This window comes from Peromyscus leucopus, chromosome 1 (assembly GCF_004664715.2).
Source record: "Peromyscus leucopus breed LL Stock chromosome 1, UCI_PerLeu_2.1, whole genome shotgun sequence".
Taxonomy (NCBI): Eukaryota; Metazoa; Chordata; class Mammalia; order Rodentia; family Cricetidae; genus Peromyscus; species Peromyscus leucopus.
The window spans coordinates 7,427,465-7,499,553 of record NC_051063.1 but is presented as its reverse complement, the minus strand read 5'-3'; the positions used below and the strand labels follow the sequence as shown (position 1 = coordinate 7,499,553).

Below are 72,089 nucleotides of genomic sequence, written 5' to 3'. Positions count from 1 at the left end.
CCTTCAATTTCTGTTTTGGGGATGAATTTGAGAACAATTGACATTAATTCTCTCTTAAAGCTCTGGTAGAATTCTTTGCTGAATCTGTTTGAGCTCAGGCTTTGGAGGGAAGGAGGTTGGGAGATTTTAAATTACAGTTTCTATTTCACTAGGTGTTATACAACTGTTTAAAATTCTTATTTGGTCTTTCAGGTTTTCCTACTTGGTGGAGACCAGGTTTTTAAAGTATGTCCTTATGATCCTCTGATTTCTTCAGTGTCTATTGTAGTGTCCCTTTGTCTATCTAAATTTCAATCTTCTTTCTCTGTCTTTTGCTTAATTTCACTATGAGTTTGTCAAAATTATTTTCTCAAAGAACTAATTCTTCATTCCATTGATTCTTTAGATTGTTTTTTAAATTTTTTTTATTTTACAATATAACTTAGTTCTACATATCAGCCAGCGATTCCCTTGTTCTCCTCACTCCTCCCACCCTCCGCTTCCCTCCAGCCCATCCCCTATTCCCATCACCTCCAGGGCAAAGCCTCCCAGAGGATTGAGATCAACCTGGTAGATTCAGTCCAGTTAGGTCCAGTCCCCTCCTCCCACGCTGAGCCAAGCGTTCCTGCATAAGCCCAGGTTTCAAACTGCCAACTCATGCACTGAGCACAGGACCCAGTCCCACTGCCTGGAGGCCTCCCAAACAGATCAACTGTCTCACCTATTCAGAGGGCCTGATCCAGTTGGGGGCTCCTCAGCTATTGGTTCATAGTTCATGTGTTTCCATTAGTTTGGCTATTTGTCCCTGTGTTTTATCCACCTTGGTCTCAACAATTCTCGCTCATACAAACCCTCCTCTTTCTCGCTAATTGGACTCCCGGAGCTCCACCTGGGGCCTAGCCGTGGATCTCTGCATCTAGTTCCCTCAGTCAATGGATGGGGTTTCTAGGACGACAATTAGGGTGTTTGGCCATCCTATCATCAGAGTAGGTCATTTCGGGCTGTCTCTTGACCATTGCCAGCAGTCTTTTGGGGGGTTATCTTTATGGATTTCTGTGGGTCTCTCTAGCACTTTGCTTCTTCCTATTCTCATGTGGTCTTCATTTACCATGGTCTCCTTTCTAGTTCATTGATTTCAGCCACAGGTTTGATTATTTCTTGTCACCTATTCTTTTTGCTTTTTGTTATAGATCTTCCCGGTGTGTTGCTAAATTACTAACATGAGATCTCTCCATTTTTTTTTTTTGATGTTTTATGAGCTTGCCTCTTAGAACTGCCTTCACTAGGTCCCATTGGTTTTGGTATGTCATGTGTTCATTTTCATTCAGTTCCAGTATGGTTTTAATTTCTTTCTTTATTTCTGTTTTGACTCGTTTTTCATTCAGTAGAGAGTTGTTCATTTTCCATGAGTTTCTGTACTTTCTGTTGTTGCTGCTACTATCCAGCTTGATTTTCTCTTCTATCTATTGTATTATGTTGGTGGAACTTGGCCCTATAATAGTTTTTCAAATTCCTAACCTTTTTATTTCTATAATTTCCTCACTTATACTTGGCTTTCTTTCTTTCTTTTGTTTTCTATTTTCAGGTCTTAAACAGTTTTTTTTAAACTATTTTTTCTTGTTTTTTTAAAGGGATTTATTTATTTTCTTCTGTTTGCTTGTACTTTCCTGGATTTTTTAAAAGTGATTTATTCATTTCCTCTTTAAGTACCTCTATGATCTTCATATAGTTGATTTAATTTTTATTTTGTTTGCTTTTTTTTCTTGTGCTTCAGCTTTATTAGAATATTCAGTACCTGCTATGGTAGGATAGCTGGGCTCTATTGGACCCATATTGCCCTGATTGTCCTTCATTGTAGTCTTATAATTGCATCCAGTCATCTGGATTTGGGAGGATTATTGGTGTAGTTGCTGATTCTGGGTTTGTCTTTGTTGAGTGGGTGATTTTCCCCTTGATTTCTGTTTCCTTTCTGGATTTTTTTTTTTAGTGTGATGGCTATGGGTTGCCTGTTTTACTTGGCTGCTTAGCTTGTGTGTTCATAGGGAATGTCTGCTGGTGTTGGAGGCTGGGATGTAGTGACAAATGGGGAGGCCATAAGGGGGAGTGGAGTTAGGAGGGGATGATGGTCTGTGAGATCCAAAGGTGATGTGGCCAGGGGGGGGAGGAAGGCTGTAGCTGGTCTCACTAGGGAGCAGAATGATGGATTGCTTTTGGGAGAGCAGGGAGAGAGAAGAAGGGGCAGCCTACCTGTTTTCTTTTCTTTTTTTCCTTTTGCGTACATGGCCTTTGGTTAAGCAGGAGGTGCCTGTTTGAGTTGCGGGGCTGGGATACAGCAAAGAGTTAAAGGAGGGAGGTTAGGAGCAGATAGTCTGGGGGATCTACGGAAGATGTGGGCAGGGGGAAAGGAAGCTGCATCTGGTGTTCTGTTGCAATACTTGGGATTAGACTGAGACATTGAGTCTGGAAAATTTGAGGTCTGCAGACAGCCTATCTCCAGCAGTATTTATTGGTTCCTGTTATTTTGTAGTTATAATGTTATGTGGTTTTTGTTGTTGTTATTTTGTTTTGCTTTTTTGCTGTTGCTGTTTTGTTTTATATTTCTTTTCCTCCTTTGATTTACTGTTTTGAGGTTATATATTTCTTATGTTATCTTGGGTGTAGTTAACTCCTTCAAACTGAAGTTTTTCTTCTAATGCCTTCAGTAGAGTTGTGTTGGTAGTTAGTAATTGTTTAAAATTAGTTTTATCATGAAATTTCTATTCTTTTTCTGTTGAATATGGTTAGTAGTTTTGCTGGATCTAATAGTCTGGGCTGGCTTGTCTGGTCTCTCAGACCATCTATCCAGGCTCTCTGTATGTCAAAATCTCCATTGGGAACTCAAGAATCATTCTAAAGGGAATGATTTTATACATTTCTTGGTCTTTTCCCTGTGAAGCTTTTAATATACTTTCTTCATTCTGTACATTTAATGTTTTTATTATTATGTGTCATAGGATTTCATTTCTTTTCCTTTCTATTTGATGTTCTACATGATTCTTGTACCTTGACAAGCACCTCCTTCTTTAGGTTGGGAAAATTTTCTTTTATGATTTTTTTAAAAATATTTTTTTTGTGCTTTTGACCAGGGTTTCTTCTGTTTCTAATGCTATTATTCATAGATTTGGCCTTTTCATAGTGTCTCAAATTTTCTGTACATTTGGGCCCACTTTTTTTTTTAGATTTAATAGTTTCTCTGAATGAGGTAACCATTTCTTTTATCTTGTCTTCAATTCCAGAAATCCTCTATTTTCTATCTTGTAATCTATTGGTGAGGCCTAGCTCTGAGGACTTTGTTTTACTCCTAAAATTTTAATTTTCAGTTTTATTAATGTTTGGATTTTCTTCAGTTATTCTATTTCTTCTTTAATATCACAAACAGTTTTTTATTATTTCATTCAACCCCTACTCTGTATTTTCATGGTCTTCATTAAGGTACTTATTCATATCATATTTAAGGTCTTTGAACTTTTCAATGATTGCTATTTTGAGGTCCTTGTCTTGTGCTTCTGCTAGATTGCATTTCTCAGGACCTACTATATTAAGATTATTGCATTCTGGTTGAGACATTGTTTTAGCTGTTCATGTTTGTGATTTTGTGTGAGTTCTAAGCATCTAGAACTCTTACGTTGAGGTGTTTCTTGATGGTAACCTTTAGTATTTGTTTGTTTGTTTGTTGGATATTTTGTTCTTTGATTGCTATTGCTGTCTGTGGATCCCAGGCAATCACAGTGGCTATGAGTTCCCCAGTAGAGAATGCTTCTGCCATCTGGTAGGCAGCAGAAAAGAATTGTGAAGTTCTAGGAGGAAAGCTCAGAAAGGCGGTGGAAAAGAGATAGGGGCATCTATTCTGCACCAAGATATTGAGTCCCTGGGGGTCGAGGTATGATTGGGGAACGGTTTCCTTCAAGCAGGCTGCAGTAGCAAAAAATGTCAGTCTAGAGATACAAGGATTAAAGGTCTCGAGCTACCATAAATTTGCACTAAGCAGTGGATTTTCAAGTGAGTGGAGGTGGAGTGGAATGAGAGACTCCTATGAGAATGCTGATATAGTACTAAGAGTCTGAACAGAGTGTAATGGAGAACTGGAAATTTAATGAGAGTTTTCTATTGGAGGCTTAGCCCAGTGTACCACTGGGGTCCCTGGTAGAAACGTATGTCTGGGGATCATCAAATGACACAAAGTTATGGAATCCCTGGGGGCTGAGGTATGACTGGGGAAGGGGTTCCTTCAAGCATCATCCCTAACATGAAAAAAAGCATACAGGTGTCATTAGATTATTTAGAATATTAAGTAGTTTTCTCCATATAAATAGAGAAGAGCAGTTCCCAGCATGTAGAAAGAGCAACATAATGTAGGCCTTTTGTCAGTATCATCGTCAACTTTAGCTAGTATATTGCACACTCTTTATTTATATATTTGTTTTTCTGTGTGTATACACACATATATCTTTATTTCAATAATTGACAAATTTGAGCTTTTACTAAATATGATAAGGAAATTCTTCCCACTTCTCATATGCACTATTACAAATCTTCATTATTTTACCCCATTTATGTAGCAGTACAGACTAGTTTAGGTAAATCTTTTATACTTTGACTACGGGCTTGGTTTTGAATATTGTAAGTGGTGTTTCTGTCATATGATTGCATACATGCCTTATGCCAAAGACAAAATTGTATAATTGGAGGTATAGAGGAGGATTTGTCACTAAACTTCTGTTGCTTCCAGAAGAAGCTTTCAAACATCAAGTAAAATGTAATGTTCTTTTCTTGTTCTGTACTGATTGCTTAAAGAGATTACATTTCATTTTCTATATGTTGAGTCATGGCAATTTTGCATTCCTAAATTTCCTTCTTGCCATATGGCCTAGATCTGACTTGCAATATCACACCATCTGCTCTTTGTTGACCATTTTTCTACTTTACCCAGGATTGTCTTGAAAGTACCTCATATTAAATTGGCCACTGGGAGCTTTTTAAAGAAAACCAAAACACTTATATTTTATTTCTTGAAAATCATTGCTATCAATCACCTTCTACTTGTAATATTTTATATATTCTTGACAATAATTTTACTGTATAGATGTACCATCTTAGATTCAGATGAGAAAATAAAACCAGATGTGTTAAACTATCTTTTGCCCTTACTCATGAAGGAGCTGCAATTTCCAGCCAAATCTCTGCTTCTTCTACCCTTTACTGCACCTTTTGGACAATTTGATCAGCATCCTCATTTCACACCAACTACTTCAGGTTGGAAATTCCTAACTTAGAGTTCCTGAATGTACAACAAAATCTATAATTATCCAAATTAGATTATGAAGAAATTCCTTTCCATCAGCATAACCAGGAATTTTATTTCTGTGACATGAGACTACCACTGTGAAAATATAACCCACACAATTAAAACCTGATAGTTCAGCATAATACCTTTATTTTCATACATTTTAATAACTGTGAATGTCTGTGCTTGCTTCCATGCCTTGTGGCATGATTTAAGATTGTTATTATTTTGCTGATGAGAAAAATGATACCCAGATAACTTAATGGCTGTTCAAAAGTCAAAGAAATAGTAGTCTGTCGATCTGAGACTAGCAGTAGGTCCTGAGGCTTTGAGAGGGTCCCCATTTATTTCTCTGTTCTACCATCAGAATGATTTCCAATAGGATCTGAACTTGAAATGAGGCCCCACAAAGTCTGTACATCTGTAAGATCTTGATAATCTTATTAATTTTAACAAATTAATTTAATAAATTAATAAATTTAATAAATTTGTAACAACAAATGGTGCAGACTTTAAATGAAGGCTTGGTGGAAGCTGTTCTTGAGTCCAGAGCCCCTTTGAGCTCCAACCAGCAGTTTCTATAGGGAAGGCAACCCTGCCATACAACATATTATATGGCTTTCCAGGTTAGTCCCACCACCTCTCTCTCTTGCAGCAGGGGCCAGGATGAGCCAGTTTTTTTGTAAAACCCTCCTGGTATTGCTTAGGTATCAACTCACTGTGAAAAACCCTAGAAGTCTACTTTCCTTTATTGCATTTCACTTTCCATTTCTTCATCTTGAAAAGCAGTAGACATAGATTTTCCTATCATTAAAGGGATTTTGTTTCTCACAAGCCATTATTTCTATGGTGAGGAATTCTGGCTGAGGCTCTTGAAATCATTTTCTCAATATTTACACTATTCAAACATGCACACTTGTCAGCTAATAATTACTGAATTTAGAAAGCACACAGGCATTGTCTACAATGATTTATAGCTATTTAAACATGATATTGTTGGACCTTGCATTCAAATTTAAATGCCTGTCTCCTTCATAATAACAGTCATGCTTGATCAAGGCAAGGCTTGACTTTATATTACTGAATATTTTCTCTCCTTTGCTCCATAGCCTGACTTCTGCCCTTATCCTGATGGATATCCACTCTACTTTATTCAAGAGATATAGCCCTCCATGAATATTTCTTTTGTATTTTCTTAGAAACACATACTTTTAAAATGTTAGTTTTGTCCTCAAAGCTATATATCCAACTTTATGATGTAATTCCCCTTCATTTAATTTTCTGTGTTATTATATTTTGTGAATTATATGTGCAGTGCATAAAAACCTGATTAGTTACTAGTGATTTTATTATTGTCTTCCTTACTACTCTTATGAAATATTTGACTTATCCATATTGCGAAAGATGTTTTCTTTGCGTGTTATTGTTTAAAGCAGTTATCTATTTTCACTAAGAGGAAGCTAAACCTCTTAGATTAGCCAGCATAGGTCCAAGTGTGTTGATGTAAATTCTATCTCCTTGTTATGAATTTGTTTCATTCTGTATATATACCTATAGCATCTTTATTATTTAAATAAATAAATTTCCCTGCAATTAATTAGATGTTTTTCACTTTCAGAACAGACAAAAGGCAAGTTTCAACATCTTTCTCAATATCTATTATGAAATTGTCAGAGTCCACAACTGTCTTGTGTCCTTGTGATAGATAGACAGGCACTCAAAGTTCCTGAATAGAGACTTGGTGACAGCAGATTAGGTATCAATGCAGCCACACCTGGGTCTTTCCCCCTCCTCACACCAGGTCTACCTTTAGTCTTTCCCTCACCCTTTCATGCTGAAATTAGATATGACTATTCTATGGATAAATCCTAGAGATGTTCAAGAACTTGCGTATTGTGCTGCATTTGAACCCAGAACTTACTAACTCCAAATCCTCCAAAACCATCTTGCCATTTTAGGAGAATAGAATTTAACTTCCTCCAGATTAAAGCCTGAATCTTTAAATATTAAAATCTTTCTCTAAGATCATTAAGCAAATAACTTCTGTGGCAGAAAATTATCAAAGTTGATTTTTAGACTTTTTTTGGGGGGTGTTTTGAGACAGGGTTTCTCTGTGTAGCTTTGTACCTTTCCTGGAACTCACTTGGTAGCCCAAGCTGGCCTCGAACTCACAGAGATCTGCCTGGCTCTGCCTTCTGAGTGCTGGGATTAAAGGCGTGTGCCACCACCACCCGGCTGATTTTTAGACTTTTTGGTAGTACATGTTATCTTTTTATTAAAGTTGCTTAGCTAATAAGAACCTCAATTTTTTGAAAAAATCAAATGAGAACACAGTTATAATAAAAAAACAGAATTTTTACATAACATAGTAAAGCTTGCTTATTTCATAACACAATTCCTGAGGTATTTTACAGGAGGAAAGCATTTCAGACCAGACTGATGAAAGTTAGTTTCATACAATGTTATACTGGAAGAGTTGTTATATGCTACCACCCCAGAATGAGCCCAGAAAAGGGGAGACAACGTATTTCTAAATTTAGGACAGCTATAAAGGAGAAAAAAGTTTTATGGCACCACAGAAAACTATGCTATGTCTGGGGAGATAGGGAAAGATTCTTATCCTATCCAAAGCTCTTTTCCAAGAACTCAATAGGGAATGAGTGACTCCCATTTCTTGTACTTATTTTGACTTACAATGCTCTCTCAATTTCTCTCTTTTTATTCTGAAGGTTGAGTTTCTTTGGGGATGATGAAAGAGTTCAACAATGTTAATGTTCTTCTCCTTACTGGAATTGATGTCTCAATATGTAATTAAGTATGTACTTAGAGCTTGCTTTGTAGCAAGAAGATTCTAAACACTGCAAAATTAGTGTTTCAATTTTACAACAAAATTAAGCTTGTAATATTTTTTCTTATTTTAAAGAAGTCAAGCCTTAGATTTCACAGATATAAAGAAAAGGTATTTAGTGTCTTCCTGGTCCCCTGAGTGGAGCTGAACTAGTAGACCACGTTGTGTTCTCAGAGTGGTTAGGTGTTCATTGATCACCTGCTTTCATGATGTGACGCATTCTGTACACATTGTCTTATATAATCCATATGATTCTACTGAAGAGTTGTTATTATGATATGGAGGAGACTAGGACTCTGACTAGTTAAGTAACATGTCCAAGGTCATATTATCAGTCACTAAAATATCTGGAGTTTCAGCCAGGTCAATTTATTACAAAGAACTATATTGTATATGGGTAGTTTCCATTCCAGTATAAATATAGTTAGTATTGTAATTTACAGGGGAATCATGTAAGCTCTATAGTCTAGTATAAGTTTTCATTCCCATGGAAGAATATTTCCTAAAGTTTACCTGGGGAAAAATAAGCACCCCACCCAAAATAAAACAAAGCTGAATGTTTCAACAAAAGTGAAATAGTCTTACCCATGTATCCCAAATAAGACTTTCTGGATAGACATGGCATTATGTGGTGACATAGTCCAATGGCAAAGGCCAGATTTTCTGTACAGTTACCTTAGCTAATTTGTGTAGACCTTACTTTGGAGCCAGTATCTTCATAGGATTTCCAGACGTGAGGTAATTATGTCATAAGTGACTGGTGGCATAATTCAGCTGAATTCATTGAATTTGCATTTAAACTAACAAATTTTGGTTTAAGCATTTCATAGAAATCAGCTATGTTGTACAGATGTCCAATGTAACTCATGTATTCTTTTCTTACATTACAATGTAGCTGGTATATAAAGTGCATTGGGAGATGGTTCTGTGGGAGTATTGCAGTGGAAAAGATTTCCCTGGATCATGATTCCACTCCAGGGACAGCCTCAGACTCCTGGGAAAAGCCAGCCCTGAAGAGAGAACACATTTCAGAAGAGGCAAGATTCATTATCTCATCTGCTCTATGCATCATAAGGGATGAAAGAAAACATTTTGGGATTGCATGGCTACTCCTAAGCTGTTCACTCTCTGAATTCAATGCAGCTCCTACATGGAGTGAACTTGTTTTGGTCACTGGCCATCATAGTCTATCTGAAGTTACTTATAGAACTGTAACTCTGATCTGGGGACTTTTGGAGAATTTTTTTTACTACTATAGCCTCCCTTAGTCCTGATGTGAGTTTTAGACCATGAAACTCATTTTCATTGTCTTCTCAGAATTCCACAATGAATTGTGGTTATTGACCCTGTAAGCATAAGTCTGGGATGTGGTCTGAACACACTTCATTTATGTCTGCACCTAGTCAATTATTAGCTCATGTTTCTTTAAGACCATTTTCAGGGTTTCTATGCTAATATTACTCTATTGAAGTTCTCATCTCATTTTCATCTCAGAAACTTATAACATCTTTGTTAGAACATTAAAATTGGAGTTTCTGGGTTTCTTTGTGAAGTGGATAGTGATTGTCAAATGCAGACACTCATGTCTGGTGAAAATGAGGAGAAGAAATGTCAGTGAAGTGTTCAGTCACAAATGGAACATTATATCACACCTTTCCCCAAAGTTTAGGGTCTACTGTGTAAAAAGGAACATGTAGATTATAATAAGCAAAGGTTATGGAGGAATGTATTAAAATAGAGATTTCCGGGTATGACAGGGCCACTGCACTCATGAACTCTTGGTAGCTATATTTGCCCGAATAATTCCTGGACAAGATTAAGCCAGTCAACAGTGCAGTATGAAGTGGAAAGGAGTACAGGAGCCCTGTCTTAGTTACTTATCCATTGCTGTGGAGAGATACTATGACTAAGGTAACTTATAAAACAGATTATTTAATTGGGGCTTGTTTACAGTTTCCAATAGTGAGTCCAAGAGTATCATGGCAGAGAACATGGTGACTGATCAGCAGGCTTGACTCTAGAGCAGTAGTTAAGAACTTATAGCTAGCTGATCCACAATCAGAAGACTGACAAGAGAGAAGCTGGGCCTGGCATGGGAGTTTGAAACCTCAAAGCCTGCTCCTAGTAAAATACCTCCTTAACAAGGTCATATCTCATAATTTTTCTTAAGCAGTCCATCAAATGGGAACCAAATATTTAAATATATGAATGTATAGGGGCCATTCTCATTCAAATAACCAAAAGCTCCACCCCTATCTGTGGAATTCTGAGTCACCCCTATCTGTGGAAGGAGAGTCAATTTTCTTATTCAATAGATTATTAAATTAATAAAAAGCACAAACCCATATTCAACAAAGACAAACTCAGAAACCTGAACTTAGATCTATAAACCCCAAATCCAGATGCCTAGATGGCAGTGTAAGAATACAACCACCACAGCCCACATAGGAGCTTATACCTGTGGAAGAAGTATGGTATAGTAAGATGGGAAAGAAGTGCTTTACCAAAGTCTGCCTTTTACAGAGAGATTGAGACATAGGACCCCTCAGGGGTTTAAATGTCTGAAAAGACCATAAGAAACCATACTATTAATTATATACTAAAATACCTTAATATATGTAATTCTGTATATAAGTATACATACTTAGTTTAAATGAGCTTTTCCCATCTCTATGACATTGCTCCCTGCAAGAGCAAAATACTCCCTAAAAATATAGCCTATTATTTTTGTCCTTGGTTGACCCACAGAGGTGTAGGTTAGTCTTTATTGCTGAAGACATTATGTACCTCAGACACAGGGCTCAGAGATACATGAGCTGGAATCAACATAAATGTCTCTGCCAAGGGGTCTAGCTACATGGTACTAGAAAATACCATGCAAGATTCCAAAGGAAGGACATCCTTAAGTCATACCAAGCTATAACACTTATGAAACACAGTGATATCCAGCATGACACAATAACCCTAAGAGTATGCTTGTGACTTGATGTTAACTAACAGCTTTCTAATTGGACTTAAGATCTGATAAACAAATGGAAACCATTCCTCATGATGGAAACGTTAGCCAACTACTCAGTGCTATCGAAGCCATGCATCTTGGAAGAAAACCTATAACCACCAATTTACTACCAGCATAATCCCTAACAAAGACTTAACTATTTAACTAATACCAATAAAAATGGAGAATTGTGCAGCCCAGTCCCAATGAATACTTCTACCAAATACCCCTGCACCTAAGGCCCAGGAACTACTTTGGAAGAGGGGACAGAAACGTCATGAGAGCTTTAAGACCAAAGAGTTTGCTGTGAGATTATGCCTACTAGTGAAGTCAGATGCTATATCCATAAAGTCTTTCCATCATGACTTCTTAAATGTGAACTGAGCAAGGATGAAACCAGCAGACATGCCAAGGTGGGTGGAGAAAAGTCTTTGAAGCCTTAACACCGTATAACAAAGTATGACAGGTAACTGAGGAATGGTGAGAGCATGGAGAAATGTTCTTCTCCAGAGAAGATCACACCAACTGGGTATTCAATAATAGATGGTTAGCCACAAAAACATACATAAACATGATACTATAAAGATTGAGCAGGTTATATTTTGAAATATATATATATATATATATATATATATATATATATAATTAATAAAATGAGAAGCTGTGAATTTGAAAGGAAACAAAAATAGGTATATGGGAGGATTTTGAAGGAAGAAGAGGAGGAGAGAAATTGTGTAATTTTATTACAACCTCAAAAATATAACAAAAAATAAAAGCCCCACACATGAATAATAAAGAAATGAATGAATTAATAAATAAATAAATCTTTTCCTCGCCAAGTTGGTTTTGGTCATGGTGTTTCACCACACAGCAATAAAAACCCAAATTTAGACAATTATCATTCATATCCTATCTTGTTTTGAAAGATTAGGTAATCAACAACACTTGGAATGGTACATAGTCATTATTTGTCTTGTTATAATGTATTAGTTTTAGGTAAGAGTTCCATCTTAAATTAAGTTCTTTTAAAAATCAACTTGGACAGGGCTTGGGGGCCATTGTCTCAATGAGGGAATCTTCATGAAAAAATATGCAAAGGAGAAAATGGGGCAGGAAACAGCTAAGCAAGGTGTCTTTCATCTGGAGTCATTGTTGTAGAAAAGATAGGTCACACTTCTACAGAAGCTGTTGGATTTCCTCTGAGACAATGGATTATAAAATCAGGTCTTCTGAGGTGTTAAAAATGGAACAGACCCTTAGAAGTCATTGCTGGGAAGTAGACCTGTAGGAAGCCATCCTAAAGGAAGAGGAGGTTTTTCTTTAGGGAGGTTTGTATCATTGGTGGTAGGTGTTAGATGTGTCAAAACAGGAGATGGGGAGATAAATTTGGGGGAATATAAATGTTCTTTATCCCTTATAAGAATGAGAAATAAATCTCTATTAATGAATATGTAAGTTACTTATATTACAGCTCATGATCTGTTATGATTTTATATGTGTATGTGCACACATACACACAACACACACATACATACACACACACACACACACACACACACACACACACACACACATATCCCTGGGATTTCTCAGGGGACTGAGTCTAGATCCTACTCTACATATGTTTAAGTTAGATTTGTAGGATATACCCTAAACCTAACCCTTCATATATACAGGTCCATATTCATAGATTTAACAAACTTGGGACAGAAAGTGATTGAGAAGAGCTACATTTTTTACAGAATAAGTACAGTACAGTTCTGAGTGTTCTGTAAGTATCATCATTTTTTAACATTTATACTCACCCTACAGGTGTTATGGGGATCTTATCTATGCTGTGGCCCAAAGGCCAATTAGATTCAGGCTTTATTTCAAGGGGCAGGATTTACATGCAGCTGGTTGAGATGGATCATAGAGTTTCCCCAGACTTGAGAAAGAGTGGCCCTTGGAGAAGGGGAGGCAGGGCTGGAAGGTTACAAAGGCCCTTTTTGGAGCCCAGAGGTGAGTGGTGGGAGGTGTGACGTGGCTGTGGTGATTGTCTTAGGTTCTTATCTTGTATTTGTCCCCGAGTTTTATTTTATAATAAACAATAGAAGAAATTGCTATTGAGAAATGATAAACTCATTTAAATTCACAGTGTAGAGGGAGGATTTCAACCCATGGAATCTACTGTCAAAGTTAATGAGCTGGAAGAAGTCTATTTTTTGCTTTCTTCCCTTTGACTGTTGACAATGTTTTTTAGAATGGAGTTATTATTGTGATTTAACTTTTTTTCCTTCATATTTTGAACATCACTGACATTTCCCATATTAAATAAATTTCACTCATTTGAACCAAGTAATATAAGGCAGTGTATAGCATATAGCATAGTGGTTACAGGCATTGAAAGTCAAGTCCCATGGTTCCAATCTCAGTTATTCTTTTTTGAAAAAGAGTTCTTCCATGAGTATGAGTGAGTTGCCTGCATGTATGTATGTAGACCATGTGTGTGCAGTACCGTTGGAGGCTGGAAGAGGGCATCAAATCTCCTGGAACAATGTGAGTATTGAGTCTTCTGGAAGAACAGCTAGTGTTCTAAAAGGCTGTGCAACTATTGACCCTTCCAGTTCTTCTTTTTACTATGAGTGAGTGTTTCATCACTCTACCTTTCTCATTATTTATTTGTAGAACATGATAGTGGTAGCTGCCTTATGGAATTTTTGTCAGAACTTGCTGGTTCAAGTATAAATTAAATTAATATGGTATGTCAATACTATATATATATATATATATATATATATATATATACATCCAATTAAAAAATTAGTTGAATAAATGAGTCAGCTAGGATTTTACATAGACAAGTTATTTCATTTGTATTTCATAAATGAGATTGGTCAAGGTGAGTCATTTTAGATTGCTGACAAGTTCTCAGAAAGCAGAACACAGAAGAATCTCTCTCTTCTCCCAAATGAGACTGAATCATGGTGGGGCTTGTGGATAGGATAAAGGTTGGGTGGAGAAGTATTAAGAATGATAACGTAGGGGACATTTTCTGAAGGTGTCTTTCCTCTGAGATTTGAGAGAATCCTAATTAGAAGCTTAGGGCCTGATTAGAAACTCCATTCAAAGGTAATCCCTTAGCCTCAAGTCTTCTAATTGCCTTACTAGAATGAAGGATCCAGGCCAGGTCAGGGCAGAGGTCCCACACCTATTAGCAGGCATTTCTGTTATGCTGGGGCTGCAGATGCCAGAGATGCCTATTTTTCCATCCCCTCAAAGTTCCAGTTAGATACCACATTCTTCCCACATTCCTATAGCCTTCTGAATTTGGGAGGGACCTTTGGTCTTGCTGAAGGTGAGTGTCACTGTATCTGTTTAGAGAGAGTGAATGGTAGTCAAGATTTCAAATGTACTAGACAACCCAAGTCTTGTTTTCCTTTAATCTAAAACAGGTCTTTCTTTTTGTTTCTTTGCAAAGTAATGTCAAAACTAAGCATAATCTTCTTGTGCCTTGCACACTTAGCATCTTTGACTCTCAACTATAGCTGGTAAGTGATTTTATATATGCCTTTGGTTATTGTTTGTAGTGTCAGAAGACATGAGATCAAATGGTGAAATTACACAGAAAAGTGGGGAGGCTGTTCAGGAGTTATTGTTGATTATCTGAGGAACCTACACTGTTAAAGAGTATTTGGAACAATTCAGTGTGATGGCCTCCTCATTAAAAAGAAAAGTGGTTACTCTACAGAACCTGTAAAATATATGAAAACCTTTCTTTGAAGACTAATTTTTTCTCTCTCTGGAGTTGTTGGGGTATCATAACTGTTCCTATCAGAGTGGGTTGGTGTCAGTTTAGAAATAGTGATGCTGGTGATACTAGATAGGGTTTGAAGTCTGGGTGGCAGGCAACTTTTAGATCATTACAGTTCATGAAACTTTCCTCTGTGTTTGCCTGGGTCACCAAGGTGTAGATAACTGAGATCTGTCCTCTAGAAACTGGTCAGGTGGGTGCTGACTTTGACATAATATCTGAGGCTGTTAAAGAGTGCAAGTGCTCAAGGCAGAACCAAAGAGGTCTGATGCCTATTTCATGTTGTTTGGATTGTCCTATGTAGGAACTAACACCATCACTGTACCTTATTTTCCTAATACCCCTTGAAAGAATTTGTTGTCTGCTCTGATCATTTTAGCATTGTGCTAAGACACAGCCCAAGCACAGCCCAAGTAGTGGAAAGAATGTCTAGGGCTTCAGGAGACCTGGAGTATGGTTATGCCAACCACTACCCTTGACTGACTGTATTTAAGGAAGACCTTCCTCATTGCAAGACCTTTATTTCATCATCTCCAGGAGAGGTGGTAATGCACCTCATCTATTGGAAGGCAGGGAGGTGGAACAATGACCTTCTGAAGTTCCTTTGTGTTTCAAGATACTAATGTACATTCAATGTGAATAGTAGATGGGACAGCATAAAGAGGATATGGGTAAGGAAAAGAGAGAGATTTTGAGCTTAGCATCTATTCAGATATTATACTCTACTACCCCAGAGGTTGTTATATGGTTGGAAAATGAGGAAGAACCACAGGATCTCAAAATTTCACATTTCCCTGCCACCTCTGGTAGGACAGGCATATCTCTGTGGCATTTGGTGAATAGTCTCTGAGGTCTGGTGCATTTATAGCTGTTTTTCTTCCTAGCTCTCATAACTCATTTGCATATCAGCTGGCATCTTTGTATTTTACTTTCTTCCTGCTAAAATGGACTGTATGAGAATCAGGTGAGGTAACAAGTGTACAGTGTTCTAAAATAAGGGGTTCTGCATAATTTGTAGTATGGGGAAGGGAGAGCTCCCCTATGTGTACCAAGCACAGAAGTTTGATTGAACATAAGATATATTTTTCTCATTTCATTCTCACAAAATCCCCATGGGTTGGATAGTATTAGGACTGTATTATAGATCACAAAGCTCTTATTCAGGGAATTGAAGAAACTGGCTGGTATTTGAGCAAGGGTAGTAGACCTTCAAATAATTCTGGTTCCCTGACACCACGCTCTTCTTACTTCTGTTGTTTCCTGTGAAAACCTGCATCTAGAAATCTTTTTCATGTTTTTTTTATTCAACTAGAAACGATCATTTTTTTCTAACCAAATTTCTTAGGGATTCAATTAGCTCTGTAAGTGTGATGTATGTGTACAAATGTTTGTGTGTGTGTGTGTGTGTGTGTGTGTGTGTGTGTGTGTGTGTTTGTCCATGTGTTCAGGCATGTCCATGCATGTGTAGGTGGGGACCAGACTGGTGTAGGGTGTCTACCTTAATCAATTTCTACCTTAATAGTTTTAGATAAAGTCTTTCCTTGAAACTAGAGCTCATCAGGCTAGACTGGCTGGTCAGCAAAACCCAGTTTTCTTCTCCTTCTACTCTCAGGCCTATGATTCCAGGCATATGAAGTTGCACTTGACTTTTTATGTGACTCTTGGAGATTTACACTCAAGTCTTCATGATTGTGAGGCAAGCACTTTACCTAACATTGCAGCATCTCCTCATACCTGCATCTCTTGAATGGAGACTGTTTTTATCCCTAGCTTAATCCATTTCAGGATGGTGTAGAGTTGTCCTATTTTTCACCATTTAAAGACCCGAGGACCTACATATTCAGCAACACACCAAGAGGAAGCCAGAACAACTGCCGCATACTCTGTTATCCTTTTTCACTTTTAGTTCAGCCCAGGCAGATAATGCCAATTTGGTTATAGGAAAAGGGGGAGAATGACAGTCATCTGTATCCCTTTGATTTTTTTATTTGCCAGCATTCCCAGTATGCTGTCTGCTATAGAGTAAATAGACAAAATCTTTACACATTTCATTGCATAATTCCAGCTGACAGCACTGGCTATGTTACTTCAGACACATCACACAATCTTTACATCTTACCATTTAAAAATAACTTTAAATGTGTCGTGGAGGATCTAAGTGGGCTATATAAATATCCTTCAGATCCATGGCATATCCCATCGTAAGTGCTAGCCTGAAGCTGAGGACACACAGATAAGCTCTTGCAAGTGCAAACTTTTACATTTTATTTTAGAATTATCTTTCTTGGCATATTCTTATTCGTTTCACAGCAGCACCCTGGTTCTAAATCCACATCTAAAACTCAGCTCTAAGGTCACAAAGCCTGTTAAAGTTGAGTGGACTTTCTCACTTCTGAAATACCTGCTAGTTTCTGGAGGGCTAGCCAAGGGTTAGAAGAAAGCATTGACAATCTCAGAGAGCAAACAATCTTGAGCTCCTTCTGTACTAACTTTGGAACAAGTGGAATCATATATTATAGGTGTGTGTACCTTTGGATGATAAAATAGAAACTGTGAGGCAAGGTGAGGAGGCTTATTGGATAAAGCACCTGTTGCACAAATACGAAGACTGGCGTATAAGGTGGATAGTCATAGTGGCCAGTGGCAATCCCAGAACTTTTAGGTAGAGGTAGGATTCTGAGGGCAAGTAACTACTTGGAATAGCTGGATTTGTTGATTTCTGAGTTCAGTGAAAGATCCTACCTCAATACGGAAGGTGGAGAGTGACTGTAGAACACATTGAAGAAGAATTTCTGCCTTCCACATGGACCTACACATGTGTACCTGCACCTCCACATGCATGCCCACCTACTTGCATGTATGTAAGCACAAGACATATACATGCTAAACATGAGGCTGTGAGCCTTGGCAAAGCATGATTAATGTTCCTAGAATAAGAATAACCCAATTTCAGTGATCTCCTGAGGGAAGAAGTGAAGTATTTCTTCACTTGGTGAACAGTTAAGTAACAGAAGGCTGTGAATGAAAAGTATGTGACCTTGCTTTGTGTGGTGGAGGGTGGTGGGCTCAACTGTCACTAAACATCACTTTCTTCTGTTTCTTCTGTTGCCTCCTTCTAACTGGCAATTCCATGTATGGGCTTTAAAAATGGGACACTGATATCCCAGTCCTCTGTTTCTTCACTCTCATCAGACAAGTTCATCTAAAGTTCCAGGACAGTTTTCCTCTGCAATCCCACACAGCCATGGTTCTTCTTCCTGGAGAGTTTGTGGACTGTTTATTTTCCCCAGCCTTAGCTATTAGGAAGTTAATTGTTTCTGTCTAGAAATACAAATGATTCTGGATCAATTTAAGAACTGAGACAGTGCATTTCATGTCAGGGTTGTGGCATGTACAACATTTGGCAGCTTTTTCAATGTTCAAGATGCACTGAGAACTATTCAATTTTTCAAACCTTCTTTAGCCCATTCCAAAATGGATACGATGATGAACATACTCAGACCATAGTCAGACGTGCATGAATTAGGAGCCCTTCTCCTCAGTATTCATTTAAACACTTATTTTACTTTTAAGTGTGTGTGTGTGTGTGTGTGTGTGTGTGTGTGTCTACATGTGAGTGCAGTGTCAACTGAGGACAGAAAAGAGACTCATCTTATGGAGCTGGAGTTAACAGGAATTTGTGAGCTGCCTGATGTGGGTACCAAGAACAGAACTCAGGTCCTCTGCAAGAGCAGTGTGTATTTTAATCACTGAGCCCACTCTGCTCTTCCTCATAGTGTATCCTGATATCCCCTCTCTCTAAGAGAAAGGTGGTGTAATTGCAATTTTGATTTTTATTATACTTTAGTTATTTGTGTATTTGGGAGGAAAGGGCTCATGTATCACTGCATATGTGTGGAGGTCAGAGGACAACTTGTAGGACTTGGTTCTCTCCTTTCACTGTGTGGATCCTGGGGATCGAACTCTAGTCAGAAGTCTTGGTAGCAAGCATCTTTAACTGTTAAGGCATTTTGCTGGTTCTTGATTTAAATTTTCAGAAGTTGGTTGTGGTAGCAAGACCTAAATATCTCCCAAGCTTTTTCACTTTCTCTCTTGAATACTTGCATTTTCCCATCAGATTTGTTTGAATCACTCTTTATGAGTTATCTTTACAGAATTCTTTGGGCAAATCATCTGGAAATACTCTTACTGGCCTGATACTGATAGAGCTAATTGTTTTTTATTTATTAATTCATCAATACATTTTTCCCAAAATATTTAAGTAGCCTTATAAAAATGCACAACATACAGCAAGACAAAATAAATTTAAAAAAGAGGAGCTGGTTGTTGGCAAAGAGAGAGCATCGGTAGGTAGATAGTAAGGACATGAATGTTCACATGACTTTTGTCTTGTAGTTGTCCTGGAACAGGTGGTTTCAGGTGGGTAAAGATTATGCACTAAGTGTTTACTCTGAGGGTATCCCTAGACTTCTCTTTGAAGACAGAAATGCAGAGAAAGGTGATGTTACAGGAGGGCAAACATATGCAGTGTTTTCAGCTCAGAATTAGAGACATCTGCCAGAATTTTAGAGTTTAATTAACACTACTTCCATCCTTACTTAAGAGGTTAATGTATGCACAGTCACTAGAAGAATACTGTCCATAAAAAGTGCTTACTGCACAGTAACACTCAGTATTACCAGTCTTGTGAACAATAGAACAGTGGATGGAAGTGTTATCCTGGAGGCTGATGGGGTGTTACTCAAATCCTGCTTAGTGGTTGGCTTAAATCAAGTTATTTCATCACTACAGATCCCTGTTTGTCTGTCTGTAAATTGTCTATAAAGTTTACTGTGCAGGAATATTATAAGAAGTAAATGAGGCAGAGTCCTGTAGTGGAGGCCAGTTCGTTCACACTTGTGAAAGCTTCCACACCTCAGTCTCTGATTGACTCTCAACTCTTAGGGAGTGGAAGCTGCCTCCCCTCTCTTGTAGCTTGGTGGTCTGCGGTCTTCACTTGAACACTAACCCTCACCTCCTGGCTGAGGGCTCAGGCTGTCTGTCTATCTGTCTGTCTGTAGGCAATAATAAGCACTTAATGTACTGTGGGAAAAAAAGAAGTAAATGAGGCAGATTATATACAATATTTGGGACAGTATTTATTACAGTAAGTAAAACATTAATGTAAGCCATTATTATTGTCAATGGATGAAATGATAGTGAATTTGAAGATAGACATGGCTTTTATTTGGGATTTTAGGATTTGAAGGTACCTCTTTCTATTTAATGTACTCAACATTAGAGATGGTTTTATAGATAGAATTATGATGAACATACACATGGCATCCCATCATTGGGAAAAAAGACAGGAGAATCAGAAATTCAAGGTCAGCTTGGTTACATAGTAAGTTTGAGAACAGCCTGGGCTATGTAGCAAGACACTTTCTCCCTCTAAATGAGGAATGTAAATACAATAAAATTAGACTGGTTATTTCAAAGTTATCTTTTTTCTAAAGCAAATGAGGCTTCCTTTACACATTAAGCCATCACCCAGCCCCCTTTAAATGATATTTAAACAATTCTTCTTCACTTTTATTCTTAATTACCCACACATTGCAGCTCCCCTACTGAACAGCAACTATGTTCTTTTGTTAAGGTAAATATATATTTATTATCTTTGTAAAATATGCAATGTGTAAGTGTGATTTGGTTAGAATGAGAGCTCCATGAATACATGGATCTTGTCTGTCTTGTTCCAAGCTTCTAGAAGAAGACTGATGCATGATGAGTTCTCAGTAAATTTTCACTTAATTAATGCATGAATACAACTTATTTTTCCCCTCATTTAGGATGATTGACACAGACTGTCTTTTAAATATAATTAAAAATGATGTATCTGTGTTTGGATATGTGCACAATTGTGTGCCTGTCCTCTAAGGGTATAAGAAGTTGTCAGAACTCTTGAAGGTAGAGTTTCATGTATCTTTGAGCTGCTTAACAAGTGTGCTGGGCCCTGAACTCGGGTTTTCTGAACAAATAGTACATGCTTGCAACTGCAGAGGCTTCTTTCTGGCTCCTTCACAAACTCCCTAGAACAGAGCAAACCACTGTTTTAGGAGGAGAAAAAAAATAAGTTTTTTTTCCTTAAGAATCCAAAAGACAAACAAAACATTTACATTATAAAGAATCCCAGATGTGGGGGCAATCCACTAGACACTGACCTTTATTCCACCATTAAGTCAGGTTTTGTCAAATATCAATCAGAGTTTTACTTCATTATTTATCTAAATCCATGTGAGATCTTTTATAAATTCAGATTTCATTTCACCTATACAAAGAGGACAAGTAGAATGATGTTCGAAGTCCTCATTATAGCATTTCAGTGCCACAAATGATGACTATAGAAAGGCAGAGCCAGGGATGTCCTGATGCCTGGCAAGAACCCCATTTGTACCATAATTCTAATCTCAAGGAGCCAGCTTTGTCTCTTAATGAGCTTTGCAGTTCTGGAATGCCTTGATTCATGCATCTCCCTAATTGATAATGATCTGGCATTAAGGATTGATAATGATATGGCATTAAAAAGATGAGGCAAGTCATTGGGAATTAGAGAACTTGAAAACATGTGATGATGTTTGGCAGGACAGAGGGGCAGGATCAGCCAAGCAAAGTACTCTAAAGGTTCTATGAGTGTTTGCTCCTTTTGGCTGTCTGTATAGCATCTAAGTCCCTTATTCTCATAAACACATCAAAACCAAACCTCAAAACTCGGTGTTGTACACAGTTGTAATCCCAGGACTCAAGGAGGTGAGTTAGGATGGTAGGAAGTTCAAATCTAAATAGAGTTATGTGTCTATTTCTGTTCTTTAAAAATAATAGGACCCAGAAATAAAGGGATCCACCTATAGCCACCTGATCTTGACATTTTAAAATTAAAAATAGATTTTTCCCATACAATATATTTTATTGCATCTTGAAAGTCTAGCTCCCACAGCTGCTCCAGGGTTGCAAATAGAATGTCCTCAGAGTAGTGGGACTAGGAATACTTCTTATTAATCTGAGGGAATAAAAGCTCAAAAATGTAGTGATGGTCACGCTGTTTATTTTTCTCAAGTTCTCTTCTTCTACCTCTTCTCTTTTTCTGCCTCCCTTTATATATTACCTGAATGAAAAGCAATAAAAAGCTACATTTGAGGGCCATAGTACATTTCCTGAGCAAATGGTAAGGAGCAGAGCCACTTACCATGGCAACCCATAGGCAGGGACATGGTGTTTGACACTTTCCCGGTCCGTGACATTGAAAGCACCCCAAACCCAAAAATAATTTTTTTTATCCTATTTGCAACTCCAGATCACAAAGAATGGTACTTGGAACTCCTTCCTCTGTAGCTCTGGCTCATTGTGAAACTTTCCTCATGGATAGCTGGACATAAAACTATTTTTCTCTGGACTTGGTTAATTGATTAATTTTTATTGGGGACCCAAACAATAAACAGTTAGTTAGCTGACCCTTGAAACTTATATTAAAAATCTGAAATTAGAAGTTTGTGAAGAGAGTTAATTGCCTGAAAAAATTGTGCAGGGAATAGGTGATTGGTTTGTGTTATCAGCCAGACTTTTAGCAAGTGGGGAAACTGGCATCAAAGTTGCTTCATGCTTGACCTTGTTTCTACAATAAGACACCTAGGGATTTGTCTTTGTATATTTTCTGTGGAGGTTTATCTTATGAATTCATATATAGGGGCATTTAGTCTGTTTTGAAATTGTTCTGAGGTTATAAATCAGCTAATTGCATAAAGACTATCTTTGTAGCTAAGAATACTGTAATTTTCCCATGTCATACTAAGCTATTGATATAAAACAGGGCCTAAATGTCTTACAGTTCTTATGGGATAATGGTTCTAGTGATGAAGCATATCTTAGTATATTTTCTATTTATCAAAATTATACAGCTTAATGAGGGGTCGTCTTCAGATAGTCCACAGATATAAGTGCCCAAAAGATTGAGATGTAATCATGAGGTTGCATGTACACATTACATGAAAATTCACAGTAATGGGGAGAGTCCATGACTGCTTTTGCAGATGTGAATTTGCAGACAGAAGCAGCCAGTTTCCAGAGTCTGTGGTCCCATAAGCTTTGTTTGAACAGGATTCCTCCATCAGAGAATTATTCATCTGGTGATTTAACACTTGAATATCAATTGCCATCTGTTGTATATGCATCATGGCCTGTTGCTGGAGGGCTTCTCTCCAGGTTCCCCAGCCCCGCAGTCCCACAATCCACATATAAAATAATCACTCAGATGCTTATATCACTTATAAACTGTATGGCCGTGGCAGGCTTCTTGCTAACTATTTATCTTAAATTAACCCATTTCTATAAATCTATACCTTGACACGTGACTGGTGGCTTACCAGAGTCTTTACATGCTGCTTGTCCTGGCGTGGCTGCAGTGTCTCCCTCCTCAGCCTTCTGCTTCCCAGAATTCTCCTCTCTCCTTGTCCCACCTACTTCCTGCCTGGTCACTGGCCATCAGTGTTTTATTTATATAGAGCTATATCCACAGCAATGGCCTGTAATAGTTCATGACAATGTTTTGATTACATTTTCCTCTCCCCCAACTACTCCCATATCCTCCCACCCACCCCCACACAACCAAATCCATTCCTTTTTCTTCCTGACTTGTTCATTAGAAAACAAACAAGCATCTAAAATAGAAATAAAATAAGATAAAATAAAATCAAACAAACCAGAATAGGGTAAAACAGAAGAAAAAGAGCCCACAAAGTACAAGAAATATTTACAGACTCAGATACTCACACATTAACATACACAGAAACCCAATAGAAACACAAAATCAGAAACCATAATGTATAAGCAAAAGACTTGTAAGATAAAATGCCAGGTAAAGCATTATAGAAAAAAAAATCTCCAAAACTCCCTTTGAATTAATTTTGTTCTAGCCACCTACTACTTACTGGACATGGGACCTGCCTTTAGGAGTGTTTTGTATGCCCAGTGAGAAACTTTTAGAGAAAACTAATTTTCTTTTTTGATATCTCATCAATTAAAGGGACAACTTCTAGGTTAGGAATAGGAACTTGGGACTATTTCTTCTCTCAATGTGGGGACCCATGTGGCTTAGTCTTGTGCAGGCCCTGTGAGTGTTGCCATCATCTGAGTTCATATATGTGTCCTATTGTGTCTAGAAGTCCTTGTTTCCTGGTTGTCTTCCAGTCTCATTCGCTCATACAATCCTTTTGCTTACTCTTCTACAGAGTTCCCTGATCTCTGAAGGGAGGAATTTGATGGAAACATCTCACTTAGGACTGAATGTTATGAGATATCTCACTCTCTGAACACTGTCCAGTTGTGATTCTCTATGTTTGTTTCCATCTACTGAAGGAGGAAGTTTCTCTGATGATGGCTGAGTAAGACACTGATCTATGAGTAGAGAAAAATGTTGTCAGGGGTTATTTTATTTTTATGTTCCTTTAGCACAACAGCAGTATTTGGTTTTCCTCTAGATCCATACCCTGTCTGATCTTAGATTCTCGACCAATTTCAGGTTTGGGTTTATTTCATGGAGTAGGTCTTAAATCCAATAAGTCAAAGGTTGGTTAGTCCTACAATTTTTGTGTCTCTATTGTACCAATATATATTATAGTTAAGTCACCATTGCGGGTCAAAGGGTTTGTAGCTGGCTTGGTGTTGACCTTCTTCTATGGTAGGATGCAGAGTACCTTCTGGTACCCTGAATACTTGTTAGTAGGCTCTAGGTAGGCACCAGCTAGACTTCTCTATGTTCAATGTGTTATGTTCGTGTTATCTTTAGCAATAAGACCTTACTATCAATTTATGGAGAACAACCAATTGCCTTAGCAAAAACCTGGGTTGTTTGGGGGTTTCCATGGTGCCCCTTTTGTCCAACAACTCAAGGTGTAACCCAATACTGGCCCTGGAGATTTCATTCTATTATGAGAGATATATAAGTTGGGCCCCCATATTATTTCTTAATTCAATTTAGACTTTTTTCACGTATGTGTATATTTTAGGAAGCTTCTACTACAGTAAGTTTCTGTATGATTCCTCAGTGGTTCTTAGTTTTAGCTGTCCCATCCCATATTATGTCTCTTACCCTTTTTTTTCTCCCCCTCTCCATTTAATCTTCCTGTTCAAGTCCCTGACCCCTTTCATCCATAACTACAGCAAAGAAAAAAAAGAGACATCCCATAGAACAGGATGCTAACTATAAACATCATAAGGGATTCATACTAGAGTTTATAAAGATCCCCAAATATTAAACACTCAAAACTAAGTCATCTGTCTCACTTAGTGAAACAGTTGATTAGCTTGAACAGTTTGGGAGGCATCCAGGCAGTGGTACCGGGTCCTGTCCTCAGTGCATGTGCTGGCTGTTTGGAACCTGGGGCTTATATAGGGACACTTGGCTCAGCCTGGGAGGAGGGGACTGGACCTGCCTGGACTGAATCTACCAAGTTGAACTCAATCCTCAGGGGAGTCTTTGCCATGGAGGAGATGGGATGGGGGGGTGGACTGGGGAGAAGTCGGGGGCGGGGGAGAACAAGGGAATCTGTGGCTGATATGTGAAATTAAATTATAAAATAAATTTTTTTAAAAAACTAAGTCATCCATCAACAAAATAGTAATAAAAGAACAGGCAATTATCAAAAGAAGAAATACAAAGAGCCAATAAATATATGAAAAAAAGTCCAACATTCTTAGCCAACACAGAAATACAAATTAAAACAAAATTCAGAGTTCATCTTGCATGAATAAGAATGACTGTCATTTGGAAAATAAATGACAGCGAGGCTTGGTAGCATCAGTCTACATTCTCAATAGTCTGGAGAGTGAGGCAAGAGGATCATAATTCAAGGTCTTCTTTACTTATAAAGTGAGCTCAAGGTCAGCCTGGGAATTTAATGAGACTATTTCAAAATTAAAAAGAAGTGGCATTATGGGTTAGGGTATAGTTCAGTGGAAGAAAACTTGCTTAGCATGCATGAGGTAGAGTTCTCATTAAAAACAACAACAACAACAAAAAACACTAAAAACATTGCTGGTGAGAATCTGAGGAAAGAGGAACTCTTACTCTGTTGTTTGAAATGTAAACTGGCTCAGTCACTATGGAAACCATCATAACAGCTCATCAAACCACTAACACTAGAACAGTCTGACCAAACTATACTGAGTGTGTATCCAGAGATTCATGAAAGCATACCACAGAGACACACACCCATGTTTAATGCTGTCATAATCACAATAGCCAAAACATGGAACCAGCCATGTTCATCAACAGATAAATAAATATGGAAAACATGGTTGATATACACAATGATGTTTTATTCAGCTATAAAGAAAAAAGTTATGCCATTTGCAGGAGTAGTATTCGAAGTTCATGTTTAGAAAGACTAATTAATTTGTTCAAAGTCTGAAGGGATTTTAAACCTACATTGCTTCTGGGAATCCTTTTTCTGGCTGAACATGAGGTCAATATGAACTGCAGAGGTTTGGAAGTCCCTGAAAACAGAGCAATAAGCCTGATTTGCCTGTTTCCTAATTAAGAAACTTTGTGGGATGGCCAAGTCACTTTACCTCTTTGGCATGCTTCTGTCAAAAGTGGGATTAACACAACATTATGTACTTCACAGGATTCGTAGACAAAGTGTAACCAAGCTTGTGAAAATAGTGATGTGTTTGCAAATAAGGCTTATTATGGATAGCCAAGCAGGTTGTAGTCACCCTAATTAATTTTCAGTGGTATCTTATTATTAACTGTTATTTTGTTTTCCCAGGTGACATTTGCTTTATGGCAGACAATGGCACCAGGGTAACAGAATTTATTCTGATGGGGTTCCAGCTTCAGACAGAGCTGCAGCTAGGTCTCTTCTTCACATTTCTGGCTTTTTATCTCATCACCATGGGAGGAAACTTGGGCATGATCATGCTAATTCAGAGTGATTCTCGGCTCCACACACCCATGTACTTCTTCCTCAGCCACCTGTCCTTCCTGGATATTTGCTACTCATCTGTTATTGTGCCTCAGCTGCTGGAGACCTTGGGGACTCATAAGATGGTCATCACCTATGAACGCTGTGCTACCCAGTTCTTCTTTTTTACATTGTATGCTAGTACTGAGTGCTTCCTTTTGGCTGTCATGGCCTATGACCGCTATGTGGCTGTGTGTTGTCCCCTCCTCTATGCCATGGTCATGACACCACAGACTCGCATCAGCCTGGTTGCCGCAGCATACTCTGGTGCAATGGTAAATACTGTGGTCCGGACTGGGTGTACTTTTCCATTTCCTTTTGTAAATCTAACCAGGTTGACTTCTTCTTTTGTGACCTCCCACCCCTGCTGAAACTTGCCTGTAGTGAGACCAAGTCACGAGAGCAGGTGATCTTCCTTTTGGCTTTCTTGGTCATCACAACTAGTGTTTCAGTGATTCTTGTATCCTACCTATTCATTATTTGGGCTATTCTGAAGATTCGAACAGCAGGGGCCAAAGCCAAGACCTTCTCCACTTGTGCATCTCACATGATTGCAGTGGCTCTATTTTTTGGAACACTGATATTTATGTACTTGAAAGGCAACATGGGCAAATCACTCTGGGAAGACAAGATTGTGTCTGTATTCTATACTGTGGTGATCCCTATGCTGAACCCTATGATCTATAGCCTGAGGAACAAGGAAGTAAAGGAGGCTCTGAAGAAAGCTTTCAAAAGAATGAAGGTTTCCAAGGAGAGTAAGACTTAATCTCCATGAGTCCAGAAATTCCTAACAGTCATTTGGTCCTTTGTTTTGTCTTCTTGGTATATGACTCTGCTCTCATAGCTGCACTGATATATTGAAACAGCAAATGGAGGTTTAGCTTCCAGAACTTTATTAGCTCTATGATTTTGAGCAAGAAATTCTTTTTATCATTTTATCACACATAAATTTTATTGGGGCTGTAGGGGTGGCTCAGTAGTTGCTAGTGGATCTTGTTCATGAAGAGGCCTCAAATTCAGTCCCAAGCACCAACTGTTACCTATAGCTACAGATCCACAGAATCTTCTGGCCTCTCTCTCTCTCTCTCTCTCTCTCTCTCTCTCTCTCTCTCTCTCTCTCTCTCTCTCTCTCTTCCCCTTTCTCTCTCATTCACATACACATGATCTTTAGCCCAGTTCAAGAGAGATGGATTCAACATAAAGGACCTTTACAAATGGAAACATGTTATAAAATGTAAGATTTAATTTTCATATCTGTTCTGGATATTGTTGAGAGTTTTAGTCAACTGTTCACTGTTTCACATAAAACTCATTTTTCTTTAACTTATGATGATTACAAACAACTGTACATTTCTTATGTGATTAAGATAAACTCTTCAGTTATGGATGGTTAAGCAGATATCAACACTGGACAAAGAAATTGAACATTCACTCATAAACAATTTAAGTGTTTGCTATTGAGGAATAGAAGTGGCAAACAAAAGAAGGAAGACTGGATGGAAAGGAGTTATGATTTAGGAATGATAAACTAGAGTATGCTTGCTTACTTTCCAAGAGGACATAAAGTCAAGATGCTGCAGAATAAAGGGAAGAAGTAATGATTTATATTAATTATTGGAAACAGTTTTATTTTGATGTATGAATCACATGTATAACATTATACTATTTTTTGATCACTAAAGGTCAGAAGTTCTATACTTTTTCTCATCATTAGTTATGGACAGATGCTTCAGTTATTCCAAGTTATTTTCTATTCTCTCGTGATGGACACCACCATCTTCTCTAGGACATTTACTTTATTGTCAGAAAACAGAGAAGGACAAATCTATCACCTTTAAATGACTTCTGTTATGTGCTAGAACTATTACTTGGGGATATCTCCATAAAAACTTCACAACCTTGTTCATCATTTCATCAAATATATAGAGACTACTTGTAGTAGAGATGATATTTGACTAGAACATGGTAGTAAATAAAATAAATAATAAAATACATATGGGTTATCCTGAATGGAATTTGAAATATGGGCATAGTCATATAATACCATACCAGACCATTATACTGGTAATTAACTGTTGAAGTTTTGAAAAGTGGAATGAAAAAAAATTAACAAAAAAAGAACCATAGGTCATTGTTAAATGATGTGATAAGGCTTTAATATAGTCTGGTGTGGCTAAAAATGCATTCCCAAAGAACTAACATGTAGGCAGAGAACTAAGGGATTAAGTATGCTGTTTTTCTGAGAAGGGGAGACTATATCAGACTGGGATAATTGTGAATGTAAGATTCTGTGAAACCAGATGCACTGAAGAGAAAGCCAGATAGAGGGAACCTTGGTGTGAAACAGAAGTGGTGGATTTGGGAGAATCCAGGGCACAGAGCCTTCCACATTTGCTTAGGGACTTGTGAATTTTATTTCAAGAGCAAGATAGGAAATGTTAGTTTTGAATTTTTAAAAGCCCCCTTTCTTACAGTTGTTTGTGTTGGAAAGGAGGTCAGTGATGATGGAAATGGAGTTGCATAGACTCAAGTGTGTAAGAAACAACTGGCATATTCTAGTGCATGGTGGTATATTCTGTGAGATATGGCATGATGCTTCTCAAATTCATCGTAGGAAAGAGAAAACTAGGAGATGAATGACTATGGTGTGAGATTAGGACTGATTCTTGGAAAAGTGGTAAAGTTGACAAAATATAATTTGGTGGTATCTGCCTTTGCATTTGTGCATAATAACTAGTGTAAAGTCTAATCTTTCTTAGGTCTATAGACTATGCCAGTTATCAAAATTGTTATTTTCTTTAAGTAATCTCCTGGTCTATGCTAGCTGTGACTTTGGAAATCAATATGGCGCTTTCTTAGAAAATTGGGAATCAATTCAAGATCACTATATCATCATGGCATATACCAAGAAATGCTCAATCATACACAAGAGCATTGCTCAGCTATGTTCATATCAGCATTTTTGTAATAGCCAAATCTGGAACACCTAGATGCTTTACTGAAGAATGAATAAATAAATTGTGCAATATACAAATGGAATACTACTCAGCAGAGAAAACAATGACATCATGAGGTTGCAGCAAATGGATGATTAGAAAAAATCATCTGAGTGAGGTAACTCAGACTCAGAAAGACAAATATGTGCTTAAGAAATCATTCTTACAGGAAAATTTTAAATACAAACACAAGTACAAAATATTAGACTAAAGTTTTCTTTCTTGGTGGTAGTGAGAATTAGTTGCTTCACTTTCCTCCCAGTTTCTGCTTTGTAGGTCAAAACCAACTCTGCTCAAACCTGGGTCATTTTATATAATTAATGTATGATTATAAAAATGTCTGAAACAGACAAACAATGATTTTTCAAGTATTGGGCCCATGTACAATTGCTTCTGGAATACACAAGGCAGAGTAAAATGAGCTTTAGTGATTGTAGACATTGCTTAATTTTTAACATCCAAGTTTCATTTTATGTATATGAGTGTTCTGCCAGCATGCATATTTGGATAACATGTGCATGCAATTTCCAAAAATACCAGAAGAGAGCACTGGATTCCTTGGAACTAGAGTTGCAGATTGTTGTGAGCTTCCATGTGGGTGTGGGGAAATGAATCCTGCTCCTCTATAAGCACAAGTGTTCTTAACTACTGACCCATCTGTCCAGCCCCAAAAGACTAACATGCATGAGCCAATAGCATTTACTGTTTTGTCAGGGATACATATCAATAAATGAATGAAACTATGGACTACCTAGCCAGTATGAAGTTCTGTGCTAAGCTTCCCTTATCTCATGTAAAACCAACATTCTTTAAAAAAAGTGTGCTGTGGATATCATTCTGTATAAATAAAACACTGATTGGCCAGTGGCCAGGCAGGAAGTAGGCAGGACAAGGAGAGGAGAATTCTGGGAAGTGGAAGGCTGAGTGAGGGAGACACTGCCAGCTGCCGCCATGACAAGCAGCATGTGAAGATGCTGGTAAGTCACAAGCCACGTGACAAGGTATAGATTTATAGAAATGGGTTAATTTAAGATATAAGAACAGTTAGCAAGAAGCCTGCCATGGCCATACAGTTTGTAAATAATATAAGTGTCTCTGTGTTTGTTTTATAAGTGGGCTGTCAGACTGCCGGGGCTTGGTGGGACCCAGAGTGAAGCTCTCCAGCTACAAAAGTTCCATCCTTAAATAAAATATTTTTCACTCATTATTTTATTTTATCACTGTTATTTAGTCACATAGTGTAGTCCAGCCTCAAACTTAAGGTTTTTTCTTCCTTACCCTCCCATGTGATGAACTTGAAGTCACATGCACCAAATAGGCTCACAGATAACATTTGAGAAGTAGAAATAGTCAATATTTTAAAAATGGCTTTCCTTTTTTTCTTCTCAACTTCTAATCTACTTATTTTAGAAATTTGACTTTGAAATGATAAATATTTAGCTGTACTGTCTTCCTCTCAGCCTACACATGAATGGCATTGAAAAAAAAATGAAGGGAGGAGACCTTCAAACTGAATTTTTTAAATATGGCAATGACAAGAGATTATATTCTTGTACCACTCACAGTGGTTGTGACTACATATAAGATCATGACTACATGTATAAGATCAGCAAAGGAACGAACTAGTCTAAACCCCAGCATAGGCAGGAGAGGGGCTCATGAAGTACCACCTTAGCTGAGGAGCTGTCGGCAATTGATAGCTGCTGGGGAGGGAGAGAAAGTTTTCTTTTGTGGCTCCAGGTCCTGACAACCTCCAATAGATGACCCTATGCCTTTGTACACACAGGCAGAACTAAGTAAAATCATTGGATTTAAGAATAAAAGTAAAGCACATGAAGTTGGGAAGGAGAAATGTTGGGGGGTCATAGGGAGAACATTGGAGGAGATGGAACAAGGCCTGAATTTACTCAAAACATTATGCACATGTATGAAATTCTCAAATAATAAAAATAAAATATTTAATCAATTAAAAATAAATACAGCACCAATATTTTAACTGTAAAATTTTGCACACACTTTCTATATGTATGTGTATGTATGTATGTATCTATGTATACATATGTATCTATTAATTTGAACAAATGAGTATAGATATGAACCAGATTAACTAGATTCTCACTACAAGAGCAGTAGTTGAGGGGAAATGAAGGCATATAACCCATATAACTCATGATCCATGCCCTTAAACGAAGTGTTGTTTGAAGATTTTCTTTTGTTTGTAGAGTATGAGATGAATAGTTAGGCTTTGGGACCTGTGACTTGCGGCGGGGAGCAGCTGTCTTTTCTCCTCTGTGACAGGGCCAGGTGCCTTGTTAAGAATTCTCATAAGCAATAGATGCCTCTCCTCAGAGACCATTTTAACCACTGTGTGGAGATCTCAGAGTTTTGTAATCAAAATTAGTGTCTTCTCTTTAAGGTGTTTGTGTTAGAGTTGGAAATGTATAAGAAAAGGCTGTTCTCCAACCTCTGCTGACCAAGTCTAATATGTAATTGAACTACACTTAGGATGAAGAATGAATCTTGGCTAGATTTAGTAGATTCTAGAAACCAAAAAAAGGTCTTTGCTGTGGCAGATGGTTAGAAGGATCTCAAGAATTATTGTAGGAAGAGTGTTAAGGCATTTTTATGTTCATGTTGATTAATATGGTGCTTGTGTGAGTGCATGTGCATGTGTGTGTGTGTGTGTGTGTGTGTGTGTGTGTGTGTGTGTGTGAATCTGAAGGAAAGAAAGGGGCACTGAGGAGCTAAGACTTCCTCATTCTCATAGTTAAAAGTGTAGGAGGCCAACAGGAATCAGCAAATCTTTTGCTGTCTGGGATAGTATTGCCCCCATTATACTCTTAGAATACTTCTTCACCAGGTAGATGGAATGAAATGACCTTGTTTAGACTAAGGAAAAGTATAGGACAAAGAGAAAAGAGGATCAGTGGGGTAAAGCCAAACTGGAATTCAGATGGTCAGTCTGAGCCATATATCTTAATTGATATTCCACCCAGTTACCAGAACCAATTTCCTTTATTTACCATTCTCCCCAGTGCCTTGGTCCAGCACTGGTCTAGCTACCAATGATTTATGCTGTAATATTTTTCAACATCTTCCCTACCCTGCTGCATTTTGATTCAGCCAAATGACAATCTATTCTCTTGCTTCAAAGCCTCTATCACGATTTGACTTTTTTGACATAATGCCAGACATTTTCTAAGTAACAGCTATTGGAATAAACCAAGGAATCATGTGAAATCAGTTACAAGGTAAGCAGTTTCTAGCATATGTACAGCGTTGTACCTAATGGCAACTAGACCATTTCCTAGCTGTGCTGTCTTTGGATTGTTGCTTACCTATGGTCTTAGTTTCTTCACCCAAAGAAAGAAGAAAATTCATTTATAAATTTTTGTGAAGATTAAATTAATTAATCAGTCAGGAAGAATAGAGTCTACCAGTTTGTTTTTAGTATTGCTAGTATTTTTCTGATAAAAACCTATTTTTTGTGAAAATTAACAATTTCTTTCTGTTAAGTAGTAAATTTTAAGGTTATAGAAGTTTTAAGTTTTAAGTTTTAAGGTTATAGAAGTATAAAACCTAGAAAGAACTTATGACAATCACTGATAATTTTCATCGGTTGTACTGAATTCTCATGTTTAGGGTATGTTCTGATTTTGCAATTGGAATTCTATCACAGTATTGCTCCCCTTTCAAGATGTTTCACATCTTATTTAATAACTTCATTCTATAAAATATAATAAACCCTTATTGAGTGATGAATTCCCAGGGGACATTTACTGTCTGGAGAAGGAATAAATGAAAGGAGGCTTCTTGTGAAAACTTGTGATCTGAGAAACAGTTTGAAGGTAGTGTAAGCACTGGGAAGGACCCTGGGGACCAGAAAAGTAAGATGTTCTAGGCAGAAGTGGTGTTCTGCCTGAAGCACAGAGACATCCATGAATGGAGGAGTATCAGGGCTGCCAATTATTCAGTACATCTGGGGAAACTGTGGGATAGCGAGGTGTCACTATGTGTGTGAGGACTGGGAAGTCAGCTGAGTACATAAGAAAATAGGTAGGGGAAATGTAAATCGTCCCAATGTATTGAGGATGTAATTTCCTGCTCTTGACAGGGTTCCATGACTAGATTTTTGTCAAATGGGTGAGGCATGATCAAATTAAAGTCTTGGAAATAACAAGATTTTAAATGATAATAAATTTTAAAATGTGGCAATAATTTGTAAGAAGTTACTCTGAGTAAGGAGTGAGGAGAGAACTTAGTTCGATGGCTATTGATTTAACTCAGAGAAGAGATGAAGAGGGTTAGAAATAGGGGAGAAGTTGGACCATCAAGGATAAAGGACAGAATCCTGAGATGGTCAGCTGCATGGCAGGAAAATGACCACAAATCGCTGTCCAGGCTCTGCTTCATTTGCAGGGCTCACACAGCTGCTTTGCAGTGTAAGTGGGATTACCCACTCTCTTGTTCTGCACAGGTTCACATACGTTTTATTTTTCCCTCCATACCCTAATTACTATCATAAAACTCCCTTGAAGCAAGGAGCTAAGACCTGTCATGTTTAAAGTCCCCTCTATAGCACCTGGGTACTTTCAATATGTTTAAAAGTTTACACTGTACTTGTACGTGCATCCTGCGTGCAGCACCCTGACTTGTTTCTAACGCTCTCTCAGGTACGACAGGCTTCATGGCAAAGGTGAACCTGACTTTGGTGACAGAGTTCCTTCTCATAGCGTTCACTGAACACCCAGAACGGGGTCTCCCTCTGTTCCACCTGTTCTTATTTATCTATCTCTTCACTTTGCTGGGGAATTCAGGCATGATTATTCTGATCCGCATGGATCGCCGCCTCCACACCCCGATGTACTTCCTTCTAAGCCACCTCTCTTTCATGGACATCTGCTACTCCTCTGTCACAGTTCCTCAAACAATGGCGGTATTGTTGGAGCATGGGGCAGCTTTGTCCTATGCACGCTGTGTTGCTCAGTTTTTCCTGTTCACTTTCTTCGGCTCCATCGATTGCTACCTTTTGGCCTTCATGGCCTATGACCGCTATGTGGCCGTTTGCCAACCTCTGCTTTATGTCACCATCATGACACAGAAAGCCCTTTTAAGTTTTGTGGCTGGGGCTTACGTTGCTGGTCTCCTCAGTGCCTTGGTGCGCACAATCTCAGCATTCTCCCTCTCATTTTGTGGAAACAATGAGATCGACTTCATTTTCTGTGACCTTCCTCCTCTGTTAAAGCTGACCTGTGGGGAGAGCTACACCCAGGAGTTGGTGATCATTGTGTTTGCCATTTTTGTTATCCCTGCTTGCATGGTGATAATTGTGGTTTCCTACCTGTTCATCATTGTGGCCATTCTGAGGATCCCTTCAGCAGGAGGTCGGGCCAAGACCTTCTCAACCTGTGCCTCCCACATCACCGCAGTGTCGCTCTTCTTTGGTACCCTCATCTTCATGTACCTGAGAGACAACTCTGGCCAGGATTCAGAAAAGGATCGGGTAGTGTCTGTGTTCTACACAACAGTAATCCCCATGCTGAATCCCCTCATCTACAGCTTGAGGAACAAGGAAGTGAAGGAAGCGCTAAGGAGAGCTCTCAATAGAGTCAAGAGTGCCTAGCCTCTTCCCACCTTGGGAAATCCCAAGAAAGATGTTTCCTAATGCCAGCACTTTAGGACTTCTTTATACTATCCCTAATATTTAAATGTGGATCCCACAGCCCAGGGTTCCTAAAAAGTAAAAATGTTTAGCTCCATGGAGAAGCAAGAAAAAATGTAAAGACTAGCTGGAGAAGAGATTTAAGTGTGGACCACGGCTGTCAGGACATGTACAATGTAAATGTGGCAGGTCTCACTGGTTTGTGATAACAGAACAATAATGTAGTTTTTGCAAAATTTTCCATAAAAAATGTGAAAATATAATTTAATAAATACCTTATACTCAATAGTTAGATTCTGTTAATGTTAATATTTGTTATATTTACTTCATTAAATAAATATATCCATTAATAAACCCATTCATCTATTTGCCCATTAAACTGTGTTGTGTTTGAGATTCAAAATTTAGAAAATTTTCATTTAATTTTAAATATAAATCTTTTGAGACATGGTGTCATGTAGTCCACTCTGGCCTCAAACTCTCTATGAAGGTGAGGATGACCTTAGATTTCTGATCTCCCTCTACCTTACCTTGCTGTGATTAAAGTTCTCCATTACTTTCTGGACTTAGCAATAAATTCTCAGGATCAAACCTAGGACTTTGTGTTTGGTAGGCAGGCATTATCCTACCCAATTGAGTTATTTCCTTGCTGTAGATGACACTTTAAAAATATTTATTTACTTTCATTTATTTATGAGTGTGTGCACATGCGTGTGCCAGAAAATGGCATCAGGTGACCTCCTCTATCACCCTCAGCCTATTTATTTGAGGCAGAGTCTTTCCCTGAACCTGCAGCTTGTATTGTCTGGGCTAGGCTGGAAGCTAGGAAACCTCACTGATTCTCCTGTCTCTGTTTTTTGGAGCTGGGATTGCAGGCATTTATGGAACTTCAGGCTTATTACATGGGTGATAATACAAAATGGTTTTTATGATTGTACCACAAGCATTCTCAATCAGGGAACCATCTCTTCAGAATCACAATTTATTTTTAATTATTTAATTATGGTAGTTTAATGACCTAATTAATGAAGCTGAACCTATTCAAAGTACTGTTCAAATCCTTTAGTTTTTGCCAGGGTGCCTTACTAGAATCTCTACTAAGACCTGCAATAACATGCTTGTTGATTGCATTTCCGCACTCAAAATACATTCTATTTTTTTTCTATTCACCTTTTCTAGATTCCTTCTGTTCTAGTGCATGCTTTTGGAGTCCCTTTGACTAAATTACACCCCTCCCCTGCCCATGATGGTGTTCCTTGTATCTGTACCACAGATACATATCTTGTTCCGACATGTTTTGTCTTGCCTGTGGGTAGGTAGATCTTAGTCAGTCCAAAGACCCAGTGTCATGCAAAATGTCAGCCTGTATCCAATCCCAAAAAACTCTGGATTTTTACCTCTTTAACCACAGACCCCTTGATTTAATTGAGCCTGACTGAGAAATTGGAGAGAAATAGGTCACATTGACTCATCTTTTCTTATTTAGCTTGCTTCTCACTCCAAAACTTTTATTCCATGAAATAAAAGTAAGCAATATTGTGTTTATACAAAATGATGCATAGTATGCAATCCAGAGGAAGATGATGTCTAGTGTCTAACAGGATTACTTAAGTACAACCTCCCTAAAATAATATGTCACACAAGGAACTCCAGTGACAGGATCTCTGAGTGGATGAAACAGATTTGTACAAGGTGAAAGAGTGGGGATGTAGTGCCCAAAGATATTTAACTTTAGATCACACATCTAAATAAAACCCATATAAATCCTCAAAACTTTCTTGAACACACTTTATTTAAAAGTATATATTCTAATTCTCATAAATAATATAAAACATTTACTACCTTGAGTAGCATTTTGTCAGATATTAAAATGTAAGTAAAATGGATGATCAATTCATAGTTCACATGTAGATTGTATTATATGTGGTGAAGAACATTAAGAAGTCATTAGATGCCATAAACCCCATCCAAGGACTGAGGAATCTGGATGCAGACATCCACGGCTGGGCCCCTGGTGGAGCACTGGGAGTCTAATTAGTGAGAAAGAGGAGGGTTTATATGAGCGAGAATTGTTGAAGCCAAGGTTGGATAAAGCACAGGGACAAATAACCAAATGAATGGAAGCACATGAACTATGAACCAAAGGCTGAGGGGCCCCCAACTGGATCAGGCTCTCTGAATGGGTGAGACAGTCATTTGGCTTGATCTGTTTGGGAGGCAGCTGGGCGGTGGTGCCAGGTCCTGGGCTTGTTGCATGAGTTGGCTGTTTGAATCCTGGGACTTATGCAGGGACGCTTGGCTCGGTTTGGGAGGGGGGGACTGGACCTGCCTGGACTGAGTCTATCAGGTCGATCCCAGTCCTTGGGGAGACCTTGATCTGGAGGAGGTGGGGATGGGGGGTGGGCTGGGGGGAGGGGGAGGGGGCGAGAGGGGGAGAACAGGGGAATCTGTGGCTATTATGTGGAACTGAATGGTGTTGTAAAATAAAAAAAATAAATAAAAAATTAAAAAAAAAGAAGTCATTAGAAATCTCAAATTAGTTACATGAAATTTTCTACAGGTTGAAGTGGACAATATTTGGTTCTTGCAAATGAGATCAGTATGTGAAAAGAGTTACCTGCTTTGAGAATTCATTAGAAAGGAAATAGCAGGTGAGTGGAATGAAAGAACTAAGAGAATTAATTTCCAGGCTTCAAGAAGTACATTAATGTTTTCTGGTCTCACTTCAAATTTTAAGCAGGCAACTAAGGCATGCATTCAAGAAGAAAAGGCAAAATGATGAACCTGCGGGAACTTGGCCTACATTAATTAATACAGGAAACCTTGTACTTTTTCTTGTTTTGTATTAGGGTACATGAAGTTAAATATTATGAATTTCTTTATGTATACAATGTGCTTTGAATATACTATCCATATCATAACCTTTTCCCTATTATCTCTCCTCTTGGTTCTCTTCCTTTTCTGACTAATATCTATGTCATGCCTTTCTTTTCACATGTATTCCCGCATGTGAGAGAAAACAATCAATGTTTGAATTTCTGAATATGAATTATTTCACTTAACAGGATGATATCTAGTTCCAACTATTTTTTTTGAAAATGATATGATGGATTTTTTTATGCTTGAAAAATTATCCACTATGCATAATATACCACATATTATTTATATATTAATACATTGCTGTGCACCTTGGCTTGGTCTATAACTTAGAAATTGTGGATAGTGCTGCAAGAAACAAGAGGGTGGAGATATTTCTCTTGCATAATTACTTGTATGATTTGAAAAATATGCAAAAGTGATATAGCTGAATTATATGATAGCTGTATTTTAGTTTCTAAAATTATTGAAATAATTTGAATTAGCCTTCACAGTATTGGTTTTTTTATGACATCTATTTTGTTTTTGCTGATTCTTCATCTAACTTCCTTACCCAGTTTGAACGTGCCTTACTGCTATTTGTGATCTTTTGTGTTTCCATTTGAATTGTAGGAGTGTTTTCTGTTCCATGAAGACTGTCCATGAAATTTTGAGTTTTCATTAAATTTGGAAATCACCTTGGGAAATATGGACAAGAAATAAATCCTGTTTGCTTTAAACCACTAAGAGTTATATGGCTTACTTCAGTAGCATAGCTTAGCATAACTCATTTAAAAATCTAGGCTCTTGGAAGAAGGAAAAATTGGACAAGGAATCTGGGAGATAAGTCTAGAACAGACTATGTATATGTGTGTGTGTATATATCAGTGTTTTTGTTTATTTTTCTCTTACACAATATATTCTGACTGCAGTTTCTCTTCCCCCAACTCTTCCAAGACCTTCCCCACCTCACCTCCCAGATCCACTCCCTCTCTCTTTCCCTTTTAAAAAATAGCAGAACTCCAAGGGATATCAACTTAATGTGGCATAACAAGAAATAGTTTTCTTATTATTTCATTTATCATTCATATTTTTACATACTATTTATGACATATAAAACACTTTATATGGACAAATACACGTGGCTTTCATTATTTTTACATGTATTTTTAGGTTTAAAAATAAATTTCTGAGTCAGAAGAACAGCCCCAGCAGCTCTACCAAAGGACAGGCTGGTCTTACATACCCCAAAAGAAAATTCAGGCTTTATTAGAGGACAGGCCAGATCTAGAGACCCAGGAAGATTCTGATTTTACCAGAGGCCAGAACCAGTCAAGGGGCCTAAGGACCGCTAGCCCCAGTGGAGATACCCTACTGGACCTGAAGTCTCTCCTGCCACCAGAACCCTTAGCTACTTAGGCCAGAAGAATAGAGAGGAAACAGAAACCAAGGAACAAAACATCCATCCAACAAAGGCAAACACAGGAATTAGCACCTAGACATATAATCATCCCCAATCCAGTTGCCTAACTGGCAGTGGCAGAGCACAAACAATATCAAAAGGGCAATATGTTACCACCAGAACTCAGCTACACTATGACTGCAAGACATGAACATTCCAATACAGCAGAAACACAAGAAAACAACCTTAAAAATAATGTAATGAAGACAATAGAGGTCCTTAAAGAGTAAATGAAATAGTCCCTTAAGGAAATTGAGGAAAAGACGAACAAAAAATTGGAGGAAATCAATAAAATTCTTAAAGAATGTCAAAAAACAATCCATGAAAAAACGAACAGTTGACAGAAACAGATAAAAGTGTTCAAGACCTGAAAATGGAAATAGAAGCAATAAAGAAAACACAAACTGAGGGAATTCTGGAAATGGAAAATCTGGGAAAGTGAGCAGGAACTACAGATGCAAGCATCACTAACAGAATCCAAAAGATGGAAGAGAGAATCTCAGACATTGAAGATACATTAGAGGAAATAGATTCATTAGTCAAAGAAAATGTTAAATCTAAAAAATTTATCAGTCAAGAAAATGTTAAATCTAAAAAAATTCCTAACACAAAACATCCAGGAAATCTGAGACACTATGAAAAGACCAAACCTAAGAATAATAGAAATTGAAGAAGAAAAAGAATCCCTGCTCAAAGACCCACAAAACATATTCAACAAAATCAAAGAATAAAATTTTCTAAAATTGAAGAAGGACATATCTGTAAAGGTACAAGAAGCTTACAGAACACCATATAGACTGGACCAGAAAAAGTTCTTCTCACCACATCATAATCAAAACCCTAAATACACAGAATAAAGAAAGAATATTAAAAGCTTCAAAGGAAAAAGGCCAAGTAACATGTACAGGCAGACCTATCAGAATTATATTTGACTTCTCAATGGAGACTCTAAAAGCCAAAAGATCCCTGACAGAAGTCTTACATACTCTAAGAGACCATGGATGCCAGCTCAGACTACCATATCCAGCAAAACGTTTAATCATCATAGATGAAGAAAACAAGATATTTAATGAAAAAGTCAAATTTAATCTATATCTATCAACAAATCCAACTCCACAAAAGGAACTAGAAGGAAATCTATAGCCCAAGGAAGTTAACTACACCCATTAAAACACAGACAATGGATAATCACACACCAGTAAAACACAAAAAAAGGGAAACACATACACATATACATGAACATTACCACCACTACCACCATCAATAACCATCACAACAAAATAATAGGAATTAACAATCACTGGTCATTAATATCTCTCAATATCAATGGACTCAATTTGCAAATAAAAGGATACAGGCTAACAGAATGGATATGAAAACATTCTTCTACTGCATCCAGGAAACACACCTCAACATCAAAGACAGACATTACTTCAGAGTAAGGGTTGGAAAAAGATTTTTTAACCCAGGGAACCTGAGATGCAAGCTGGTATAGCTATCCTAATATCTAACAAAAAAGGAATTCAAACCAATATTAATAAAAAGAGATGGAGAAGGACATTTCATATTCATTACAAGACAAATTTACCAAGATGATGTTTCAATTTTAAATATCTATGCCTCAAATCCAAGGGCAGCCACATTTGTAAAAGAGACATTACTGAAATTTAAATCACATATCAAACCCCACACATTAAGAGTGGGAGACTTCAACATCCCACTCTCTCCAATAGTCAGGTTGTCCAGAAAGAAACTAAAGAGAGAAATAATATGGAAGTAATACATGTTATGTCTCAAATCTACCTAATAGATATCTACAGAATATTTCATACAAACACAAAAGAATATACCTTCTCAGAACCTTATGGAATCTTCTCCAAAATTGACCGCATACTTGGTCAAAAGGAAGCCTTAAACAGATACAAATAATTGGAATAAACCCCTGTATCCTATTAGATCACCAAAGATTAAAATTGGAGTTCAACAACAATACAAACTACAGAAAGCATACAAACTCATGGAAACTAACAACTCTTAACTGAATTACCAATGGGTCAAGGAATAAAGAAAGAAAGAAATTAAAGACTTCCTAGAATTCAATGAAAATGAATGCACAACACACCAAAACTTATGAGACACAATGAAGGCAGAACTAAGAGGAAAATTCATAGCACTAAGTGCCTGCTAAGAATTTGGAGATATCTCATACTATCATACCTGAAATCTCTCAAGGAAAAAGAAAGAAATATACTCAAGAGGAACAGATGGCAGGAAATAGTCAAACTGGAATCAATAAAATAGAAACAAACAGAAACATACAAAGAATCAATGAAACAAAATGTTGGTTCTATGAGGAAACCAACAAGATATACAAACTCTTATCCAAACTAACTAAAAAAGCAGTGAGAATATCCAAATTATCAGAATCAGAAACAGAAAAGGGAACATAGCAACAGATACTGAGGAAATCCAGACAGGTCATACTTCAAAGCCTGTATGATACAAAAGTGAAAAATCTAAAAGAAATTGACAAATTCTTGGTAGATACCACATACCAAAATTTAATCAAGATCAGATAAACTATATTTATATAGACCTATAACACCTAAGGAAAAAGAAGCAGTCATTAAAAGTCTCCCAATCAAATAAAGTCCAGAGCCAGATGGTTTCAGTGCAGAATTCTATCACACTTTCAAAGAATAGTTCGCATACCAGTACTTTTCAAATTATTCCACAAAATATAAATTGAAAGTACATTGCCAAAATGGCTATATTACCCTGATACCTGAACCACACAAAGGATCAACAAAGTGAATTACAGACCAATTTCCCTCATGAACAGTAATGCAAAAATACTCCATAAAATACAGGCAAACCAAATCCAGGAACACCTCAGAAAGATAATTTACCATCATCAAGTGAGCTTCATTCCAGAGATGCAAGGATGGTTCAGCATATGAGAGTCTGTCAACATAATTCACCATATAAACAAACTGAAAGAAAAAATAACCACATGATCATCTTGTTAGATGCTGAAAAAGCCTTTGACAGAAATCAAATAACCCTTCATGATAAAAGTCTTGCATAGATCAGGGATACAAGGGACATACCTAAATATAATTAAAGCAATTTAATTATACAACAAGCTGACAGCCTACATCATATTAAATTGAGAGAAACTTAAAGTAATTCCACTAAATTTAGGAACAAAACAAGGCTGTCCACTCTCTCCATATTTATTCAATATTGTACTTAAAGTTCTTGATAGAGCAATAAGACAACAAAAGGATATCAAGGGCATATACATTGGCAAAGAAGATGTCAAAGTATCTCTATTTGCAGGTGCTATGATAGTATTCATAAGCAACTACAAAAATTCTGCCAAGGAACTTCTACAGCTGATAAACACCTTCAGAGAAGTGGTTGTATACAAGATTAGCTAAAAAGGAAAATCAGTATCCCTCTTACACACAAACAATAAAAGGGCTGAGAAAGAAATCAGGGAAACAAAACGCTTCACAATAGCCATAAACAATATAAACTATCTTGGGGTAACTTTAACTAAGCAAGTGAAAGACCTGTATGACAAGAACTTCAAGTCTTTGAAGAAAGAAATTGGAGAAGATACCAGAATATAGAAAACTCTCCCATGCTCATAGATCAGTAGGATTAACGTAATAAATATGGCCATCTTACCAAAAGCAATCTACAGATTCAATGCAATCACCATCAAAATTCTAACACAATTCTTTACAGCCATTGAAAAACAATACTCAACCTCATATGGAAAAACACAAAGCTCAGGTTAGCTAAAACAATCCAGTATAATAAAAGAACTGCCAGAGGTGTTTTTGTTTCTGATCTCAAGAAAGATCTACTATGGAGCTATGGTAATATAAAGAGCATGACATAAAAAAAAAGACAGCTGGTTCAATGGAATTGAATCAATAACCCAAACATAAATCCACACACCTATGTACACATGATTTTCAACAAAGAAGTCAAAATTATACAATGGGAAAAAGAAAACATCTGCAACAAATGGTGCTGGTCTAACTGTATGTTAGCATGTAGAAGAATGCAAATAGATCCATATCTATCACCATGCACAGAACTCAAGTCTAAGTGAATTGAAGACATCAACATAAATCCTGTTACACTGAACCTGATAGAAGAGTAAGTGGGAAATAGCCTTGAACACATTGGCACAGGGGACAACTTTCTGAATGGAACACCAGTAACATGGACACTATGATCGACAATTAAATGGGACATCATGAAGCTGAAAAGCTTCTGTAAGGCCAAGGACACTGTTAATAGACAAAATAGCAGCCTACAGAATGGAGAAAAGATCTTCACGAATCCCAGATCATACAGAGGGTTAATCTCCAAAATATACAAAGAACTCAGGAAACTAGATATCAAAAAACTGAATAATCCAATTAAGAAATGGGCTACAGACCTCAACAGAAGAATCTCAAATAGCAGAGAAACACTTAAGGAGATGTTTAATGTCTTTGGCCATAAGAGAAATGCGAATCAAAATGACTCTGAACTTGTCAGAATGGCTAAAATCAAAAATACAAATGATAGCTTATGCTGGACAGGATGTGGAGCAAGGGGAACACTCCCCCACTGCTGGGAAGTGCCAACTTGTACAGTTACTTTGGAAATCACTATGGTAGTTTCTTAGAAAATTGGGAATCAATCTACCTCAATACCTAGATATACCACTCTTGAGCATATACCCAAAGGATGTTCAAACATACCACAAGGACACTTGCTCAACTCTTTTCATAGCAGCTTTATTCATAATAGCTAAAATATGAAAAAAAAAAACAGATGTCCCTCAACTGAAAAATGGATTAAAAATTCCTTAATAAAAAAGAAAAAAATTCTATTAATTTTACATACCAGCCACAGATTCCCCTCTCCTCTCTCCTCCTGCCTCTCCATCCTTCTCCCCCAACCCACCTTCTCTAAGGCAAGGCCTTCCATGGGGAGTCAGCAGAGCCTGGTGCATTCAATTGAGGCAGGTCCAAGGCCCTCCTCCTGCATCAAGGCTTTGTAAGGTGAACCACCATAGGACCTGGGCTCCAAAAAGCCAGCTCATGCAACCATGGAAGGATCCTGATCACAATGCCAGGGGCTTCTTAAGCAGGTCAAGCTAAACAACTGTCTCATCAGCACAGAGGGCCTAGTTCAGTCACATGGAGGCTCCACAGCTATTGGTCCACAGTTCATGAGTCCCCAAGTTCCTACTAGTTTGGTTTGGTTGTCTCTGTAGGTTTCCCCATCATGATCTTAATGCCCCTTGTCATAGAATCCCTCTTCTCACTCTTTGACTGGACTTCTGGAGCTTAGCCTGGTGCTTGGTTGTAGATCTCTGCCTCTGCTTCTATCAATTACTGGATGAAGGCTCTATAATGAGAGGGTATTTACCAATCTGATTACCAGTATAGCCCAGTTCAGGCACCCTCTTCACTATTACTAGTAGTCTAAAGAGGAATCATCCTTGTGCTAATCCTTGTTTATAGGCAAAATGTCTGCTAAAATTCATATTCAAGGTTTCAAAGAGAACAGGACAACACTGGACTCTAAATGAAAAGAAATCTTGGTTAACCATTTCCTGCTTCATTTTCTCAAGTGCAGTATTCTTCTGTAAGCACTCTCCTGGTGAAACACTTACCTACTTCCCTGTTCCAAGACTTTTTTTTTTTAAAAAGGAACTTAGTGTAAGATGCAGCTTTTCCTTAAAGTCAAAACAAAACTTCTAACATAATTCCTAATTCTCATAACAAGAACAATAAATAATTAACCAGAATGCTCCAGTTATCCCAGTCATTCAAAAGGAAGGGGGAAGGTAATAGATGCTATGTAACTTATGCAATAACCACCTGTACCTGACCAAAGGAAAGAAAGTAATAGTCTCATCACTATTGACTGTGTGTTTTTCCTCCTTTCTCTCTACTCTGTCCCAAATTCTCACTGCACTTTTCAAACTTCTAGGAGACAAACAAACTCACCACAGAGTCATTTCAAGTTTACTTTCAGAAAATTCCAACAAATATAGCCAAAAATGCATTTACAATTGGAATTACCCATGCTGTCAGGAGTCCCAGTGTTTATTTGACTGCCTCTGTTCTTTGTAATACATTCTTTGTTTTTGTTGTTTTATTTTTTTTTTTCAAGACAGGGTTTCTCTGTGTAGTTTTGGTACTTGTCCTGGCTCTTGCTCTGTAGGCCAGGCTGGCTTTGAACTCTCAGAGATCCGCCTGGCTCTGCTTCCCTACTGCTGGGATTAAAGGCATGCACCACCACTTCCAGGCTGTAATACATTCTTAAACCAATTGGCATCTGCAGTTGAAAATCCCTGTCTAAGTTGAGAGCCTGCTAGTCACCAAAGAATTTATCCAAATGATGTTATTTATAAGGAAATGAGGTATAGTGTGTCTTTGAGAATCCTTTCTATTGAAAGAGCTCTGAGACTTCAATACTAAGTGGATAAAAGTAAACAGAACAGAGGGTGTGAAACAAGGTGCTCTAGGAATCATCTGTATAGTGGAGGAGGCTAATCACTAATAATCAAGAATGAACAACTGACACTCAGGGCAAATTGAATGGATCTAACAAAGAGAATGTAGATTTCAGAGACAAGTAAAAGATAGGAAATGGAACAGAGAAAGGAGACCACAGACACTCTGGAAATCTTTAAGCCATGGCAGCAAACATGCTACTCAGGACAGAAGCAAATGAAGTGTATTCAGACTACCCCATACTCAGTGATCAATTTTCCTTATAAAATTCTGAGTTGATAATGCAGCTGCTCAGTGCTGAATTGTAACTATGTAGCAGACTGAGGGGCAATGCAGTTTAAAGAGACCTTCATGAAAAGTCCTCAACTCCAAGCTCCAGTACCAATACTGCTTCTCAACAACAAGTTGAACAGAACATAAGTGAGTGCCAAAAAGTCTGTTCCCTGAAGGAGTTGCTATTGAGCTGTATGACTCAGGATGTTTAAGAGTTTCCATGTAATCCCTAAAGGTTTGCTTTTATTCTCTAAACTGAGAGGAAGTGATGAGATAATGAGTGTCTTTAAGGGTGCATTCTCTCTGCAGGGCTTGGCTCTCCTCAGAAGACCCAAAGGCTTCTCTGGAGCTTATTGTGATCAAGGGAAGCCTTTCCACTTCATTACTCTCACAGAACCAACTCCCAAAACAATTTGTATATCATCCACTTGCTTAGTAAGAAGAAAACACAAAATCTACGAGTTATGTTAGCTTTCTGCAAAAATGCTTGAACAACATTTAATAGTTTAAATTCAATATCAGTTAACTAGATGGCTCTACCAAGTAATTTTCACATAACTATTGTTTTGGAAACCCTGGAAAGATACACAAAAAAGGAAAGGTGAACTGGGGAGATTTGGCCATGACCATTGGAAACTGTCATCTCATGGCACCTTTTTCATCCTAGGAATATAATAGGTAAGACTGAGTTACTTTTTAAAACCTTTGATTGAAACTTTAAAAAACATAGTTTCATGCAAATGGGGCCTGATGTTAGACTGGAGAGTTTACACACAAGATTTCCCTGTAAATTATTATATGCTGTATTCATCCACTAGGGGGAACCAACCTTGTGCATTTGAACTGTGATTTCCAACAAAGAAAGATTTTGTGAGGCTACAGATCATTTCACTGACTAGCCATGGAAACTTATTCAACTATCTGAGTCCAAGGCTCCTCAAGGACAAACTAAAAGAGTCATAGGACCATAAAATTGTGCAAGATAATATGTGCAGAATGTGTCACATTGTGATTGGTCAGAAACACTAGTGTTTGGAAAAACAATATGGCCTAAATGAGTTCAGCTGGAGACTGGGGACATAGGTAGAATCCAAAAAGATTTTCTTTTTAGTTGTGGTATATCTGGAAAAATAACTGAGTATCCAAAGCTCAGTTTCTTTATATCTAAAATAAGGTTCACTGTTGTTACCTCATAATGTTATTGTCAAGTTGAATTGGGAATAACACTTTTGAAGTGCTTAGCATGTATTGAAGCAAAGTAAGAGCACAGTACATATGTAGAATAATTTGGAGACATTAATCCAAGAAAGTGAGGAATTTAGCATTGTTGAGCTTTATTGTCTTTCTCTTTGGAAGAAAAATCAAGAGAGAGTTTATGATAAAGTTGCAACTAAAGTGTTAGGTTTGGGTTCCAATATTCTCTGGGGCATTATCCTTGGCTAAGATATTTCTCTTTCCCTGGGGATCCTTCAGAAACATCATCATATTCTGTGCTGTGTGTTATAATCAAAGCATATTACAGGTAATACTGTTAACCCTACATGTTCCAAGATTTCTTAAAATGTTCATTAGCCTTGTAGTCACCCACCACATCTGACTCTTAAACTCTTTCTGTACCCTCTTCTGCAATCACCCCTGAGCCTTAGGAGGAAAGGGTGTGTGATATGTATCTCTGATTTATGGTAGAGGATTGTGAAGTTTCTTATTATTTGTATATCAACCAGTTGTAGGTTTTTGTGTTCATCACTTTCTACGGGGAAAAAAAGCCTTAGGAACTATTGCCAATTGATAGATGCTGGATGAGAGAGAGTCAGTTTTTAGACAATGCTCCAGTGAAGGTTGCAAATTCAAGAGTAGATATGCAGTACAAAGTAGACTTGATGGGTGTAAACAAAAATGTAGGATACAAAACTGGATGGGTAGGGGAAGCAGTGTGGCTCTAGGAGGAGTTGAAGTAGGAGGATGGATATGATCAAAATGCATTTTACAAAACTCTCAAAGAACAAATAAAAAGTGTTCATTAGCCACAAAATTTTTATTTCTCTTTTGTAAGCAGTTTTGTGTTTAAGGAGACTGTTACCTCTCTCTACTCCAGCCACAATCCAAAATGGTGGTTTCTCACTCCCTTTCTTAAATAATATCACAAAAGTTTTGAACACACTAGCTGGGTCCTGAAAATTTTTCTTCTGTAAAATATTGTGAAAATTGTCCTTAGATAAAATAATCAAACCCAACTAGCTTAAAAATCATTTCTAAGTTGTTGAAAAACTCACTCATATTTGTTTCTTGGTTAAGAAATTTTACCTAAGGACACAGCGATAAAAAGATAGAGCAACAAAGTCTATGTCCACTATATCCAAAAAAGAAGAAAAAGAAAACCCAAAGCAAACCTCAATTATTATTTGCTTAACGATCATTGAGAAGTATATGTGTTCAAATTTTGGACTATGGTGTGCACATTTTTGAAGATAGAAATGCAGTGTGGCATTAGAAAGTCCTAGGTTCAAATACAGCATAATGAACAAATTCCATAGCCACTCTGAATGTCACTGTGTTTGTTCATAATGCATTCCTATTGGAAGTAGGAGAGGTAATATGATGTGGTGATATGGGCTTGCAGAGAGAGAGACACACAGAGAGAGAGAGACAGAGAGACAAAGAGACATAGTCTTAGTATGGGTGTATTTGCATCTGCACCCAATGTGTTGCCATTTCATCTCAGCTCAAGTGATTTGAACAGCAAATCTATTACAAGGATTCCACGAACCAGTCATTAGACAGAAAATGTAATTAAGCAGTTTAACAATTAGATGATGAGAAAAATGTTTAAAATTAACTGCGTTCTTTCATTATTTCAAAGTGAGAAGCTTCTAATTAACCATAGGAAATTTTTTTCCATACCGTGAATATAAACATTTGGGAAAATATAGTGAAACAAAACTTTCATGTTGTTACAACAAAGAAAATTCTGGCTTGAAAAGAATTTCTTAATTACTTCATTTTGATAGTTAGGAATTTGGCTGTAGATTTAAGGAACTTGAGTTACTGAATTCCAATCTGAAGTAGCTGATGATGTGACGTCGAAATACTTGGCAAATGGTTCAAGATGACCAGTATGACAATGGAATAAAGAGTCCTGGTTGGGTCCCTGGTTCTGCCTCAAGTGAATTCAGAAGAATATTCATATCTTGACTCAGTATTATTCTCCCTCCTAGTTGTTTACTGTCAGTTGTCTATAAAATATTCAAAACAGAAGATTCTAGAACAGTAGCAATGTCTTTGGAAGCTTCTGTACAGATTGAGTCAAAGTCAGTCTGAAGGCACTTTCATGAGGATCCAGAATGTTCTGTGATATGACTCAGATCTGTGCTGTATGGAAACAAGATATTTTATGAAATGCAAACATTGCCATGATTCAGTATATAGAAAATTAAATATAATCTACTTAAGCAATCAATACAGTATAGGGAACAAACACTCATTCCCTTTAGCTTTGAAGACTTTGTACAGAAGCAACAGAAGTCAAGTGGCAAGTCTTCCTCAATACCCACAATTACACTATTATTATTTTAATGTATGGCATATCTGTAACAATAATAAAGAAGCATCACTCATTATTCATAACCAACGCATAGACAAAATGTAGAAGATTTAACTAAAGTGGTAAGTACTATTACATGAATGGGTTAAAAGAGAGAAAGTTGTTAAAATGGAGTAGAAAGTAAGAAAGAATTAAAAAATGTTTATCTTATTTAGTAAGAGTACAAATTTTCTCACTAACTATTGAAACAAACATACACGAAGATAAATATGTATGTAAAAAACATGTATTATTTAAAGGTATACAAAGACCAATATAGTAAAACTTCATAGGAAAGAAACACATTATTGTAAGAACCAGAAATCAATAGATAATATCTAAAATTGAGGATTACAATGACAAAAATAATAATGGCCAGCGCTATTTAACTCTCTCTTTATGATGAGCACTACTCTACTCTACTCTCCTTCCAGGATTAAATTATTTAACATTGGCAATACTCCAATAATATAGGCAATTTCTTTTTCTTTATTATGGAAACAAAATTGTAGTATAGGAATATCGATTTAAACACACGCACATGCACACACATATACATACACATATATTTGATGACATGAAAATAGAAAGGAGACTATGGGGACTATGGGGCAAGAGGGTGAGTCCTGGATAGGGGAGAGAGGGGAATTGGTTATGGGGGAAGGAAATCAAATATCATTTCTTTTCTGTGATATGTGGAGTCTATATTATTCAGAAGAGTACTATTTGATGTAAGGAGGAGACTAGTAGGAGGAGGACAGGGAGGAATACTAGGGTAAGTGGTTAAGCAAAGAACAACTATGTATAATATATAAAATATGACAATAATGATAAAAAGAATTAACAATGAAAATGAATGGACTCACAAAGGAAGAGAGACACAATAAAATTAGATAAAGTGACTCTAGGAACAGAACTAAAGCATAGAAAAACTGTGGGTTTGGATGTATATAAATTTGGATGCTATAAATTTGAAAAATATTGAAGCTTAGTATATTAAATATGATGGTCTTTGAAGTGGAATGGTAAACACTACAGTGGAAAAAAGTTGTTCTGGAACATCCTGGAAATTGGTATAATAGTAAGAAGAATATATGGATGTGTGTAATAAGGGATTAATATACACAAAGAACAGGCTCACCAACTCTACTTCTTTATGACTTTCATGAAAAGAGTGAGTTACATCGATTTGAGGATAAGGGCAAAAGCTAAGGTCAGTGTGTAGAAAGGAGAGAGAGAGACAGGATTCAGCTTCAAGGAGAGAATTAACAGGTTGGACTGCCTAAGGATAGGGACACGTGATGAATACATGTTGATAAGCAGGAAAGGAGATTCCTCCTAGTAATGGCATTGGAGCAGAGGTGCAAAGGGAAATTTTTTTTCCTCCCCAAACATGAAGATATCTATTTTGTCCTCACAGAAAGTTACAAATGTAAACTAGAATTAATTTGAAGCAGAAAGAGCAACTGAAGAGCCACCTCACACACTTTGGAAATGTCTAAGGAAAATCAGATTCAACAATTCCTGAAAAATAAATAGGCTCAAAAATACAAACTTAACACCTACTACAGAGAAAAAGACTGGTCTTCTATAACAGGAATTGCTAAATGGTCTTATTAATAAAAAAAAGAGCCATATATTGGGATGAAAGCTGAAAGATCAGAGAAACAGAACAAGCCAGTCACAGTTCTTACCTCTACCAAATCCTCAGTCTAAAGACAGTGAGTTCCTGGTTCTTCATGCTTTATATACCTTTTTTTGCCCTGCCATCATACTTCCTGGGATTAAAGGCATGTGTGCTTCCCAAGCAAAGGCATGAGATCTTCTCAAATTTTGGGATTAAAGGTGTGTGCAACCACGCCTGGCTCTATTCCCAGTGTGGCCTTTAAATCAGAGATCCAGATGGTCTCTGTCTCCCATGTGATAGGATTAAGAGTGTATGCCATCACTGTCTGTCCTCTATGTCTAATCTAGTGGCTAACTCTGTCCTCTGATCCTTAGTTAAGTTTTATTGGAGTGCCACAATATATCACCACAGTCTTCAATCCTGGATTCTTTTTTTTTTTTGGTTTTTTGAGACAGGGTTTCTCTGTGTAGCTTTGCGCCTTTCCTGGGACTCATTTGGTAGCCCAGGCTGGCCTCGAACTCACAGAGATCTGCCTGGCTCTGCCTCCCGAGTGCTGGGATTAAAGACGTGCGCCACCACCGCCCGGCTAATCCTGGATTCTTTACACTACACTTATCGTCTGCTGAGTAAACAGTCCTTACTGAATATGACCAATAATAATCTCACCAAAGTAACTGAATTCATTCTTGTGGGCTTTACTGACCATCCAGAGTGGGAGATTCCTCTCTTCCTGGTGTTTTTGAGCTTCTATCTTGTAACAATCCTGGGGAACTTGGGCATGGTCATTCTTATCCATGTGGATGTCCAACTTCACACCCCAATGTATTTTTTCCTGAGCCATCTCTCTGTAATGGATGCCTGCTATACCTCAGTCATAACCCCTCAGATCTTGGCCACACTGGCCACAGGCAAAACAATCATTGCTTATGGTCATTGTGCTGCTCAGTTCTTCTTTTTCACCTTCTGTGCAAGTACAGAGTGTTTCCTGTTGGCAGTGATGGCCTATGATCGCTATGTTGCTATTAGCAATCCTCTGCTCTACACAGTGGCCATGAGTCCTAGAAAACGCTGGAGTTTGGTAGTGGGAGCCTATGTGTGTGGGTTGTCTGGATCCATTCAAAGAACCACATGTACCTTCTCCCTCTCCTTCTGTGAAGACAATAAGATCAATTTCTTCTTTTGTGACCTCCCACCTCTGCTGAAGCTGGCCTGCAGTGATACAACAAATGCTGAGATTATCATTGTTTTATTTGGGAACTTTGTCATCTTGTTTAATGCCTTGGTCATACTTATTTCCTACTTGCTCATCATCAAGACTGTCATGAAGATAAAGTCTTCAGGTGGCAGAAGTAAAACATTCTCCACATGTGTCTCCCACCTCACTGCTGTGACTCTTTTCTTTGGGACCCTCACCTTTATGTATATAAGGAGTGGTTCAGGCAAATCCCTAGAGGAAGATAAAGTTGTATCTGTCTTCTACACTGTGGTGATCCCCATGGTGAACCCTCTGATCTACAGCTTGAGAAATAAAGATGTTATAGTTGCCTTCAGAAAGGTCACTACTAGACTGCAGATTTCCCAGAGTGTTTAGAACTGAGTGAAATGACCCCTCCTCATTGTCAGTTTTCTATGCATGTCATTAATATCCCAATATACAGCAGCAATATATACATGATAAATCTTTCAACAAAGAGAATGCTGGCAAATTGTTCCAGGCAAGAAGAAAAGGTGTTATGCAGATTATGACTAGCAACTGAAGGATCTTCCTTCTTTTTTTTCTGTCACTGTCTCCTGCTACTCTCTGATACTATCACTTGGAGAAGTCCTAAGGAATCTTGTGATTTTTTTACTCTAAATTCTGGTATACTTTCCATATTGTCTTTGCTGCTGTCCATATTACTGTTCTGATTGTGTCAAAAATTACATTTAGGACTTCTGCAAATTGAGTTATTTGGCTTTTTTGTCTCCATTTTCATATGTAAGGTATATAATACAGGCTTCTTCCTTCAACATTGCAGTGTTTGTCTTTTGGCTGGGGCTAGAATAAAAAAGCCTTCAAATTGTCTTGATAACTCACTTCTTTTCTTCTTTATTGATTTGTTGATGACTTTGGAATGAACTAAGCCACTTCACCTATGGGAAGGTGTCTACAAGAGTCAATTCTAGCTTCAGAAGGACAATGCCTTATCACTCCTCCTCACCCTATAGCCTGCCTTGTTGGAAGCTCTCATCCAAATATCCTGTTTGTTGGGTTAGCAATGTAAGAGAGCAGAGAAACAGATGGCTAAATCACTCATTCCCTTCTTTACAGTAGGGGTGACCTATGAATACAACAGCTCCTGCACCAGGCTGTTAAACTTCAGAGGCTTTTCTTTGTTTCCTTATTTTCCATGTCAAAAGTCAGATGAGCTCTCAGCAATTGCATTTGAAATAATTTTCTGTCACATGCAAAGTTCTATTTGCATTTCATTTTAACTTCAAAGGCAAATGAGAAGGTGTTGTCACATGTGAAATTTCCATTTAGAAACAAAAAAAAACTTTTCCTTCAGACACAGGGTACTCACAATATACAACAGTAGAAAAGGCATGGGGTGATTTCAATCTAAATCTTATTTTGCCTCTGGTTAAAATTGTGAGAATTTGGGCTGGAGAGATGGCTCAGAGGTTAAAAGCATAGACTGTTCTTTCAGAGGTCCTGAGTTCAATTCCCAGCAACCACACGACAGCTCATAACCATCTGTAATGAAATCTGATGCCCTCTTCTGGCCTGCAGTCATACATGCAGGCAGAACATTGCATACATAATAAATAAATGTTTAAAAAAAATTGTGAGAATTTGGGTAAATATTTCACTCTCTCCAGTCTAAAAATATGCACAGCAATTCCTAATTTAAATATAGTATAATAATTGACTAAGATGATAGAAATGTCCTAGCATAAGTCAAATGTCAGTATAGATTGATCTCTTTCTTTACATTCTTTAACTCTGTGATATCAACTCTATACTCTTGCTACAATTTCATGGTCATTTGACAAATTCAATATTGATATGAATAATGATAAAGGCAATGGACAGAGGAAAATGAATTAATCAAACAAATTTTCATGTTTATCTGGAGAAATATATTTACTACACCTCATATAATCAAAGGTAACTGAAGAACACCTGGTCTCATATATTCCTGATTTATAGCTTTATTTTGCCATTATGATCATACAGAATACAAGCAAATATTTCAGTATTTTACTTTATTTGTCAGATTGTTTTGGGTCCTACTTAATAGGTGATCTACTTAAAGAAAGATCCATGGGCTGCTGAGAAGAATCTGAATTTTAGTGTTTTAATGGGATGGTCTGAAAAATGTCTATCAATTCCATTTTATATACAGTGTAATTTAATTAAGATACTTCTATTTAGTGTGTGTATGTGTGTGTGTGTGTGTTGACCTGTAAATTTATTTGAAGTTGAGTATTGAGATCAATCACTACTATTGTGCTGTGGTTAAATTGTGACTTTACATCAAGTATTACTTGTTTCATGAAACTGGGTACAGCCATGTTCAATGTGTATGGTTTTAAAATCAAAATGTCAGTTGCCCACCAGTACGGAAGACTCCTGTGGGCAGGCTCCCTCATCAAAACCCCCATTGGAATGTGCAATCTACAAGACCAACACCACACACTTATCAAACCTACCCAACCCCCTATGACCCCAGTGGCTCCCTGAGATACAGAATCTGCCAGCTTCATTGGACCAAGAGTGACTTCTTGAGATAGAGAATACCCCAGCTCTCATTGGACCAAGAGAGTACCACCTCTAGAACCTAGGCCCTAGAATACAACCAGTCCCCAGGAACCACCCATCTCTGATTCAGTTGCTGGCCAGCAGGGAAGACTTCTGTGGGTAGGCTCCCTCACCAAGTCCCACACATTGGACCCTGCAATCTACAAGACCCATGCCCTACACCAAACATACCCAACCCTTTGTGACACCAGTGGCTACCTGAGATACTGAATCCACCAGTTCTCATTGGGCCAAGAGGTAAGTATCTCTTCTCCCTCCCAGAGAATCCTGCCCCTAGGACCTAGGCCCTGGACAATACCAGTCGCTGGAAACTCCCACCTATCTCTCCCTCAGTTGCTGGCCAGCAGAGAAGAATCCTGCTGGCAGGCTCCCGCATGAAACCCCCCCACCGAACACTGCAATCTAGAAGACGCATGCCCTACTGCAAATATATTCATTCCCCTGTGACCCCAGTGGCTTCTTTAGACACAGAATCTACCAGCTCTCATTGAACCAAGAGCCCTACTAAGACCAAAAACAGCTCCCTGAGACACAGAATCAGGCAGCTTGGATTGAACCAAGAACAGCTTTATGAGACACAGAGTCCACCAGCTCCAATTAGACCAAGAGCTAAGATTGTACCCAGAGTGGCCCCCCTGAGACACAGACACAGCAAACACAGATTGGACACAGAGCAACTTGCTCAGACACAGACACCTGGTGGACCTATTGGAGGAAGAATGCCTGTGCAAAAATACATAAAACAACATAAAGAACAATATGGCATCACCATAACCTATTGGTTCTACAACAGTAAGACCTGAATATCACAACATAGAAGAAGCAGAAGAATGTGACATTAAAAATAACTTTAAGCTGGGTGGTGGTGGCACATGCCTTTAATCCCAGCACTCGGGAGGCAGAGGCAGGTGGATCTCTGTGAGTTCGAGGCCAGCCTGGTCTACCAAGTGAGTTCCAGGAAAGGCACAAAGCTACACAAAGAAACCCTGTCTCGAAAAACCAAAAAAAAAAAACAAAAAAAAACAAAAAAAACAAAAAAAAACTTTATAAAGATGATAGAGGTCTTTAAAGAGGAAATGAAAAATTCCCTTAAAGAAATTGAGGAAAAGACAAACAAAAAATTGGAAGAAATTAATAAATCCCTTAAAGAAAGCCAAGAAAACCATGAAAAGGCAATTAAACATGTAGCTGGAGTTTTCCTGCCTTGCCTACAGTCAGGACAAATCTTTGTCACCTGCCAGTCCCACAGCCGCTCAGACCCAACCAAGTAAACACAGACTTATATTGCTTACAAACTGTATGGCCATGGCAGGCTTCTTGCTAACTGTTCTTATAGCTTAAATTAATCCATTTCCATAAATCTATACCTTGCCACGTGGCTGGTGGCTTACTGGTGTCTTCACATGCTGCTGGTCATGGCAGCAACGGGCAATGTCTTTCTGTCTCAGCCTTCTGCTTCTCAGAATTCTCCTCTCTCCTTGTCCTACCTACTTTCTGCCTGGCCACTGGCCAATCAGTGTTTTATTTATTGACCAATCAGAGCAATTTGACATACAGACCATTCCACAGCACTTCCCCTTTTCTTTTCTTTTTTTTTTTTTTTAAAAAAAAAGGAAGGTTTTATCTTTTACACATCTCCAAAGCCAGCTTGGTATATTTGGGAATTTGGGCATAGCTTCTCTTACTACTTCCTGCTGGAGGGGGGCGCTGTATCTTATGGGGATGCAAAGAAAATTTTAGGATCATGGAGTAGTCCGTGAGACTGTATCATCTGAGCAAGTTGCCTTGAAATGATTCTGGATGTTGGATCATCTGGGCCATGATGTCATTGGAGACCTTTAAGGTGGTCTTGGCTGGTCAAACCTTATGTATCTTAATCTGGAACAAATCCATAGCCTCTGGCTTTCTGTAGAAACAAAAGCAGAGCCTCTTTTGCAAAGCAACATATCCTTATAGCCAAATTTTGAAGTCAAGGTACCTTTAAAATATACATTTTGGCATAACTCAACAGCTTTTGTAATCAAATGTTTTTCTTCAGTTACGAATATCAAAGAGAACATAATCCAGATTCTGTGTGGTAGCCATCTTTATGTGGCTTATGTTTTATATTACCTTGAGTCTATTGCTTTAAACTGTACCATTCTAAGACTGAAAAGGTGTTGTGGGTGCTGGATCCTCCCACTTCAGCTTCCCAACATGGCAGTGGTATGTTTTCCGCCAGCTTTGGGAGCCATCAATTCTCAGAAATAGTGGGTCTATGCTTCTTATCAAAGCAGCGTGTAGCCCAGAAACCTCTTTTTGTTTTGTACTAGCAAAGGCTAAACCCACCACGCAGCTTAATGTGCCACTTGTAGAGGACTCATTCCCGCCATACTGAAGGTCAAGAGCACATGCCAGGAACCAGCCAGTAACTCAAACCGGCAGCTGCTGCTCATTTGAGAGAGACAATTAGGAAGCTGTTTTTACTTCCATTTTAGAATCTTTTTTCAGGTTTTAGGTGGAAACTCTTGCCCCACGTTGGGCGCCAGATGTAGATGTATCCAACTGGCTTATTAAATAAGAAACACAGAAGCCGGGGCGGTGGTGGCGCACGCCTTTAATCCCAGCACTCGGGAGGCAGAGGCAGGCAGAGCTCTGTGAGTTCGAGGCCAGCCTGGACTACCAAGCAAGTTCCAGGAAAGGCGCAAAGCTACACAGAGAAACCCTGTCTCAAAAAAACAACAACAACAAAAAAATAAGAAACACAGAACCAATGTAAAAGAGAAAGCCGAGAGGTCAGAGCTCAGAGCTAAAATCTCACCCTTCCTCCTGCGAGCTCCTAGTTCCCAAAAGAGAGCTATCTCCTGTGTATACATATTTTTATAGTATTTTTGTTCTGCCTTCTCATTGGTTGTAAACCCAAACACGTGACTGCCTCGTCACTGTCTGTATGTACAGCCCTCTAGGTCTTAAAGGCGTATGTCTCCAATGCTGGCTGTATCCTTGAACACACAGAGATCTATGGGATTAAAGGCGTGTGCCAACACTGCCATGCTCTTTCTATGGCTCTAATAGCTCTGACCCCCGGGGAACTTTATTTATTAACATACAATCAAAATTACATTTCAGTACACTTAGAATACCACCACATAAACATGTGAAGGAAACAGTTCAAGACCTGAAAAGTGAAATAGAAACAATGAAGAAGACACAAACCAAGGAAATGCTGGAAATAGAAAATATGAGTAAATGAACAGGCGCTACAGAAGCAAGCATAACCAACAGAATACAAAAGATGGAAGAGAGAATCTCTGGCATAGAGAATACAATAGAGGAAACACCAAAGTCAAAAAAGTCATAACACAAAATGTCCAGAAAATCTGGGAAACCATGAAAAGGCCAAATTTAAGAATAATAGGGAAAGAAGAAGGAGATGAGTACTAACTCAAAGGCACAAAAAACATATTCAACAAAATCATGGAAGAAAACTTCCGAACTTAAAGAAGGAAATACCCAGGAAGATACAAGAAGCTTATAGAACATCAAATAGACTACCCCCCCAAAAGGCCCTTCGCCACATAATAAGTAAACGACTAAACATACAGAATCAAGAAAGAATATTAAGTAGCAGTCCAGTCATCCTTGTTCCACATCTAGCATCTTCCTATGAGTGAGTACATACCATATTTGTCTTTCTGAGTCTGGGTTACCTCACTCAGGAGGAATTTTATCTAGATCCATCCATTTGCCTGCAAGCCTCATGATGTCATTTTTTTTCTCTGCTGAGTAGTATTCCATTGTGTATATGTGCCATAATTTATTTATCCATTCTTCAGTTGAAGAGCATCTAGGTTGTTTCCAGGTTTTGGCTATTACAAACAATGCTGATATGAACATAGATGAGCAAGTGCTCTTGTGGTATGATTGAGCATTTCTTGGGTATATGCCCAGGAGTGGTATAACTGGATCTTGGGGGAGATTGATTCCCAATTTTCTAAGAAAGCACCATATTGATTTCCAAAGTGGTTGTACAAGCTTGCACTCCCACCAACAGTGGAGGAGAGTTCCCCTAGTTCCACATCCTCCCCAGCATAAAGTATCTATAGTGTTTTTGATCTTAGCCATTCTGACAGGCATAAGGTGGTATCTCAGAGTTGTTTTGATTTGCATTTCCCTGATGATTAGGGATGTTGAGCAATTCCTTAAATGTCTTTCAGCCATTTGAGTTTCCTCTGTTGAGAATTCTCTGTTTAGTTCTATAGCCCATTTGTCAATTGGACTGTTGGTCTTTTTGATGTCTAATTTCTTGAGTTCCTTATATATTTTGGATATCAGTCCTCTGTCACATGTGGAGTTGGTGAAGATCTTTTCCCATTCTGTAGGCTGTCGCTTTGCCTTGTTGACCATATCCTTTGCTCTACAAAAGCTTCTCAGTTTCAAGAGGTCCCATTGATTGATTGTTTGTCTCAGTGTCTGTGCTACTGGTGTTATATTTAGGAAGTGATCTCCTATGCCAATGCATTAAAGACTACTTCCTACTTTCTCTTCTAGCAGGTTCAGAGCAGCTGGATTTATGTTGAGGTCTTTGATCTACTTGGACTTAAGTTTTGTGCACGGTGACAGATATGGATCTATTTGCAGCCTTCTACATGTTGATATCCAGTTATGCCAGCACCATTTGTTGAAGATGCTTTCTTTTTTCCATTGTACACTTTTGGCTTCTTTGTCAAAAATTATATGTCCATAGGTGTGTGGGTTAATGTCAGGGTCTTCAATTCGATTCCATTGGTCCACATGTCGTTTTTATGCCAATACCAAGCTGTTTTTATTACTGTAGCTCTATAGTAGAGCTTGAAATCAGGGATTGTGATGCCTCCAGAGGTTTTTTTATTGTACAGGATTCTTTTGGCTATCCTGGGTTTTTTGTCTTTTCATATGAAGTTGAGTATTATTCTTTCCAGGTCTGTGAGGCCACCTGGAAAATGGGACCCCAAGAAAGCCACGGAGAAATGGATGAGATCTACATGAACAGCCTGGACATGAGTGGGACCAATGAATGGCGATGGTCAAGGGAAAGAGAGTGGGAGATCCTAGCTGGATCAAGAAAAGAGAGGGAGAACAAGGAATAGGAGACCATGGTAAATGAAGACCACATGAGAAGGGGAGGAAGCAGAGAGCTAGGGAGGCCCACGGAGATCCACAAAGATACCCCCGCAAAAGACTGCTGGCAATGGTCGAGAGACAGCCGGGACTGACATACTCTGGTGATGGGATAGCCAAACACTCTGATAGATGTGCCATAAACCCCATCCAAGGACTGAGGAATCTGGATGCAGACATCCATGGCTGGGCCCCTGGTGGAGCACTGGGAGTCTAATTAGTGAGAAAGAGGAGGGTTTATATGAGCGAGAATTGTTGAAGCCAAGGTTGGATAAAGCACAGGGACAAATAACCAAATGAATGGAAGCACATGAACTATGAACCAAAGGCTGAGGGGCCCCCAACTGGGTCAGGCTCTCTGAATGGGTGAGACAGTCATTTGGCTTGATCTGTTTGGGAGGCAGCTGGGCGGTGGTGCCGGGTCCTGGGCTTGTTGCATGAGTTGGCTGTTTGAATCCTGGGACTTATGCAGGGACGCTTGGCTTGGTTTGGGAGGGGGAGACTGGACCTGCCTGGACTGAGTTTATCAGGTCGATCCCAGTCCTTGGGGGAGACCTTGATCTGGAGGAGGTGGGAATGGGGGGTGGGCTGGGGGGAGGGGGAGGGGGAGGGGGAATAGCATGGGAATCTGTGGCTATTATGTGGAACTGAATGGTGTTGTAAAATAAAAAATAAATAAATAAATAAATTTTAAAAAAAGAAAGAAAGAATATTAAGAGCAGCAAAGGAAAAAAAGGCTAAGTGGCTTATAAAGGCAGACCCATCAAAATAACACCTGACTTCCAAATGGAGACTCTGAAAGTCAGAAGGTCCTGGACAGATGTAATACAGACACTAAGAGACCACAGATGCCAGCCTAGACTAATATACCCAGCAAGACTTTCAATCACCGTAAACAGAGTGAACAAGACATTCAAAGACAAAACCAGGTTTAAACAATACTTATCTACAAATCCAGCCCTATAGAATGCACTAGAAGGAAAACTCCAACCTAAGGAAGTCAGATGCACCCACAAAAACACAGGCAATAGATAACTCCACAGCAGTAAATCCCAAAGAAGGGAAATACACACACACACTACCACCAAAACATAAGAAGAATTAACAATCACTGGTCATTAATATCTTTAAATATCAATGGACTAAATTTGTCTATAAGAAGATACAGGCTAACAGAACAGATATGAAATCAGGATCCATCATTCTGCTACCTGCAAGAAACACACCTCAACTTCAAAGATAGATACTACCTCAGAGTAAAGGGCTGGGAAAAGACTTTCCAATGAAATGGAATTAAGAAGCAAGCTTGTGTAGCTATTCTAATATCTAACAAAATAGACTTCAAATTAAAATCAATCAAAAGAGATCAGGAAGGATATTACATATTTATCACAGGAAAGATCCATCAAGATGAAGTCTCAATTCTGACCATTTATGTCTCAAATACAAGGGCACCCACACATGTAAAAGAATATTACTAAAGCTTAAATCACACACCAAACTCCACACATTAGTAGTGGGAGACTTCAACACCCAACTTTCACCAATGAACTGATATGCCAGGCAGAAACTTAACAGAGAAATAAGGGAACTAACAGATGTTATGACTCAGATGGACTTAGTAGATATCTACAGAACATTCTATCCTAACAAAAAAAAAATATACCTCTTCTCAACACCCCATTGAACCTTCTCTTCAATCGAACATATACATGGTCACAAAGCAAATCTCAACAGATAAAAAAATTATAATAACCTCCTGTATTTTATTGATCAACCATGGCTTAAAGCTAGATTTCAACAACAACAAAAATTACAGAGAGCCTACAATGACATGGAAACTGAGTGGTGCTCAACTGAATTACCAATGAGTCAAGGAAGAAATAAATAAAGACATTAAAGACTTTCAAGAATTCAGTGAAAATGGAAATATAACATACCCAAACTTATGGGACACTAAGAAAGCAATGCTAAGAGGAAAATTCATAGCACTACATGCCCACATAAAGCAGTTGGTGAAATCTCACACTAGTGACTTAACAGTACACCTAAAAAGCTCTAGAGCAGAAAGAGGAAAACTCAACCAGGAGAAATAGACACCAGGAAATAATCAAATTGAGAACTGAAATCAATAAAATAGAAACAAAGAGAACAATACAAAGAATTAATGAAACAAAGAGTTGGTTCTTTGAGAAAATCAACAAGATAGACAAACCCTTATCAAAACCAACCAAAAGGCAGAGAAAGAGCATCCAAATTAACAAAATTAGAAATGAAAAGGGAGACATAACAATTGACAATGAGGAAATTCAGAAAATCATCAGGTAATACCTTAAAAACCTGTACTCCACAGAATTGGGAAATCTAAAAGAAATGGGCAGTTTTCTGGATAGGTACAACATACAAAGGTTAAATAAAGACCAGATAAACACTTGAAATAGACCAATAACCCCTAAGGAAATAGAAACAGTCATTAAAATTCTCCCAATCAAAAATGCCCAGGACTAGTTGGTTTCAGTGCAGAATTCTAGCAGAATTTCAAAGAAGAGCTAATACCAATATTCTTCAAATTGTTTCACACAAGAGAAACAGAAAGAACATTACCAAACTTGTTTTATGAGGCAACAGTTACTCTGATACCCTAACCACAGAAAGATGCAACAAAGAAAGAGAATTACGGACCAATCTCCCTCATGAACATTGATGCAAAAATACTCAATAAAATATTTGCAAACCGATTCCAAGAACACATCAGAAAATTATCCACCATGACCAAGTAGGCTTCTGATTTGATGTTAGAAACATTAAGGATATCTCTCATAATTGATTTAACAAATTTATTGAGTGCCTACTATATGTAAGAAAATATATGTAAGAAACACATCAATGTTATCATGGAGCTTACATCCTGGTAGAAATGAAGGCTTATACAGAATAAGTGTCCAGAGAAAGAAATACAACTCTGTTGAATTAAGCAACTTAAAGTCTGTATGACTTATCTCAGTAGCATAACAAAGGATAACCCAGCTAAATACAAGAGCTGTGGGAGGTGAAAAGTAATGAACAAAACTTCTGGAAGCTAAATACAGAACATGTCTTTGATGTGTGAGAACTGTACTTTTGGTATATTATCTTTCATATTATTACATGATATTTTGACATATGGAAATATATATGTGTGTGCGTGCATGTGTATGTGTCTTTTGTATCATATACTGAAGTTTCAGGTTTAAAAATATATTTCTAATCAAATGCTGAGAAATAATCTGCTTATATTTTTTAGCATTGGTTGTATCTAATTGTTTGTAAGCTCTCAAGTATTGTTTAAATTTCTCTTCCCAAACAGTTTACTAACCTCTCCATCACCAATGTTAAATATTTATCTTTTCTTCAAATTATATGATATACCATCTTCACCATAGACAAATCTCTCATGTGTACTTGGATATGTTTTCAAGCCTTGTTATTTGTTGTCTTGTTAGTCCTCCAACCTTTTATATCAGGAAGGTCTATGCTTCTCTCCCTAATGTTTCATTTTTTCATTTTTTTCTTGACTATTTTCATTGATTTGTTTTTCCTATTCTACTATATACTTTACATCTTTTTCAAATAGTATGTCTTTTCTTCTTGCTAATCCCATCACAAGATTATGAAAATCTTACTATTTTTATAGTTCATGGTCATATTCATTTTGATCAGTCCACTCTGTTCTCCCAGGTGTTATGTATAGACAATAAATAGGCACTAAAACTTTTTCAGTTGAAATAACTAGATAAAAACAATAAAATTATATCATGAAGTAAAAATGAAATTAATCAGCACATTTAGCTATAACATTTCATCTGAATGGCTTCAGGAATGACTTGCTTCAGGAATCTATGTCATTTGGCCTCATCTCACTTCCCATTTTGTTTATTACCAATAAATCATAGATAGAAATCTTAGTCTACCTGGAATTTAAGCATCCTAGTTACCAAACTAATCTACATGTTTGTAAGGACTAACTGCCAATAACTTGTAACTGCATTTTCCCCTGGAGAAGTCTTCCTCAGCAAAGATGTCTATCTTTTCTAGAAGTTCCTAAAAAGGTACAACTGAGCTTCTGGAGGACATCCTTATAAATATATAAAGCCTTATACCCTTAGTAGGTATAATACACTTCTAGAGTTCTTCAGTGATCAAATCAATGCTAGACTCCAGATAGAGAGACAACTTTCTTAACAATTTTGTACTTCATTTTATTCTATATATGTTTCTTCTGTGTGTACTTTATCAGTGAAACACTTGCATTCTACCTCTGACCAGGGTTTAATTTGCTTCTACAGTATTTTTTTATTTTTGAGATGATAATATAATCACAACATTTATTCCTTCACTTTACTCCCTCCAAACCTGGCCACTCACACCCCCTTATTCTCTTTCAAAGTCATGACCTCTTTTTTCATTAACTGTAATTACATTCATGTATTTACATGTATAGATACATACATATTCCTAAATATAAAATGCTTAGTGTGTATAGTTTTACATATATGTGTAGTTTTAGGACTGGTCATTTGATATCAGATAACCAATTGGTATACTCTTTGTGTGTGTGTGTGTTCTTTATTTTTATTTTTTTATGTTACAATACTATTCAGTTCTACATAATAGCCACAGATTCCCTTGTTCTCTCCCTACCTGCCCCCCTCCCCTTCCCCCCAGCCCACCCTCCATTTCTACCTCCTCCAGATCAAGGTCTCCCCCGAGGACTGGGATCGACCTGATAGACTCAGTCCAGGCAGGTCCAGTCCTCTCCTCCCAGATTGAGCCAAGCGTCCCTGTATAAGTCCCAGGTTTCAAACAGCTAACTCATGCAACGAGCCCGGGTGGAGCACTGGGAGTCTAATTAGTGAGAAAGAGGAAAGTTTATATGAGCGAGAATTGTTGAAACCAAGGTTGGATAAAGGACAGGGACAAATAACCAAATGAATGGAAACACATGAACTATGAACCAAAGGCTGAGGGGCCCCCAACTGGATCAGGCCCTCTGAATAGGTGAGACAGTCGATTGGCTTGATCTGTTTGGGAGGCATCTAGGCAGTGGTACCAGGTCAATGGGAAAGATCACCTCTTCTGCTCTTAGCAATCCTTAATTTGACAGAAATGTGCTTTCTGTCATCAATTTTAGCATGTCTGTTAATGTTGTCTTTGTTCAGCTCATGTTTGGGCAGTTATGTTTCTTAGAATTTATGCATGAATCTTCTGACATTACAGGGGCACACAGTCTCACAGGATACTCCCTGATCGTTAAAACCTCTTAAAGTCTTTCTACTCTGTCTTCTGCAATATTATATATAGCTCAAAAAAAAAAAAAAAACACAGATGTAGTTCTTCCCCCAAATCCAAACATGATATTTAATCTGAATAACAAAAGAGAAATATACCAAAATTTTCATGATTTCCCAATCATTACCAAAAGGGGGATGAATAATAAACATTATACAATCAGTTCAACAACAAGCTTACCTGGTGATAACAAAGGAATATTCTCATTTCTGTGTACTCTCTTCTACTTTTCCTCCAGTGTGTTCCAATTTCCACTCTAGTTTGTTTATAGGAAACATAAAATCAGTAGAAGTACTCTGACACACAGTCATTTCAAAACAAAATTAATTTCAGGAGGTTATAACAAATTTTATCAAAATGCATTGGATGAACTTCCTTAAGCTACACATCAGACATTCTGCTCTCTAGTAGCCTCCTTTCTTTTCAGTATATCTTTGTATTTTCTGGCATCTGTGATCTCAAAATCCTGGCTAGGTCAAATGCTTGCTGATTATCAAAGTATTTATCCAAACCTTGATACTTAGGAGGTAAACAATGTCAGTGACACTGCTTATGCCATACTATTTTAAATCCTGTAATACAAAGTAGGTAAAAGCAAACAGGCGAGGCTGAGTCTACTGCAAAGGACATTTGTGGTTAGTGGACTGTGACAGTCTACCATGAAGCTGAAGAAACAAGACTAGCCACTAATGAATAATTATGGACTATGTAATAAAAAAGCAATTTTGGCAAATTATATGGTTCTAAAAAAAGATTGTGGTTTCAGAGGCAGGAAATATATGAGAAACAGAACAAAGAAAGGTGGCTGTATAACTCTGAAAATGGATCTCGAGGGCATGGGAAAGCATACTGTTTAGTGCAGAAGCAATTGAAGTATGCTTGTCCTACCCTAGACTCTTTGCCATCTGAGCCAAAAATCATGCTTCCTTATGAAAATTGGAACCGACAATACTGTGGAGCTTTATGTCTGAGTTGTAAGTGGACAAGGAGTGTAAGAATATGTACAGTTAAAATGACTTTTATGTGAAGACCTCTGATCCAACTTTCAGGCCACTGACAGACTAACTCAGTAGACTGTGCCTGTTCCTTGCAGAAGGTGCTGTTGATCTCCAGAACCTAGAAGTCATAGGAGTTGCCATGCAATCCCACAGGTTAGATTTTATCTACTAAGAGATGTGGAGAAGATGCAAAAATAAGCCATTGACTGTGGGAAATTGTTGGGTATATGATAGGGGAGCTTTTCCCAGGAGTCTTAGGAACTGTCCCTGGAGCTGTTTTATGATCCAGGGGAATACTTATCCACTGTGCAGTTTTTGGCCTTCCCCAAAAGCATTTTAAATACCCACTAGATTGCTGTGCAAGAATAAATCCCTAAATGCACCCATTACATTGAACTATGTATGTAATCTGAGTTACTTTTCAAAAATACACAATGCCTTTGTTAATTTGAATTCAAAGGTTCTAAATTGAACAGGGTGATTCTACCCCCTGGAATGATACTGGGCTTTTCCAGACAAACCAGCGAAGGCAAATTAAGGAGAGCATAAATCCATCGCTACTGAATCTTCTTTTTTAAATTTCTTTTAAGTTATGTGTATAAATATCTTGCCTGTACACAATTTGTGCACCATATATGTGCCTGATACTAGCAGAGGCCAGAACACGGCATCAGATTCCCTGGAACTGGAATTACAGATGACTGTGAGATGCCATGTGGGTGCTAGGGATGGAACCCAAGTCAGTAATGAAAGATGAAAGAGCAGTGAGTGCTCTTAAAAGACCAGATATCTCTTTAGCCCCAGACCACTTCTTCTGGTACCATATCCATCCTTAGAGTTCAGTTTCCATCAAAATGCACAGGTATGTATGGATCATTTTTATTTTGCAACTCCCAGCTTTCTTTTCTTCAGAGTTGAGTATTACTAGGTACCCTTTAGAGCATATAGTGTCTTGAGAGAGGCTGTTATCAGATTGTAGAGCTTAATTTTTAGATTTCCCTAAGAATGTGAATTCTGTGCTTCTTGTACATATACTGGGAGAGGTGATAACCACATATATTAGAGTTACATCTTCGGAATAAGATAAACTTACATTAGATTTCACATTTGCTTGTTGCTTTGACATTGGGAAGCATTCTTATCTATATAATCTTAGTCTCCTCAAAGACAAAAATACTTCTTTCCTAGGCTCACAGGATTATGTTTGAGAATGTGTGCAGAACATGCCACATCATGATTGTCACAGAGCAGGTACTCAATGAACAAAACACTAGTGTTTGGAAAAGCAGCAAGTATAAGTTAGTTCAGCTGCAGTGAGGGGATTAAAGTGGGACCTCTTGCTTTCAGTAGTGACATTTCAGACAAATTATTTAATATTTCTGGGCTTCATTTTCCTTATCTGTAAAATAAAAGTAAAAACTTGAGCATTTTGATTAAGGATTATCTAATTGAAAGGAAATAATTTTAATATGTTCAGCATCTTCCTGACTCCAAGCAGAAGCTCAGTAAGTGTGCAGTAGTGACTTGAGAGACTGATTCTGCTAAGATGAGGAAAGATATGATTTTTGAGCTCCTTTGATGCTATGAACCCTCCAACCACCCAGGGACTCAACCCTTGCACGAAACAAGAGAAACAGGTTGAGAGTAGGTTGAAAGTTAAAGTAAGTATAATTTTTAGGGTTAAGTTTCTTTTTAGAAAACATATCTCTTTTACTCTCCCTCAAGGATCTTATATTCTATATTGTATATTATGAATAATGATATCAACTCACAAAAATAGCAAGGTTTTTCTTTACAAAATGTTCACTAACAATAAGCTTGGTTCAGTAAGGCCATTGATTTCCTTTATTCTAGGATCAAATCAACTTGATGGTGTCTCAAACCCTTTAAATTGCATCTTACAAAAGTGAATATCTCTAGTCTCATCTTGAAAGTTTCCTTTCAGGAATATCTTAGAAATTTATGTAAACAAAGTTGGATTTAATTCTTAGGAAAAATTAAGATTCTTATTCAATATACCACTTTTAACATTACATATCTAACATATACATTCATGTATATGTAACACACAAAGGAATCTCTCAAAACATGAAGTGTTTGAGTATACAGGAATCTATATGGGTTTATGAATATAAATATTTATGAAAAAAGTAGAGATGCATTATATTAAATGAGTCATTTTTTAATCATGATTTTTTTTCAAGTAGGGGTCTTTAAAATAGCGATTCCTCTGCATGTGAACTCTTTGAGGAGTTTTCATATCTGGTTTCAGTTTCTCTTCCATAAATGATGTGTCAATAGTATCTGCCTAGTGATATTATTGACAGTATTGTATAAAATATTTAAGTATCAATGCCTTTGAAGTAAGGAGATATGTATCTGGGTTTCCATGAAGAAACTCTCAGAGATCATTTACGTGTTAGGAACTTTCATGAAGAGACAGAATGCATATGGAAAATTGTCAGTAGCATGCATGGTAGGTGATGATATGACTCAGATCTGTGCCATATGGTGATAAGAAATTGTAGGAAATATGAAATTTGTCAAAACTCATTATAAGGTAAATTAAATATCATCTTGAAAAACTGATAAAGCAAAGGAAAGAACATTAATTTCACTTGATACTTGAAATATTTTCCCAGAATCAACAGAATTCTTTATTGCATAGTACATATGCAATTATAATAGAGAAACACCTCTTACCATTTCCATAACTCACCAACAAGCAAATCATAGAACTAGAGAGCAGGACAAGTACTTGTACAGGAATGGGATGAAAGGCAAGATTTCTTTTAAGAGAAGAAAGACAGAGTTGGAAGGAATTTATTTCATTTAGTGAGAGGAAAAAAATAACTCAATTATTGTACCAAAGTTGCATGAACTTGTCTCTCTAGTGATCTATAATCTGAAAATACATTGTTAATGGGATGCAGAGAAAAATATAGAGAATTTATATGAGTGAAATGTATTGTCTTTCAGAAAAGGAAACAACAGGTCATATCTAAAATTTATAAGAACATTATCAATAATAAGAAATGACTATATTTAGGTCTTTTTGAACTGGACATTATATTTTTGCACACATTAAATTACTTAATACCAGCAGGATAGTGGTGGTGTGTGCCTTTAACTTCAGCACTTGGGAGGCAGAGAAAGATTATCAGCCCTATGTACAAGTGCCTGTTTCACCTGAGCTGTCTTGCTGGTCCCTGATAGGGCATTTTTTCTAAGCCTGCTTAAATAAACATATAATTAGAAAAAATATATGTGAATATGTGCTATAAGGACAACATGAAGAAAAAATATATCATCTTCAAACTTCTGTAAGAATTTCATAAAAAGAAGACATTAGATGGATTTGAGTGTTAAGACAGGCTAAACTGAGGTTACTGTATGAGGCTAAACTGAGGTCACTGTGTGTAAGGTATGAACAGACAGATTCCACCTTTAATAAGCATATGGTAGATGTCTGGTATAATATATAAGGTTGGAATAGATGTTATCTTAACCCCTTTCAAACCTGAAGGTCACTTCTGCCTTCTCTTCACAGAAATTTCCAAATACAAACAAGAATTAATCTGAATCAGAAACAACAACATAAGTCTCAGCTCTATCAAATTTAGGAACTGCTCTAGAAGAATAAGCCTGGTTCAAGATTTCTGAAACAAGTTTTGGGAAAAAGTTCGTAGTTGCAAACACTACTTCTACCAGAGAGAATAGGGTTTTGTGCCTTTGTCCCTATTTTTATTTTACTTCATTCTCATCCTCAGATTATTAGTCCACATTGATTCTATGGCTAAGAATAACCTCACCACAATAACTAGGTTTGTTCTCATGGGCTTTAATGACCTTCCCAAGTGGGAGGTCCCCCTTTTTCTGGTGTTCCTCAGTTTCTATCTTGTCACCATCCTGGGGAACTTGGGCATGATCATTCTCATACAGGTTGATGTCCAACTCCACACTCCAATGTATTTCTTCCTGAGCCACCTTTCTGTGTTGGATGCCTGCTATACCTCAGTCATCACCCCTCAGATCCTGGCTACACTGGCCAAAGACAGACTGATGATCTCCTATGGCCAATGTGCTGCCCAGTTTTTCTTCTTCACCATTTGTGCAGCTACAGAATGTTTCCTATTATCTGTGATGGCCTATGACCGCTATGTTGCTATTAGCAATCCACTGCTCTACACTGTGGCCATGAGTCCCAGAAGATGCTGGTGTTTGGTGGCTGGAGCCTATGGTGGTGGGTTGTTTGGGGCCATTGTAAGAACCACGTGCACCTTTTCTCTCATCTTCTGTGAAAATAATCAGATCAATTTCTTCTTTTGTGACCTTCCACCTCTGCTGAAGCTGGCCTGCAGTGACACAACAAATGTTGAGATCATCATTGTCTTTTTTGGGAACTTTGTCATTTTGGCCAATGCCTTGGTCATACTTATTTCCTACCTGCTCATCATCAAGGTTGTCATGAGGATGAAGTCGTCAGGTGGAAGAGTCAAGACTTTCTCCACATGTGCCTCCCACCTCACTGCTGTGGCTCTTTTCTTTGGGACCCTCATCTTCATGTACATACGGAGTAGCTCAGGAAAATCCCTGGAGGAAGACAAGGTAGTGTCTGTCTTCTACACTGTGGTCATCCCCATGTTGAACCCCCTCATCTATAGTCTGAGGAACAAGGATGTGAAGGCTGCCTTCAGAAAGGCCACTGGTAGATTCCAGGTTTCTCAAATCTTGCATAATTGAGTGAAAGGACCAATCAGTCAATTTTTTCCCCATTATTGATGTTTCCTAGGGGTATGCTATATCTTGAACAAAGGAAGCAAGCAAGTGTTGAAGAGTGCGAAGTACAAAGTGGTGAAATTTGTACTGGAAATTCTGTTGTACTTCTTC

The 72,089-nt window shown here is 37.8% G+C and overlaps 3 protein-coding genes and 1 pseudogene across 3 annotated transcripts; all 4 read left to right on the top strand.

Annotated features, from left to right (window-relative positions):
* The first annotated feature begins 26,756 nt into the window (after positions 1 to 26,756).
* LOC114684288 lies at positions 26,757 to 27,703 on the top strand (annotated as a pseudogene).
* A 6,917-nt stretch (positions 27,704 to 34,620) lies between these two features.
* Positions 34,621 to 35,556, top strand: LOC114684294 (olfactory receptor 9Q1-like). Its single transcript, XM_028858798.1, has one exon. It carries the CDS (start codon positions 34,621 to 34,623, stop codon positions 35,554 to 35,556), a length of 936 nt encoding a protein of 311 aa, XP_028714631.1.
* A 17,019-nt stretch (positions 35,557 to 52,575) lies between these two features.
* LOC114684290 (olfactory receptor 9I1-like) lies at positions 52,576 to 53,520 on the top strand. Its single transcript, XM_028858795.1, has one exon. It carries the CDS (start codon positions 52,576 to 52,578, stop codon positions 53,518 to 53,520), a length of 945 nt encoding a protein of 314 aa, XP_028714628.1.
* A 17,471-nt stretch (positions 53,521 to 70,991) lies between these two features.
* On the top strand, positions 70,992 to 71,942 carry LOC114684292 (olfactory receptor 9I1-like). Its single transcript, XM_028858797.1, has one exon. It carries the CDS (start codon positions 70,992 to 70,994, stop codon positions 71,940 to 71,942), a length of 951 nt encoding a protein of 316 aa, XP_028714630.1.
* The last annotated feature ends 147 nt before the right edge of the window (positions 71,943 to 72,089 follow it).

Bases quoted from the DNA above. Each gene is read 5' to 3' on its own strand.
- LOC114684292 (XM_028858797.1), top strand. From the start codon at position 70,992: ATGGCTAAGAATAACCTCACCACAATAACTAGGTTTGTTCTCATGGGC.
- LOC114684290 (XM_028858795.1), top strand. From the start codon at position 52,576: ATGACCAATAATAATCTCACCAAAGTAACTGAATTCATTCTTGTGGGC.
- LOC114684294 (XM_028858798.1), top strand. From the start codon at position 34,621: ATGGCAAAGGTGAACCTGACTTTGGTGACAGAGTTCCTTCTCATAGCG.